This window comes from Neopsephotus bourkii, unplaced genomic scaffold, assembly GCF_033783945.1.
Source record: "Neopsephotus bourkii isolate Nb327-2 ecotype Australia unplaced genomic scaffold, CSIRO-AGI_Nbou_v1 NB_533, whole genome shotgun sequence".
In the NCBI taxonomy this organism is placed as follows: Eukaryota; Metazoa; Chordata; class Aves; order Psittaciformes; family Psittacidae; genus Neopsephotus; species Neopsephotus bourkii.
The window spans coordinates 2298904-2368902 of NW_026901034.1; the positions used below are offsets into that span (position 1 = coordinate 2298904).

At 47.3% G+C, this 69999-nt stretch overlaps 3 protein-coding genes across 8 annotated transcripts in view; all 3 read left to right on the forward strand.

The window, feature by feature from the left end:
- The first annotated feature begins 5514 nt into the window (after positions 1 to 5514).
- TBC1D24 (TBC1 domain family member 24) lies at positions 5515 to 31891 on the forward strand. 4 transcript variants are annotated; one of them, XM_061350795.1, is made up of 8 exons: positions 5515 to 5614; positions 12674 to 12919; positions 14941 to 15973; positions 22556 to 22714; positions 23684 to 23747; positions 25786 to 25881; positions 26469 to 26703; positions 27704 to 31891. In XM_061350795.1, the coding sequence occupies exons 3-8, from the start codon at positions 15015 to 15017 to the stop codon at positions 27856 to 27858; spliced, it is 1668 nt and encodes a 555-aa protein (XP_061206779.1). In that variant the 5' UTR covers positions 5515 to 5614; positions 12674 to 12919; positions 14941 to 15014; the 3' UTR covers positions 27859 to 31891. The 4 variants fall into 4 exon arrangements, with proteins under 4 accessions (XP_061206779.1, XP_061206781.1, XP_061206780.1 ...); XM_061350797.1 differs by having other exon boundaries at positions 12674 to 12910; XM_061350796.1 differs by having other exon boundaries at positions 12674 to 12831.
- A 15495-nt stretch (positions 31892 to 47386) lies between these two features.
- On the forward strand, positions 47387 to 60267 carry ATP6V0C (ATPase H+ transporting V0 subunit c). The gene is made up of 3 exons (XM_061350747.1): positions 47387 to 47625; positions 58044 to 58227; positions 59439 to 60267. The coding sequence occupies exons 1-3, from the start codon at positions 47550 to 47552 to the stop codon at positions 59641 to 59643; spliced, it is 465 nt and encodes a 154-aa protein (XP_061206731.1). The 5' UTR covers positions 47387 to 47549; the 3' UTR covers positions 59644 to 60267.
- Positions 60268 to 68702: 8435 nt separating this feature from the next.
- AMDHD2 (amidohydrolase domain containing 2) overlaps positions 68703 to 69999 on the forward strand; it is a 9741-nt gene continuing 8444 nt past the window's right edge. For all 3 annotated transcript variants that reach the window (XM_061350806.1, XM_061350805.1, XM_061350804.1), the window contains exons 1-3: positions 68703 to 68816; positions 69180 to 69316; positions 69948 to 69999. The exon at positions 69948 to 69999 is cut by the window's right edge and continues 88 nt beyond it. In XM_061350806.1, coding sequence (XP_061206790.1) covers positions 68734 to 68816; positions 69180 to 69316; positions 69948 to 69999 — 272 coding nt within the window. In that variant the 5' untranslated portion in view covers positions 68703 to 68733. The remainder of the gene's footprint in view (positions 68817 to 69179; positions 69317 to 69947) is intronic.

Genomic DNA, 69999 nt, shown 5'->3' on the forward strand with positions numbered 1-69999 from the left:
CCTCTCCACAGGGCTGCTCTGAATCTCTTCTCTGCCCAGCCTGTAGCTGTGCCTGGAATTGCTCCAACCCAGGTGTAGGACCTTGCACTTGGCATGGTTAAACGTTTTTTCCTTCAAATTTTCCTCATTAGCTCCTTATCCATCCGAGGAGGTCTCCTGGCCCTCCTGCTGCACTTCCTTCTAGTTGGGATGCAACACTCCTGAGCTTGTAGTAGGTGATCCTTGAATACCAACCAGCAGTCTTGGGTCCCCCTTCCCTCTAGGGCTGTATCCCATGGAACCTTACTAAGCAGGCTCCAGAAGAGGCCAGAGTCTGCTCTCTTGAAGTCCAGGGCAGTGAGCTTGCTGCACGCTCTTCTCACTGTCCTGAGGATCTCAAATTTGACCATCTCATGATCGCTGCAACCAAGGAGCATCACATTTCCAACCAGCATTTCCCTGTTGGTGAGCACAAGGTCAAGCATGGCATCTCTCCTTGTCAGCTCCTCTATTACTTGCAGAAGGAAGTTGTCTTTCACACAGTCAAGGAACCTCCTGGATTGCTTGTGCTTGAGCTGTACCGTCCCTCCAGCAGGTATCGGGGTGATTGAAGTCCCCCATGAGAACAAGGGCCTGTGAGTGTGAGGCTTTTCCTATCTGTCTATAGAGTGCTTCATTCACAGATTCCTCTTGATCAGGCAGTCTGTAACAGATCCCCACAATAATGTCTCCCATCACTGCTCTCCCTTTAACCCTGACCCACAAACTCTCTGTTGACTGATCAACTGTCCCTAGACAGAGTTCCATACTCTCCAGCCTATCCCTAACAAATATGTACGTGTGTACAGCACATCCTTAAGCGAAAGGTTGCTATTGGGATTTGGGGGCTGCTGAAATGTTTCTCAGCTGAACACGGTGTTCAGGGGTTAGCTAGAACTTGCTGAAATGTTCCTTGGCCTTTCTGAGCCCATGAACTGGAGAGAAATAACTGTGAAGATGCTATGTGCATGGCTGAATCTAGCCCCATGGGTGGATGAAATCTTGCAGTGCACTGGGGCTGTGATGAGAGGAAAGTGTGTGGTTCCATATTGCACTGTTCTGTCTCAAAACCTTGCAGTTTTATGTGCGATTTCTGCAGGAAGCTGAAGCATCTGAAAACTTTTCTGGCTCACAGGAAATCCCAGTAGTGTGTCAGGTTATCCAGGAATACCCAGAGCACAGAAATGACGTGGATCATATCCAGGGCTCTGAATTCCCAGAAAAAGGAATTCCCTCCCTGTTAGAATTTCTTTCTTTGTGCACTCACTAGCAGTTAAGGCCATGTTGCAAAACACTTCTCTCAAAGATAGTTACTTTGTAGGAACAGCACTGATAACTCTAATCCAAGGACATTTTATGTTGGCTCTCTGTTGCTCCCAAGCAATACATGACAAGTCCTTTGTAATGTGCAAAATGGTTGTGGATAGTGTTGCACCATGATTAGGAATCTTTGTACTGAATGTCTTTTCTGTCATTAATATTTGAAAGTTTGCAGGTCTTCTTGCAGCTAGAATGTGAACACAAGGGAAAGTAGCTTTCTGCTGCTCTTTTGCTGTTAATAATTAAATAGTACCAAGTAAATGTTTCTAGCAGGCTGTCTGTGGATCCATCACGTAGTTAAGCACCTGGGCTCTTCCCAGCTCTCCCATTTTACTGCAGCATTTGTTTTCTCCCCATGGCTGTCTTTGCTTGTTCATTCTGTTCATTTGAAATCTTGCAGAGCCTCCTTCACTGGCCAGCCTTATAATGTAAGCTGTAAAGAAAAATGAAAACACCATCTATTCCTGCACTATAACAACCCTGCAAGCAAGTAAAGCAGAACAGTCCACACTGCAAGTCTCTCCCCATGTCCCACAGCAAGATCATTGCAATCTGATGCTGCTACCCTGGCATTTGGTTAGATCCTGAGTGCCTTTGCTTCTGTGCCGAAGCTGAGTTAGTGACAAGCAAATTAATGCCTTTACTTTAGTGCTGAAGCTGAGTTAGTGGGAAGCAAATTATTGGCAACAGACCACAAATTTATCCTTGCTGTTCTTCTGGCTCTTTAGGATATACTCTGCCCTGCCTGTTAGGTTGGAGAAGCTGTTACAGCAGTGGTGTTAGGCTGTCTTGAATACATGCTGTATGGTAACACTCAAAATAGATAAACTGTGTTAATGATTTGAAAGAAAAATAGCTATTTCTATTCCATCTATACATAACCTTGAATTGTGACTGAGAGCTGAAGAACCAGAGTTTCTTTTGAATATCTGCTTGTTTGGGGATTCCTTTATTGTCAGGTTTAATTTGCAGTATCTTGACACATTTGCATGCGGTGTGTTGCAGCAGGGATGCAGTGGTATTTGGCTGGTTGATGCTGATCTCCAGCCATTTGCACTTCTGGTGCTTGCCCAGGCAGTCATGTGCTCTTTCTGATATAAAAATAGATTTAATTGCACTGTATTAATGATTGACTTGCTTGAAGTCCATGTGTATTGGTGGAAGTATGTGCTGGAGATGTCCAGCTGTGGAATCAACTGTTTTAAATTAGATTAACATATGAAAGTGTTCCTAGCTGTGGTGTTCATACTTTTAGACTTTACCCTATCTCATTTGTTGTCCTCTTGCATAACTTTTGAAGTTAGAAGACAGTTACCTGAGCTTTTAGACACATCGCAAAAACCTCATGTTATTTATTCTCACTCAGGAAAGAGGCTCGAATCTCATAGCTTGCCAATGTCTGTATTAATGAACATGCTTAATTGTACTTGGAGTCTACATTATGTTAGCCCATAGGTGTAACTTCCATAGAATCATAGAATGTTTTGGGTTGGAAGGGACTTCAAGATCATCCAGTTCCAACCCCACTGCCACAGGCAGGGACACCTTCCACTAACTGTCCACTAGACCAGGTTGCTCCAAGCCCCGTCCAACCTGGCCTTGAACACTGCCAGGGATGGGGCAGCCACAGCTTCTCTGGGCACCCTGTGCCAGCGCCTCAGCACCCTCACAGGGAAAAACTGCTGCCTTACATCTAACCTGAACTTCCCCTGTTTCAGTTTAAACCCATTACCTCTTGTCTTATCCCTACAGTCCCTGATGAAGAGACCCTCTCTGGCACCCTTCTAGGGCCCTTCAGATACTGGAAAGCTGCAGTGAGGTCTATGTACTTTGGAGTAGCTGCACCAACACTGAATTATTTTGTTACGTTTTTTGGGGGAAAACAACTAAAGGGAGAATTAACATGAAGTTGTAATGACTGTATTTTGCAGGAAACTAAAATTAGGTTATTTGAAAATCTGCTGAACTGAATATCATTCTTTTGCAAAGAAAAATAATATTAATCAAATTAGTTCAAATATTTGTACCTAACAGGACAAAGGCCTGTTTTACCAACCCTCAGCAAGTGAGCTGAGCTAAACCCACTCTCCACTGTGGATCTTCAAAATATAGTTGGGTTGTAGGGGTTTTTTTTCATAACTGGGGATCTAAATAGTGAAAGCCTCAGAGCTGGGGTCTGAAAGATGAAGATGAAGATGAAGATAGGTCAACGGAGCGGTCTGCCTTAAGTCGATGAGGAATGGGTTAAAGACCAGTTGAGCAATCTGGACATCCATAAATCCATGGGTCCAGATGGGATGCACCCGCGGGTGCTGAGGGAACTGGCTGAGGTCATTGCTAGACCGCTCTCCATCATCTTTACCAAGTCTTGGGAAACGGGAGAGGTGCCTGAGGACTGGAGGAAAGCAAATGTCACTCCCGTCTTCAAAAAGGGCACGAAGGAGGACCCGGGTAACTACAGACCGGTCAGCCTCACCTCCATTCCTGGGAAAGTGATGGAACACCTTATCCTTGGTGCCATCTTAAGGCATATCAAGGACAAGAGGCTTATGAGGGGCAGTCAACATGGCTTCACCAAGGGGAAGTCATGCTTGACCAATCTCGTAGCCTTTTATGAGGAAATAACACGGTGGATGGATGATGGCAGAGCGGTGGATGTGGTCTACCTTGACTTCAGCAAAGCGTTTGACACGGTCTCCCACAGCATCCTTGCGGCTAAATTGAGGAAGTGTGGTCTGGATGATCGGGTAGTGAGGTGAACTGTGAACTGGCTGAAGGAGAGAAGCCAGAGAGTTGTAGTCTATGGGGCGGAGTCTAGTTGGAGGCCTGTATCTAGTGGAGTGCCTCAAGGGTCGGTACTGGGACCAGTATTATTTAATATATTCATCAACGATTTAGATGAGGGAATTGAGTGTACTATCAGCAAGTTTGCTGATGACACTAAGCTGGGAGGGGTGGCCGACACGCCAGAAGGCTGTGCTGCCATCCAGAGGGACCTGGACAGGCTGGAGAGCTGGGCGGGGAATAACTTGATGAAATATAACAAGGGAAAGTGTAGAGTCCTGCATCTGGGCAGGAACAACCCCAGGTTCCAGTATAGGCTGGGGAACGACCTGTTAGAGAGCAGTGTAGGGGAGAGGGACCTGGGGGTCCTGGTGGAGGACAGGGTGACCATGAGCCGACACTGTGCCCTTGTGGCCAAGAAGGCCAATGGCATCCTGGGTTGCATTAGAAGGGGGGTGGTTAGTAGGTCGAGAGAGGTCCTCCTTCCCCTCTACTCTGCCCTGGTGAGACCTCATCTGGAATATTGTGTCCAGTTCTGGGCCCCTCAGTTTAAGAAGGACAGGGACCTGCTGGAGAGAGTCCAGCGCAGGGCAACTAAGATGATTAAGGGAGTGGAGCATCTCCCTTATGAGGAAAGACTGAGGGAGCTGGGTCTCTATAGTTTGGAGAAGAGGAGATTGAGGGGTGACCTTATTAGTGTATATAAATATATAAAGGGGGAGTGTCACGAGGATGGAGCCAGGCTCTTCTCAGTGGCAAACAATGAAAGGACAAGGGGTAATGGGTACAAATTGGAACACAAGAGGTTCCACTTAAACCTGAGAAGAAACTTCTTCTCAGTGAGGGTGACAGAACACTGGAACAGGCTGCCCAGGGAGGTTGTGGAATCTCCTTCTTTGGAGACATTCAAAACCCACCTGGACACGTTCCTGTGTAACCTTATCTAGGCATTCCTGCTCCGGCAGGGGGATTGGACTAGATGATCTTTTGAGGTCCCTTCCAATCTCTAACATACTGTGATACTGTGAAATGCCCTCACTTTGCAGGAGGAGAGACCTGCTCCAGAAGCTGCCTATTTAATGAGAGTTGTTTACTTCACAGGAAAACTGAGGGGAACACAGCAGTAAGGTACAGTAAGATTAGCTAAAGTTATTTATGACAAAGGTGCAACAAGTAGTAATACTGCATGTGTTTTTAGAGACAGAAATTAGTTGTTTGTGTGTAAGCACTTTAATAATGTGGTTACTTGTCTGCTCTTCTCTGTTGTGAGGATATTTGTCATCTTGTTCTGTATACCACGATTGCAAGTATGGAGGTTGGAAGCCATGCAGAAGTGAAGGCTGATACCTTCAGGCTTTTTAAAGGTGTAGAGGTCAGTGGTGCCCAGTTCACATGGATGTTGTCCCATGCACAGTCTGATTTTTATGTTTTTCACCAACAGGCCCAGCAGAAGGGAGTAAGTCATAAGATCCATACAAGAACTAGTCTTAAGGTAAGGATTAATAAAAGCATGCCAATATGGGGGCTGTGGAGGACCATTGGAGTTCTTTGTTTTGTTTGGATAGGTTTTGGTAATATCGTTCTGTATGGAGACAAGATTCCTGCCCCTGCTTCGCTTTTCAGTATGCCTGTGAGTCCTCTCCTCCAGTTGAGAGGCTTTGAATCCATCGGCCAGTGCAGTGACACTAGACAGAGGAGTAAGTATGTCAGATACATTAAGTCCTTTTAGGTTTACTCAGAACAGGCATGTGGGTGAAAAACCCCATCAGCATATGTATAAGCCCCTTCTTATGTATCATGTACTCTGGGCTGTTAACTGTCTTACTGGCCTTCTAACAGAACTAGTTTTCCCAAAGTCTTTCCCCTCCAGTAAAACTAGAGATTAGCAATATACACTACAAGTAAGATTATAACCTCAGCAGCACATCTGTTATTATGAAGGCGTTTTGATTTTAAAATTGTAGTCAAAATAATGGACGACTAGTCTGGAATTCTACATTGATTATTTTTTCATTATGAAATGGTGTTTTTGTTTGGAGGCGGAGAAGATAGCAATTCTCCTCTTCAATTTTACTAGTTAATCCTTGGGGGTTTAAAGATGTAGACATGACAGAAAGCTCCAGATCTATGTCTTTGATAGTATTTACCACTCAATATCCTCTTACAATGCTCTGTTCTTTAGCCTTTTTGGCCCTTTGTAGAACCATTAACCATTTCTTTTCTCTTCTGGGTTTTTTTTTCAATAAGCATTTTGAGTTTGTGGTTTGTTGGTGTTTTTGGTTGGTTGGTGTTTTTTTTCCCAGACTTTATCTTATTTGGGGTCTGTGTGTGTATTTGGGACCTCTGTGGCATCTCAGTGGTCAGTACAGCTCACAGGATCAGCAGTGACTGAGCATGAATGCTCTATCCCTGTCAGCGTTCAAGGCCAGGTTGGACAGAGCCTTGAGTGACATGGTTTAGTGGGAGGTGTCCCTACCCATGGCAGGGGGCTTGGAACTAGATGATCTTAAGGTCCTTTCCAACCCTAACTATTCTATGATTCTATGTTCAGAAGTGCTCATGTCATCCCAGGGCAGGGGATGGGGAGGAGTGGGTGCTGCTTTCTAGTGAAGTGCTTGCAGATGTAAGGGATACAGAGTCTCCTAAATATAAGCTACTGTTTATGTGGCCTGCAGAAAAGAGCTCCTTGTCTGTCTGAACTTTTGACCGTAATAAAGTACATGGTAGATTAATCACAGGTGATTTAAAGACCATGCTTAAGAAGACAATAGTACTTTCCTAAGAATGAAAGCATGGGATTCTAGTACAGACCTTCATATGCAGCAGTGACATGCCAAGATAAATCCTCTAGATGCCTAAAATGGCTTGCCTTGTAGTTTACTCTGATATCAGGCATTTACCAGTTACTCAGGAAAGGGAAAGGTTTCTTGACTTTGTCCCATAAGGATATTTAAAAAGTCGAGGAGGGAGCAGGAACTAACCGTCCATTGTTATTGGTAAATTAGTATTGGAACATTATCCAGAATTGTATTCCTGGCGCCCAGCTTGTGCTGCACACAGTGCCCAGGGCAAATCCTAGGGATCCAACTGCATTTAATGGCATTAAAAGCAATCTATGAACTCTGTGTGCTCTACCAAAACCGATTATCACTCAGGAATGCATCACTGTAGTTCACATTGCTCTTGTGCACCCAATGAGGTAGTTGTGTTCAGCATTTTCTGGTGCTAAATGGGGTGCTTAACTTTGGCTCTGATGCACACATATTCCTCAGTGATATGTGGCATGGGAAGTAACCGGAGCTGTAAATGTGGCAAAACGCACTTCCAGTCAGGAGGTGTTTGGGAAAGGGAGGACAGCACCATGGTGTCCAGTTGTGTTTCCAGATCCATAGAGCAGAGTTGTCAAGGTGTGCTGCTGTGGGGCTGGGCTGAGGGAGAACTGCAGAATGAACTCAAGTACAGGGGGAGAAGGGAGGAACTGTCTCCTCATTGTCTTTTATTCTGCAGTTATTACTGTCTTGCTGTGTTGCTTTGTTCTTCTATCAGATTCTTTGGTGTATGAAGCAAACATCTCAGACATGATTGACTATTCCTCAAGGATGAGAAATCATCTACTCAGGTTTGGGTTTCATTTTATTTTGCTGCGATGAGGACTTATAGCTAACAGGCTTGAGGAAGCGGCTCTCATTATCTATCTATGTGGCTTCTGCATAGTTTAATGAGGTTATGAAAGAGGAGATGCAAGCCTTTTCCCTGGCTGTATCACTGCTTGACAGTATAAACAGCAAACAGTATCCTGCAAGTCTGGGATTTCAGCATTAGTCTTGATTTGTAGGGCAGGAAAAGAAGATACCTGCCTTCTGTTAGCACCTTTTAAAAATGCATGCCAACCATTTGGTTGTCAGTCTCCATCTGTATCTGTCCAGTACAAATACCTGAATCCAAGGTAACTGTCCATGAGTAAGACTAAATGGTATTTTCAAGTTTAGGGTTCTTGTTATAGATCACCTACACTAGATTTGCATGAAGTATCTTAATAAGATGTTAATCTCTAGTCAAACTTCCAGGACACAAAGTTTCAAGAGCACCTAAATGGAACAGGGGACAAAGTTTTCCTGGTTAATTATAAGGTCTAGTGGAAGGTGTCCCTGCCTGTGGCAGGGGGTTGGAACTGGGTGAAAATTTTAAGGTCCTTTCCAAACCAGACCAGTCTGGGATTCTGTGGTTTGTATTTTTAGGAAACTCAAAAGCAGTAATCAATCTCAGGTTTTATCAAAGTTGGAATTTACTTTTAAGATCAGGATGTAGCTATTTCACTACTGTGGAGTGCTGCAGGTACTCTGGATTTGAAAGCAACAATTGTTCTCTGAGTTGTTGTGCTTCAGGTATTTCAGTTGGCCAATTTCTGCATTTTGGAAAGCAAAGAAAAATTATTAAAGTTGTCCCAAGTCATGTTATCTTCAATAAAATTGTGGCTTTATATTCCCCATAATGAAGGTAAGTTGCCATTCAAATCTTCTCTTTTCCTGCTGATATATTTTTGGACACTTTGGTAGAGTTCTTCGTCTCAAGCAGTATCAGAATTTGACTTTCACCCTGGCTTCTGCTGTGCATTCCCTACAAATTCAGTGCAGTTCCTTGCTGTCTCCTGAAAGTTTCCCAAATGACAATGGGGAGAAGTAAGGGAATGGAATGGAAAATGTGGCCATTCTAGCAAGCTAACAATTCAGTCACTGACTTGAAATCCTGCCAGTTCAGCTGTCATGGTTTCAATTGTAGTGATTATTTGCTTTCCTTCATAGTTTAAACTTAACCCTGAGAAATCTTGCCTGCTTTGCAGCTGTTTCTGACACATCTTTAATAGCATTTTTCTAGTTCTACTTCCCACTTGCATGGATTGTTTTTTGTGTTACACAAGAGCTCCATTATAGACCAGTAGACCTGACAATCTCAAAATGTTGTAGTGGTTCTTAAAAAAAAAAAGCTTTTCTCCTGGTTCTATTACTGTGTGTTAATCCCTACTGTTCTGTAAATCTGATCAGAAACGGTAATAACTGCTTCCCCTTAAGCAAAGTACACACAACTTTCAAGCTTTGTTGTTATGAGTAATGTAAACTTTTTGCTAATGTTTACTTACAATCCTGTATACTTGTATTCTAACAGGTACTTGAAAGCGTTTCAGTTCTGTGCAGTTCAGGTGCTGATCCATACTGTTGATCCTGTGTCCAGTGGAAAATACTTCCCACAGCATGATGCTAACTTCTGTAAAGATACTTTACCTAGAGGGAGAGAGGCTTGTTGCACCAAGATTGTATAAATGGGTCTCTGCTCATCTTTATACATGTTTTTATACAAACATCTTGTTCTGAAATATTTTTTTCTCTTCTGCTTGTGTCTTACCCTTTCTTTGTATGTGAAAGGCGAAGGTAGTTAAGTGCAGCAGGAGGGCCAGGAGACCTTCTTGGATGGATAAGGAGCTACTGAGGAAGTTGCTGAGGAAAATTCAAGGGAAAAACGAGGCTTATAAAAGGTGGAAGCAAGGACAGGTGGCCTGTGAAGAATACAGGGATGCTGTCCGGGAAGCTAGGGACCAGGTTAGGAAAGCTAAGGCTCAGTTAGAATTAAACTTGGCTAAGGATGTGAAAGATAACAGGAAGGGATCCTATAGGTACACTGCCAATAAAAGACAGACTAGGGACAACATGAGCCCTCTCCAGAAGCTGTCAGGAGAACTGACTACCCTGGATTTGGAGAAGGCTTAGGTTCTTAATGACTTCTTTGCCTCAGTCTTCACTGGCAAATGCTCCAACCACACCATCCAAGTCTTGGAAGGCAGATGCAGGGATTGTGAGAATGAGGACCTTGGGCCCACTGTAGGAAAAGATCTGGTTCGTGACCATCTTGAGAACCTAAACATACACAAGTCCATGGAACCTGATGAAATCCATCTGTGGGTCCAGAAGGAGCTGGCAAATGAATTTACTAAGCCATTGTCCATCATGTTTGAAAAATCATGGCAGTCAGGTGAAGTTCCCGATGACTTGAAAAAGGGAAATATAACCCCCATTTTCAAGAAGGGGAAAATGTATGACCCAGGGAACTACAGAGCAGTCAGTCTCCCCTCTGTGCCTGGCAAAATCTTGGAGCAGATTCTCCTGGAAGGCATGCTAAGGCACATGAAAATCAACAAGGTGCTTGGTGACAGCCAGCATGGCTTCACTAAGGGCAAATCCTGCCTGACCAATTTGGTGGTTGTCTATGATGGGGGCTACAGAACTGATGGACAGGGGTAGAGCACCTGACGTAATCTACTTGGACTTGCACAAAACATTCAACACTGTCCCACACGACATCCTTGTCTCTAAATTAAAGAGACATCAATTTGATGAATGGACCACTCAGTGGATAAGGAGCTGGCTGGATGGCCGCACACAAGAGTTGTGGTCAATGGCTCAGTGTTCAGCTGGAGACCAGTAACAAGTGCTGTCCCTCAGGGATCGGTGTTGGGACCAGTCTTGTTCAACATCTTCTTCACTGACATGGACAGTGGGATTGAGTGCGCCCTCAGCAAGTTTGCCGATGACACCAAGCTGTGTGGTTCGGTTGATACACCGGAGGGAAAGAATGCCATCCAGAGGGACCTTGACACACTTGTGAGGTGGGCTGATGCCAACCTCATGAAGTTTAACCATGCCAAGTGCAAGATCCTACACCTGGGTCGGAGCAATCCCAGACACAGCTACAGGCTGGGCAGAGAAGAGATTCAGAGCAGCCCTGTGCAGAGGACTCAGGGGTGCTGGTTGATGAGAAAATGAACATGAGCCGGCTTCAGGGTGCGCTTGCAGCCCAGAAAGCCAACCGTATCCTGGGCTGCATCAAAAGGAGCGTGCCCAGCATGTCGAATGAGGTGATCCTGCCCCTCTACTCTGCTCTTGTGAATATTGTGTACAGTTCTGGTGTCCTCAACATAAAAAGGACATGGAACTGTTGGAACAAGTCCAGAGGAGGGCCACGAGGATGATCGGCGGACTGGAGCACCTCCCATATGAAGATAGGCTGAGAAAGTTGGGGCTGTTCATCCTGAAGAAGAGAAGGCTGTGTGTGAGACCTTCCAGTATCTGAAGGGAGCCTATAAAGATGCTGGGGAGGGACTCTTCATTAGGGACTATAGTTATAGGACATGGGGTAACGGGTTAAAACTTAAACAGGAGAAGTTTAGATTGGTTATAAGGAGGATGTTCTTTACTGTGAGGGCAGTGAGGCACTGGAATGGGTTGCCCAGGGTGTTCAAGACCAGGTTGGACAGAGCCTTGGGTGAGATGGTTTAGTGTGAGGTGTCCCTGCCCTTGGCACGGGGGTTGGAACTTGATGATCTTAAGGTCCTTTCCAGCCCTAACTATTCTATGATTTTATGAAGGTGGGACTTTCTGACATGCACTCTTATGCAGCCATTCTTGCCTATTTTCACACTGTAACTGACACTCCACCCTTCCATCCCTCCAAATATAGCAGTTTGTACTGCCTGCTTGCTACCCCAGGGTAGGAGACAGCCCTGACCAGCTACCCCTTTGCTACTGAACAGGAGGCAACTTTTGTCTCCTCTTCCCATCAGCTCCAAATTAAACATTGCTCTTTACATGGCTGCCAGAACAGAGAGAGCTTGTCCAGAGGGATGGATAGAGGAGGATTCTGGAGTGGGAGGAGGAGATGTAATCTGGCTGGAATCTTCCTGAGATTTCTTGGGCTCTTCTCCTCTGGCAAGTAAGTACTTCCCGTTTGAGGCCTGCTGGCTTACAGTAGCTATTGGCAGAGAGTCAGGAGCTATGCACCATTACACTGAAGCACAGTAATTCTGTTGGATTTGCAAGCACAGTTAAGGGCTTGTCATGCTCTGCCAACTTGGCAATGCCCGTTTGCTTTGCTGACATTTTTGTCTTGCAGCATTGAGAGCTTTGAAAAGCAGAGGCAGCCAGACGTACTTGCAGGCCCAGCAGCCTTACCCAGCTGTGGAAAACTGTAAGCTCAAATCAAAAGTTCTGGCAGTCTGACTTCCATCCTGTAGCTCACAGACTTCAGTGAGCTTGCCGAGGGGCACATACTCTTCAAATTCATTAGTTTCTGGAGAGGGCAATAACTTCCAGAGGGAAAAATTACTCTTAAATGCAAACTTCAAATATGCCTGTGACTCCAGATGGTAGAAAATAGGAAAGAGTAAGGAGGAGGGAGACAAAGGTTTACAGGAAAAAGCACAGTGGAGATGTAACTCTTAGGAGCTTAGAAGTTGTCTCATATGGTGGACATTTTTCTTAACCCTCCTTGGTATAAATATAAGCAGTTCCCAAGGGATGATGGCCAAAGGGGGAAACTGTTGCATAGCGGAGACTCCAGCACACCCAGGATAGAAACAGTTCCTATACTGAAGTGGCCATGAACAGAATGTTTCATCTCTCCATGCTTTGGCCACTGCTAAATACGATTAAATTTCTCTTCCCCACAAGGATCTTATTTTAGGATTTGAATTCAAAATCATGCGTTTCCCTATGATTCCCAGGTGGAGAATGACAGAAGAATGTTAACTTTCATGGAGCTGACTCTGCAAAGGACTGGTATCCTGCCGTTACTGTCTGCATATCCCGAACACATGCTCTCAGGTCACACTGAGGGGCGTCATTTCTCAACATCGTAACGTATCTTACTGCTAGAACTGAAGTCAGGACAATGTGTTGCCTCCTTTAATTGCAGTTTGAAAAGTAATTTCAGATATGGAGGAATACACCAAAAAGAAATGGTGAGCATGGTAAGCATTACTGTGTTCCTCTTGACTGGTACAAAAATGAACTAAAAAAAAAACCAACCTTTTTTTATTAAAAAAAAAAAAAAAAACAACAAAAAAAAAAGAAACAGTAGATATTTGGTAGAGAAGAGCCATTCAAAAGTTGACTGAAATATGTGGTGTTGCCAGCCTTTTAAGTGGTGAGTTATATTTTGGAGTTTCAGCATGTGGTTCCAAAGTACCCAGATTAATATTCAGTCAGAATCTTAAATTGTCCTGATTAAATATATAACGATCCAAACTAATGCTAGTTGTATGTGTATGAACTTATGTCTGCTTGAGACAAAATGTTTGGTTTAGTCTCCTGCAGTGAAGTAGGGAGGATATCTACCTTATGAGTTTCAAATCATTCTAATGCACTTCTTGTATGAAAGACCAGTCTGATAAATGTTAAGGCCACGCATTCTGCAGTCTGTTGACACAAGAATAACTTAAAGTTCTTTCGAAGCATTTCAGCATGTGTTTTTGTTGATTTAACCTTGCTATATAATGTCTTAATTACACAAAACAGTTTTATAGGCCAGTTGTGGTTTATAGGGATTCTCTGCCTTTGCAGAGTGTGCAGCACCAGCTGCCTTGTGCTTCCCAGGTTTACTCTGGCTCTGAGGACACCTTGGCATGGATGTTCCTGCAGTGGGTAAATGCATTGCTTACTGTTACTCATTCACTTTTATTGAATCTTCCTTCTAGCTTTGCACTGACTTGGTTGTAGCTCATTAAAGGCCATTAATGGTTGGAGTCTATCTCTCTGCTGGGACACAGGTGTACTTTAAAGCTGGAGCCAACTAGGAGATCATGTAAACATGCGGTTTGAGGAACTGGAGGCCAGAACGTGATCTTTCAGCTGCTGGTGCTATTGCAGAGATGTGAATCTGTAAGATTTAATTGTGGTGGCAGCAGGCCCTCTAGAGGGTGGTTTGATCAGTGTGTGTGCAAGTGCAGGACCAGAAGCAGTTTAATGAAACTGTTTTAAGCTGACGAGCCTGTACTACAGCTAGAAAAGGTGGTCTGCTTCATAGAACCACAGAATGGTTTGGGTTGGAAGGGACCTCAGAGCTCATCCAGTTCTGACCCCCTGCCATGGGCAGGGATACCATCCAGTAGACCAGGTTTCTCAAAGCCCTGTCCAACTTGGCCTTGGAACAGTCACTTTTGTCAGTGTGGTTCATTTTTAACTCTTTCCTAAAGTATTGTTCAGGTTGGATATCTTTGTTTTCTGTATTGATATAAATAGATCTAGGAGCCTTCCATTTGAAAGACTGTGTACTTAATTTTTAACCCCTCAGTGCTATGATTTTCAGGAAAAGTCTAACTGGGGAGTATTTTCAGTCACATTTGTAAGCAGTCAGACGGAAGATGCCATGATCTGGCTGACCAGACAGCTATGCATCTTATCCAATGGAAAAGAAAAACTGAACCAGGTTGACGGTGTCAGTGACTATGTGGCCACACAAATGCTAGCACCAGCACAAAGAAATGGCCAAGAACTCATGGCTGTGGCTAGCAGGAGGTCTAGTGTTTCTTCACACTGGCCCACACCATATTAGGACAGTGAAAGCTGCTTGTGAGACTGCACCCTTGTACTACAAGTAAAAGTTACTTCCCCAGAGATTAGGAGGAGCAATTGCAAATTGATCAGACTTTACAATAGGTATTTTGGAAGTGGGAGTCTTCTGTTCTCAAAGTGGGAAGTTAACATAAATATCCATGTCTCAGCTTGGAACTTCAGTTACAGAATTCACTTCCTGGGGAAGTGTCCTCACAATCAGCCTCTTAGGTTGCCACTGATAAATTACTTACATGTTACTGGAGGAATGGAAGTAAAACTTAAAAAATAAAAGGGCATGTATCTTTAACTTTCTTTGCTTTAGAAAACAGTTTTGGCATTGCAGGAACAAGTTAAATGTATGTGTGTACTCCTAAAGAAAATGGGAGATTACCTGTTAGTCAAACCTGTCTCTTTTTTTTTTTTTTTACTTTTGCAGCAAAAGCTGCAAGTCGTTCGATGACTAAATAGCATCTCCATTCTCATGAGTTCTGATTTGCTTTTCCTGGAGCCATGGATGAATACAGCCACTTTGTGGACTGGGACAAGATGGACAGTTCTTTGCAGAGCCAGGGTGTGAAGGAGCTGACCTGTCCTGAACTCCCAGAGCTCAAGCAGCTGGCCCGCCAAGGCTACTGGGCCAAGAACCACTTCCTGAGAGCCAAAGTGTACCACAAGCTTCTCAGCAATATCCCATGCCGTACAGTCACCCCGGATGCGAATGTGTACCGAGACATTGTGGTGAAGATTGTTGGGAAGCGCAGCGGTAGCTCCCTTCCATTGCCAGAGTTCGTGGATGACACCCTGGTCCCCACATACTGCTTGAACGCAGAAGGTATTGGGGCGGTCCGGAAGATCATTCTGTGCATTGCGAATCAGTTCCCAGATATCTCATTTTGCCCAGCACTGCCTTCAGTGGTTGCTTTGCTCCTGCACTACAGCAAGGACGAGGCTGAGTGCTTTGAGCAGGTTTGTCGCATCCTTGCTTGTAATGACCCATCCAAGCGGCTCATTGACCAGACGTTCTTGGCTTTCGAGTCGTCTTGCATGACCTTTGGAGACCTGGCAAACAAGTACTGTCAGGCAGCGCATAAACTGATGGTGGCAGTGTCTGAGGACGTGCTGGAGGTATACTCTGACTGGCAGCGATGGCTCTTCGGAGAGCTGCCCATGGTGTATATCGCTCGGGTCTTCGATGTGTTCCTGGTGGAAGGCTACAAAGTTCTCTATCGCGTAGCACTGGCTCTTCTAAAGTTTTTTCGCAAAGTCAGAGCTGGGCAGCCCATGAAGTCTGACAGCATACAGCAGGACATCCGAATGTTTGTGAGGGAAATTGCCAAGTCAGTGCCTCCAGAGAAGCTGCTGGAAAAGGCCTTTGCTGTCCGCCTTTTCTCACGGAAGGAGATCCAGCTGCTGCAGATGGCCAATGAGAAGGCTTTGCAGCAGAAGGGCATCACAGTCAAACAGAAGAGGTAGGGCTTTCGCTGCAGACAGCCCAAGTGACCTCAGGAGACTGCTCAGTGTGGTGAGCAGTTGGTCACTCATCCCTGGATGACTGCTGGAGACACAATATGTGCTGGTGTATCTGCTGATCTTTGATCTCTGCAGGAGAATCTGCAGCCACAAAATTAAGCATTACGATTAAGGACTGTAACAAGAAGTGTAACTGAAATGTTGTGATACAAGAGAAACAACACACTTTCTCATAGCTTAGTGATCAATTCATAATTGCTTCTTACAGCTACATGTTCATTGCAAGTATTAGATCTCAGAAGTGTCTTTCACAGGCTGTTTTTAACTAAAAGATGTTTTAGCAAAGCTGGGGGAAACACTGATAGTGTACTCAGAGGAAAAGTACCCAAAAAATGTGAAAAATAATTTTTAAATATGAGATTGTTTGTATAAAATGTCAATTTCATTCTGCCCAGGACTGAATTCAGCAGCTTCTGCAGTGTAAGTAGGCAAACACTCTGTCAGCTGGGAAAAGTTTTCTTAACTGGGGAGTTATTTTAATAGAGCAAGGAAGAAGTGAGTCTTACTTACGGGTTACTTTGAAAATTAGTTTGGCTGGAGGCCTGCTGACAGTCCAGAGTATATTAATTGTAGGCAGGAGTTGTCCTATTTTGTGAAAGGCTCGTGTACCATTAGAAATAATGATTTTGAAGGAACCATGGAAGATAAAGAGTGAGGATAGTGATTCAAAAGGTGACTGCATGATCAGAATTTCTTTTCAGAAATGAGGAAAAAACAGCTGTGAAGCCAGTAAATGAAATCCAGCTCCAGTGTGATAGTAAAAGACATCTCCATGTAGATAGGAAATACATGAATGCATTAATCTAAACAAAATCCGCATCTTGCCAAGTGCAAATGTACATACTTGTAAATGCTGGTGCTGTAGAGATGTTCTGGTTCTCCCAAGGCCTTCTGAGACTGCAGAAGACTTCTCCCAGCTGTTTTTTAAATCAAAGTTGAAGTGTTGAACAGTTTATCAGCTGTTCTGACCTCTGAAGGGAGGATGACTTCTGGAAATCTGCTGGGGTCAGTGGGTGTGATGTATGGAACTTGGTATTCTAGAGGGACAGTTTCATTTTCTCCAAATCTTCAAAAATCAAAAGGTACCAGCCAGTGATATATCTTACAGCCAATTGTGTTGCTGAGTTAGTTACAATGGTTGCAAGCAGATACCATACATATGGAGATATATATGTAGCAGACTTTAGCCTATAAAATAATGTAAATGTCAGCTGAACCTCATCCATATGCCTAAATACATGTAAAGCTCCCTTGACTCTTTTCCAACAGTTTATATTTAGACTCGCAGTTTGATTTACAATTAACTTGTGCTTTATTTTGCTCATCTCTTGGAAGAGACTAACAGTCTCATATTACAAGGCTATTAGGCCCTGGGACATCACATTGGGTAGAGTTCAGATCATCACCGGTGTTTGATTAGATGTGAGTTCTCTTGTCCAGATGTGTTTGGTCTGTGTAAGGAGATGATGAATTGTTCATTCTACAAGCAGATAGCAAAAAAGGGAAAAAAAAAAACAACTAGAAATAGGAAATATTTTAACCTGTCTGTCTGTTTTTCTCATGCCTGGTGATTTGAATCTAACCTCACTGTGTTAGTTCCTCTCCAGGCTCCTTTCTTTCACTATGTCGTAGATGTAGGAAATCACTGATCTTTTCTATCTTTGTTTTTTTTTTTGTCTTTCTCCTTACACGTTCTCCTTCTGTCAATTCCATACCCACTGCACCCCTCCTGTTTGCAGTATTGCATCTCCCAGAAGGTAGGTTCAACCACTTGAATCTTTGCACTTTGCTCGTTTCTTGTTTTTTTGGCTGGTTATTCTTTCCAAGGCTGTCCTTATGGCTGCTGGTGGGGCTGGAGAAGCAGCGCAGCAATCCCAGCATCTGATTGCTGTATAACACCTCCTGAGTGCACTCCTGAAAAGTTAGTTCAAAGCACCTGCAAAGATGTAAGATAAGGGGTTGTGGGTCCAGCCAGACAAGAGTGCTTCTGTGCAACAAGCTTGTGTTTTCCAGAGTGGAAAAGAATAATGTTAACAGTGGGATGTAAGTCCTTTCCACACTGGAAGAAAAAGTATTGCTTTAAAACATCTCAAGTGATGTCTTCAGAAACACGTCCGAACGTGGTTTATGGTGTTGCAGTAGATGTGAGACATCCTCAGCTTTCTTTTTCCTCTTTGCAAGCTTTCTGCAGTTAATTGGAAAGATGTTGGACTGAACCCAACTTGGCACACTCCTACAAGTCACTTGTCTCTAATCATACTAGATTATATTTCTTTTTAAGTAGGTAGGAGCTTTAGAGGCAAGGACACAAGATTGTTTTCCTGTGTCAGGAAGGTCAGAGTTACTCAGCCATGTAGCATTAGTGGTTAATGAAGTCATTCCTCATGTCTTGGACTGAAAAGCAAATCTTAAAGAACAAAACCAGTGGATTGTGATATCTGATAGGCAGAGAACTTGGAAAGAAGAAAGACTGCCCTGTGAGTCTAAAATACCACAGGTGTATGGCTTTAAATTAATGCCTTTAAGAATATCGTGGCCTTGTTGCAGGTGCCCTGAGTTAACTTCAGTGAGTGATGCGCACTAACACTTGTACTAATCTATAAAATCAAATTGGAATTAATTTACTCATGTTTTCATGTCTGAAATAACACCTTAACAGGCTTATCAGAGCATGTTTTGTATCATGCTCCGTGTTTTGAGGATTTTACCTCTAGGAAATCAGCAGACTGTTAATTCCAGCCAAGCAAATCTTCAGTGCCCATGTATTATTTTACTGCAGTTACAAGGTTCTGAAAGCAGAAAGCCTTGATTTCTGTGAGGAAGCACACAGTTTTGAGGGGACTTAGGTACAGGGTGTCTGTTGACAGTGATCTCAACACAGAGTATGTTTCAGGTTTATGCACCACATATGGCTTCTGTTGCCATGTGTGACTGACAAACAGCTTATCACTTGTACTATGTATTTATGCTCTAACTGAAATTATAATGGATTTTAAAGGTAATGCTGACCATATCAGATTTAACCCAAGACAAAACAGAGCAGGAAGATGTAATTCAGTGAGTAAGACCTTGGAGTGTGGTATTTGTTGTCTTGGCATACCACAGAGATATCCACTGTGACAGCAGCTACCCGCACATCAGCAGCACTGGCTTATCTTCAGGAACACTGAGGTCTCTGGATCTCAATTTATTTATTATATAGATGTAAAAAACAGCATTCCTATGAAAATAGCAAATAAGCTGCTTTATAAAACTTCTAAATTGTGCTTCTCTAAATTGAATTTCCTTTGGTATAATAAAGTTGCACATCTTTGCAACATCAGCATTTGATAGCAAGTTGTCATGCCAGTCCTAATAAGCCAACATGAAGAGCTGAGGAAAACGCTAATGCAGGGTAAAAGATTAGTGACTTTGTTCAGTTCTAGAGGTGGACTTTTGGTGGCAGTGCCAGTTCGAATTTAGCGTCCTTTCCAAGTGCTGGTTTTTTACTAGAGAACCCTTTAAGGCCTCTGGAGTGGTGAAGACTAAATTTAATTTTCATTAAGAAATACTAACCAAAACATTGGGGTTTTTTATTTGCCAAACTGTGCTGTTCATTTTCACTCATTTACTGCTCTGAACAGCAGCTACCCAACTGAAGTAGATGATTTTCAGTGTCATTAGAGAAATACTGTCAAAATGCAAGGATGGATACAGGTTAGACACTTGTAACTCAGGTTGCAATTTTCTGACCCCTGTCCAAAACCTTCTGTTTTTGTGAAGCAGCAGTTTGGTGTGATGTGGGTGCAGGCTGTACTGACACTGGTCTCGACATGGGTTTTAGTCATAAGCACCTGCAGCTGTGACTTATGCCTGGGCCAATAGCCAGTCATTTTATTTCATATCCTTTTGTCAAGCTATGGTTTGCATTTATTAACTGAATGGTGACATTCAATGGATATAAATAGTCTTAAATGACCAACACCAGGATAAATGTTTTCTAGTTGATTCAAAAGATCTGGTTGTAGAGTTGATATAGCCAAAAAAGCTATAGCTGATAAAGCTGAAGTAGTGTGGCCAGGCAGGGCCAAGGCAGTGATCATCCCCCTATATTGGGCACTAGTGAGGCTGCACGTCAAATCCTGTGTTCAGTTCTGGGCCCCTCACTACAAGAAGGACATTGAGGTGCTGGAGTGGGTCCAGGGAAGGGTAACGGAGCTGGTGAAGGGCCAGTGTGTGATGAGGAACAGCTGAGGGAACTGGGGAGTTTAGTCTGCAGAAGGTAAGGCTCAGGGGGACCTTATCACTCTCTGCAGTTACCCGAGAGCTAGTTTTCTTCACAAAGAGGGTCATCAAGCATTGGAACAGGCTGCTCAGCGGCAGTGGTGGAGTCACCGTCCCTGGAAGTATTCATAAGCCATGTAGATGAGGCCCTCAGTAACATGGTTTAGTGGTGGTCTTGGCAGTGCTGGTGGAACAGTTGGACTTGCATCTTAAAGTTCTTTTCCAGCCTGGGTGATTCTTTGATTCTGTGATATTTTACCCACATGGAAAAGTTGTAGGAAGACACAGGGTACTGAAGGTGATGCGTTACTATGAATGCTGCTGAACACAGGCTTTGAGTGGGTTCTGTGTAGGGAAGTCCTTAAATCTAGTTCATAGTACCCAGGAGAAGCAACAGAGGCAAAAGAAAAGGTATGCTGAGGTTGAGAGCCTTTTAGGAACATGTACTTAAGTTTAATTGCCTAAACATATCACATCAGTGTGAAAATGCACAGAGCAAGCATACAAATAATTATGAGGTTTCCCTGTTTTATCATCATTACTTTTCCTCCAGAAAGCCACTGTAATAAACTAGTTGACTGCCCTGAATGTTTATTAATTCCTTGAATGTGAGAAAAATAGCATTCCTCATGAATGGAAACCAAGGTGTTGTTTCTCAGCTCTGTTCCTTAGTGCCACCAGTCTTTAACTGCAGACTAGACAGGACCAGGAGGGCTGAGACCTAAAGTAAGATTCTGAAGATGTGGGTTCAAGTCTTGGCTCTTACTTTGTTTGGTTGATCTCTCCTTTAGCTTGCTGTACAAGCTTGCTTGCACAAATAATGTCCATGATAATGCAAGTTTTAAAGCAGTTGAAATATTTTAAAGTAGTTGCAGCTTGCTTAAATAGATGTCCACATAAGTTCCTTGCTAATTAAATAACACAGGGTAGAAATGCAAGCAGTGGTTTGGTTCATTTTGCTAGAGAAAGCAGTGATTTTATTTCTTTTTTTTTTTTTTTTCTTAAGTGACCTAAGGGGGTACTTTACTAGCAGTGCTGACATTAAGGTAGCACCAGGCAAGAACCACAGTCAAGAGCAGTGCAAATGCTGCTGATTTCTTGGTACTACAGAAAAGAAAGATAATAAAACCCATATAGTTTGTGTGATCTGGGGAGTAAGCTAAGCAATTCAGATACATGCAGATACGTAGTATTGAGATTCTCTTTATGCTCTGTGAAACTTAGAGGAAAGATTTTCAAATATTGTCAAATATTGAAAGATTGTGGGATTGTCAAAAAAAAAAAAAATAGAATTGGAAGATACTTGCAACTGAACCCCTACATGCAGGTCAAGCTGCCTAAAGCTTCTTTTAACTAACAGCTGTTCAGTAATTTAGTGTCTTGTGTAAGTTCCTGTGTCACTTAAACTTTTATTTGGCTGTCATTCCTGCAATTTTAAATGTCTTTAACATCAGCCATGGCTGCAATAACACTGGTGTAATTCCCAGGCTCTGGGGTCTGAGCTTATTTAATCAGAAATGAAGGCTGGTTGAAATGATGATGGTGGTTAGTAGTATTATTACCTTCAAGTAATAATGAAAGTTTAAAAGCCATGAAACAGTTCTTACAATTGTATTGGACCCCTTGGGGCAGGAGGGGTTTGCTTTCTTACCACTGTGAACATCTTGTAAGGGCCTGCAGGGACAGGACATGGGGGAATGGCTTTAGCCTGACAGAGGGGAGACTGAGATGAGCTCTTAGGCAGAAGCTCTTCCCTGTGAGGGTGCCCAGAGAAGCTGTGGCTGCCTCATCCCTGGCAGTGTTCAAGGCCAGCTTGGATGTGGCTTGGAGCAACCTGGTCTAATGAAAGGTGTCCCTGCCCATGGCAGGGGGTTGGAACTGGATGACCTTTAAGGTCCCTTCCAACCCAAACAAGTCTGGGATTCTGTGTCCTCTATATAAAAGGTGCAAGCCACAGCTGCCATACAGAGGAAATGCTCCAGATATTTCATTAAGGCCAAATCACTATCACTTGAGGATTATGTTAAACTGCAGTAGTTTATTATCTTCACTAGGTTATGGCCTTCTAATCCCATGGGCTGGAGCATTGAACAACAGCATATCTACTAGGGTCTTCCAGTGTTCATTGTAGTGAACATTTTAGTGTTTGTGTAGCATTCATTTAGTGTAACATGTCTTTGCATGTTACTGGTCAGTAGTTTGACACTTGTTTTGTTGATAAATCATTGCATCTGTATGTTTTGTGTTGTATTCCTCAGGCAGAATGTGCATTTAGCAGTTCATGCCGAGAACTTCAAGTCTGGAATTGTCAGCGTGAAAGAGATGCGAGATATCTGGTCGTGGATCCCAGAGCGGTTTGCACTTTGCCAGCCCCTCTTGCTTTTCACCACTTCGGAACATGGCTGTAGTCTCAGCAGGTAAGGAGAACCCTTCCCTATTCTTCTCTCCTGGAGGGCAAAAAAGAGTAACAGGAACTGTTCACCGGATTTACAAAAAAGCCATGCCTCATCAGAACTCGATCTAGTGAATATTATTTGAGATGGAAAGTAAATGTGACAAATTCCTCCTATTGGCTACAGCATTTGACCAGGGTACTTCATATGCCAGGCCATAACAATTCATTTCAAACTGTTCAGGACCAAATGGAAGAGTCGAACCTCCATCGGTTCCCAGAATGTGCTGGTCTGAGACTGGTTCATTCCCCCCGGGTATGAATGGTTTAATTCAGTGGCTGCTCAGCAGGTTCTTTTGACAGATAGCCACAACTGATCCAGAGAATAAGGGAAATTGAAACTGGCAATTCCTCTACCAATGAATTCAATTGTTGTTACTTTTGAGGTGGGATAAACTAGGTATGAGTTCTCCTTGCACTTGACACAAAAGACTATAATCCTATAGCTCCTAATAATGACTTTGACATTTGCAGCCGAGGTGCTGAGGTGGGGAGTGGTTTGGTGCGCCATCCCTGTGTGCCCATGAGAAAAAGCAGAAGCAAGCAAAGAGAACACATCATAATTATTTTCTATGAAAGCCGAAAGCTCTTCAAACACAGCCATCAGTCCTCAGGACACGACTTCCTTTGAGTTATCTTCACTCAAAATGCTGTGAAATGCCCATTGTGATAGATAGTCTTCAAGTTATTCTGCAAGAGGCATAAACAACTGTACAGAGAACAGAGTAGAGGAGAACTACTTAATAATACTTGTTTACACTCAACTCATATTTACACTGGACTGTAGAAAGCATTTGCAGGAACATGCTTAGTTTTCAGGTGGCTTTCTCAACATTTCATCAGCTGGAAGGGGAAGAGGTACATGACCTTAAGGAAGAGCAGAACTGCAGGTGGTGGTAGTTGAGTGCTCATGTTCATGAACTCTGTATTTCAGATTCTATTCTCACAGCGAGGGACATGAACCAACTCTTCTCCTCATCAAGACTACAGCAAAAGAGGTAAGTGAGGTAAAAGACAACTGGTTCATTTAGGGATTAGGCACTTATTTAATGCTGTATTGCAACACACCACTGTTAAAATGAGGAAGCAAGAGACCTGAAATTGCTTGGGCAAGGGAGGGGGTTGTTTTGGTTGTTTTTTTTTTAACAATACCTGTTTTAAATTGTTCCATTTATTGATTATGGGACTGTGTTTTCATGGGTAAATCTTGTAAACAAGGTCTTGGTCAGCTATTCTTTTTCTTGTAAGCAGTGTGGGATGAGGGACTCATTTTGCTCTTGGACAGACACTTAATTGCAGATTCAGAGGGAGAGGCTGAGGTGTTTTCATTTTCTCTAGGATATGAGGAGAAAAATTAGCCACATTTAAGTAGTATAAATAATACTGGATTACATAATATGGAAACAAAAGTTTTAGCTTCATGTTATTCTTGTTTGAAAAAAACAAACCACAAAAGCTCTGAGAACCTGAGAAGGAGTATGCACAGGTGCTTTATCTAATGAGGGTTGGTTCTCTGCTCTGCTGTGCATGACAGTGTTGGACAGCACAATGTAAAACATTAGCTTCGTCTCATGCTTCTTTAGAAAACAAAAATGCATCAATCAAGAAAGCTTCCCAGAGCCTCCCAGGAGGTGCCCAGGGCTTCTTGTAATGAGCATTGGTTGTCTGCACTGCTGTGCATGAGTTCCACATGTTCTGTGTATAACCTCAGGCTCTTATTGCAGCCTCTGGGCTTATATTTCTGCTTATGCTCCTGCAGGATCACTGCCTGTGAAACAAGCCCATTTCTAGTCTTACTTGCATCTACCTAATGCTAATGCTCCAGACTGTTTCATAGGCCCATGTGTGGTTTCTGGTCATCCCAGGCCTGTGCTGACATGCCAGTGGCTTACAAAAAGGGAAAATATTTATTTATGGTTTTGCTTTTTGTCCTGGAGCCTGTCAAAAGTCCAGCCTTGTAAGTGGTGCTGGGTTTTATAGTGTGGTTCATTTCTTACCCCTAAAAAAAACCCAAAATATTCTGAACAAACAAACAAAAAAATGTAGGAGAAAAATATCATGGGTTTGCTTGTGAGTTTTGTTTTTTTTGCAAAGGATTACATTCATCCTTTATTCATGTGCCTATAGTTACCTTTTTAGAAAGCATAAAATTTGCCATCACATTTTCCAGCTCTCACATGCTCAGGCATATCAGATCAAACAGAATTCTGGACATCGTTTTTGTTTATGCACACTGTTTTCCTCTATGAAAAACCTCCTCTTCAGTAATTCTGTCCTAGGAGCTCTGCTTGTAAAGCTGGTGGGGGCAAAACAGCAAATGTACTTGAGAACAGTTCTGTAACCAATGTTTCTATAAAAGAACTCTGCTGCGGGGTTCTTTTCATCCCATTTTCAGAGCTTCCTTGTTTGGTCTGTGTCTACTTAACAATTATGCTTATTGCTGGTAGCAAGAAATCCTTGTAGAGCAAACAAAAGACTCCACGGAAAAACTCAGCCCTCCAAAGCTTTTTTCCTTTATTGGAAACTAGTGAGCCCCATGCTGTCTGAATAGGCTGCTTTAAATATCTGAGCTAGTTCAGCATTGGCTTAGCTAAGCCGGTTATAACCTACAGTTTGGAGAAAGCTAGGACTGCTTTTTATGACCAGAAAATATTCAGGCAGAACAGCTCATACTGTAACTTGTGACAATACTGTTGCTTTGGATGCCAAACTGAGGAAGTAGAGTCAGGCCTTACAAGTTTGGACTCATTTGTGGTTTGGTACCTGGCATTATGGTAGATAATTTCTCCTTTAAGGCTTCAGAGATGTGAAATAATTTATAAAACTCTTGGGATTTAAGGGTAACCACCAGTGGATTAAAGCAGTTTAAATCTATCTTGATATAAGTACTTGTGATGCCTTAATCCGCTAATACAAAGGTTTTGAAAATCAAGCTAAAATTCAACCTTTAGTTCTAGACCCTGAAACATTTGCATCAGTTGGTTTACCAGACTTTCTCCTTCAGTAAAAGCCTCATGACCAAGCTGTTTGTGCTAGGTCTGTGGTGCTTATCTGTCCACCGACTGGAACGAGCGCAGGCGAGGAGGGAGCACGCTGAGTTTCTTTGGAACTGGGGAATGCTTTGTGTTTAGGGTGAGTAAAATTTCATCGAATTACCCAGTAGCACAGCAGAGCCACTGTAATGGTGTGAGTAATTCTTATTTCCCTTCCACTTGAAGAGGCTGAATTCTATGCCCTCCTAGTTTACAAAGTCTCCTGAACCCTTAACATGAAGGAGAAAATGTTCTCAGGTTTCTGTAGCCTGTTTTCTTCCCTTGCACAGAATAGTTTCTTAAAAGATGTAATAAGGTAGCTCAGAAAACACTGCCTCAGGCCTTCAGTCACCTAAAAAGCAAAGGTATAAAGAAAGAAAAAAAATCTGCCCTAAAAGGCAGTTTCATGGAATCCCAGACTGGTTTGGTTTGGAAGGGACCTTAGAGCTCCTCTAGTTCCAACCCCCTGCCACAGGCAGAGACACCTTCTACTACACCAGGTTGCTCCAAGCTCCGTCCAGCCTGGCCTTGAACACTGCCAGGGATGATGGATCCCAGTTTGATCCAATCTTTACTGCTAATTGTGCGAGTGGAGTCTGAGGGGCTTGAGCATCCTTTGCTGTGCAGAGCTCTCTGTGTAGTGCATGTGCACTAACTAAAGTGTTGCTTTTCTCTGCCCCTATGCAGCTGAAGCCAGAAGTTGAACGTTACGAATGGGTGATCATAAAACACCCAGAACTGGCCGAGCCTGGGTCAGAGACAGAAAATTACACCTCACCAAGTTCCAGCACCCTCTCTTCCAGCAGTGCCCCATCACATTCCTCAGATCACCTTTCTCCCTTCTTATCAGCTCGGCACTTCAAGTTGCCTTCCAAAACAGCCTCCATGTTCATGGCTGGCAGCAGCGAATGCATCATTATAGGTAAGTCAGTGTAAGAATTTGAGCATATGTCCTCCCAGCTCTTCCCTTAGATAAAGAGTTCACCTGTATTTGCCATATGGGTAATTCAGATCACTACAGTTAGAGATAAAAGTGGCCAAAACCTGGTATTATTACCCAACAGAAATTTTCTGTGGGAAAACTTGCATATCAGGAGCTTTAGAGGAAGATAGTAAGTCATAGCTTTGGGCAGAGATGTACCTTCACACTGCCTAATTCATGATGAGAAATAGTTTTTGAAGGGGAACTTACTTTGCCCTGAAGCTTTTGAAATATGGGGTAAACTATAGAACATGTTCATACTTCTGGAACTTTATTGGATCTGTGGTGCTGCTGACTTTGGCAAAAACCTGCTTAGTAATGTGGTAACCTAAATGGAATTTACAAGGAATGGGTATAAAATCATACTTGTCCTTTTCCCAAAAACCTTTACTTGACACTTGTTGAAACAGCACCTAGCCTGCTTATCTCCTCTAACATCAAGTGTTGGCTGATTTCGCATTTAGCAGCACATGCTCTAATCAACTCTGACATGGTTTGCAGTAATTTAGAAGACTAAGCCTGTGCTATCACGTACTGATTTTGTTCTTCTCCCACCTTTGATTTTTGACTGCCAACACAATTTTATTTTTTTTTTTCTTTACTGGAGGGGAAATGCGCAGTTGGTAACTTCCAGCATCCTCCAGCACTGAAAACCGAATCTGAAACACAGGCATTTGAGTCTTGTTCTTATTGACTTGCATTACTGGTGGGGTTTTTTATATGAAAAAAAAAAAAAAAGAAACAAAAACAATTCTGATGGTGTGCATTGCATAAAAGCTGTGCATTGTATCATACCTGTTACAGCTGAGATGGCAAGCAAACATCACTTAGGGCTTCCAGCTGTTCCCATGAGAAAAGTCTTAAGTCTTTTTTTGTTACAGCAGTTTTGCATGCTAAGAAGTTCAGAGACCCACTTATGCTTGTCTTTGTCTTCTTGCAGGAGGTGGTGATGGCCAGGCTCTTTACCTCGATGCAGATCTGAACCACGGAAGAACCAGCCACTGCAATACCTTCAATAATCAGCCATTGTGCTCTGAAAGCTTCCAGATCTCTATCTTGGAGGTGTGGGGCTTCTTGGACACCATGAATGGTTGACTGTCATTAATCAACTAGATTCTCAGTTGATCTAGGTTTCCCAAGGCAAATTCTAATGCAGGAGCCAAGTTAGAACATAATTGCTGCTGGGGTCAGTGGTTTTTAGCCATTACTAGGTGGTGCATTTGAGTGCATGGCTTAGTTTTTTACCCTTACTTTGTTTAAGACAGGCCAAGGTGAAGTAATGTATCTGATTGATTAACTCCTTTGCTCTTCACCTCTAAAGATCTGGATTCAGGTCCTGTTAATAAGTAATGAACATGTAATGATTTAAAACCATCCTAAATGGATACAAGGGTAGGTTTGTAGTTTGATGCAGCTCCTCAGAGGCCCAGAGATGGCTGAGGTGTACTGTAGAGCTATGTGCCACTGGCACCAGTACCTGGCTTGAGCCAGTACTATCAAACATGTCTGCTCACAGGGAATACCAATGACCTCAGATTTGATATAGAACAGTAGCTCATAAAATCACTGCCCTACTATAGGGATTGTGCAGACAAATCAGCAGCATTTTGTTAGTTCTGAAAGCCCTTAATTCCCACAAGAACCATGATTGCTCATTGTACTTCTCCTTGTACCTGAAACCTTGACACATTCTAGTTGCATCTGTTTGAGAAATCTGCTTCTGAGAAAGGCATCTAGACTGGACAACCATATCTCGAAGGCTTGATTTTGTTTACATTCCTATTCCATATCAGTATAGTGACTTCAGACTGACTAATGTACCAGGCAGCTGAAAGCCAGAGCAGTGCTCAGAAACTTCCCTTTCTTCGTTGTTCCTGGAAGCTGAGATGGAGCTTTAAATCTGATATCCCTACATGTCTGGGGAATTAGACATTGTGGTACGGAAGCTTAATGCTCTCCCCACAGGTAAATGAAGGGAGGTGGGAGGGAAATCCTCTGTGTAATGTTTTTCTGGGAGTGGACAAGCTTCCCAGGAGAACTCTAGGTGACACTGTTTCTCTATATCATGAGTCTTTCCAGTGACAGTATCCTGAAAAAGATAACACTTTTGGCAGCAATATTCTGGCAGGTTTTGGATGATGCAAAAAGGCTTTTGCTCGTTCCTGAGACTTCGTACAGCTCTCTCAAGCATGCCTTGGGCATGGAATGTCTGTAGGTAGCCCTGTGTCTTCATTTAAAACTTTTGGTATCTGCTGTAGAACAGCTCCCACCCAAAGCACAAGTCCATAAACATCGATGGTAGTCCAAAGCATACAGCAGGATGTTCTCAAAGCTTCAGTGGGTAATGGGCTAGTACCTCCACAGGTAAAATGAAAGGAAGGAGGAATTTTAATTTTTTTTTCATCAGTTCAGCCTAAAAAATTGTTTAGAGTGGGGGAAATGTGATTACATGAAGTTCATTTATAGTGATAAAGTCTCAGGCTGGACAGGATCATGTCAGCATTGAAGGGTGGTATGAGTCTTGTGTTGGTTTGTTTAGCTTTCCATCAGTGAAAACACCAAGTGTCTTGGTAAAGCGTTGCCTTTTGTCAAGCACTTGAACAAACTTGGCAAAAAATGTGATTTTCTTCTTTAGGTGCCATTTTAAACTTCTGTCAAAATAGCTCTTTGAAATATTAAACTTCACGTATAACAGTTTAAGATGTCTTTTGCACCACATATATTTGCAGTTAGATTATTTCACCCTGTTTGAGTCAGCACTCAAGACTCTTCTTTCCTTCCCACAGGGTGAGTTCTGTCCAGCTGTCTTTTCAGAGCTTTACCATAAGTTTAACTGATTTGAAAGGTATAATTCAGTTATATTTAATGTATTTTGATGGGGAAGAACTCAAAACAGTCATATCTGGCTTTTTACAAATACTGGCTGACGTTGCCTTCTGTTATATTTTCAAAGCTAGCTGTATCATTTTGCACTTGCTAGGACCCCACAAGCTTCCTCAGACACAAGGAATCGAACAAAGAATGTAGCCCATTTAGTGGAGTCTCTTCCATGGAGATGGAATTGCAGGTTTGTCTGTATCTGCTCGCTCTGGAGCTTGTCTGAGGTGCCCTTGAAAACCTCAAACACAATGGCATTAATTTTCAGCTGCTTGTCAAATTCCTTCAAGCTGTTGGCGGGACTTGTTGCACTCAGAATTGAATAGGTTTTATATGGAAAATCTCTCCTGCAGCTGGCAGTGATGGTGGGGTTTTCCCTCCCCATCTCTGTGGGATGCAGCTATGTCAATGAAACCTGAATGCTGTACCATGCCTTAGGCCATATATGAGAAACACTGTTCCTTTCCCTGCGCACAGGAGTTTGAGTGTTTAAAATCAGAAATAACTCCTGGTTGCTCAGAAATTAAGTGAGGATCCAAGGAGCAGCACTGAAAACAAGTGAGGTTTGGGCAGCTGAGGCCTGGGTGTCTTTCACAAGTCAGTCACAGGCTTCAGCTCAGCTTCCCTTGTGCCAGATTAGTCCAACTTCTGACCCCCAAGCATCAAAGGTCCACAAAAGAGCCCTTTTTGGCAGCTTATCTAGACAGCCAACCAGTCTTTTCGCATGGGTCTTAAAGGTAAATCTTCATTCTAAAGTAAGACATTACTGCACTCTGTCTCTCTCTGTGTGCTTGGCGCACACACTGAGCCCAGTGAGCAGTGACCTCTATGAGTCTGCAAATCCCAGCAGGGAGTAAAAGGGTTCATGGGTGATCCTCCTGCTGCCTGTTGGGATTCATATCAGGATTCATATCAGTCATGAGGCACATGTCACAGGGATGGTTTAATTTGATAACAGCGCTCCCCTGCTTCAGGCATCCTGCAGCACTAGTACGTGTGGTTTAATTCATTCCTTTAGCAAGAGAAATTGTAGGATGCTGTGTCACCTTCACACAATCCTTCTGTTCAGTGAAAATAGGTATTTCTTTTCTTGTGCAAATCCCCATTATGGTTGTGAAACATCTTAGAGGAACAGCAGTTTCTTTCCAGTTGTTTTCTGTCTGTAGTTAACAGTTGTCACTGACCAAGTCCATATCAAAGTTCAGGTAATTAAGCCAAGCATTTGTGTAACGTGCAGAACTCTTGAAGTGGAGACCACAAACTGGTTTTTAAGACAAGGACTACAATGGGCACCTTGTCAGAAAGTTCATGTTATCTCAAGTACCCCAGTGAAGTGCTTTAGTCACCTTGTAACTGGGAACAACTGTTTGTAGGCCTTGTTTGTTGTCCTGCTGGCAGCAGTGACAGCATCAGCTTCTGCAGTCCTGCAGGAGAGCATTTGCTTTCCTGAGAAGCCATTTTTTCTTTGTAATGTTGTCTTGAAGGCAGAAAAGGCCAGAAACTCCTGACATCAGAAACTCTTATTTACTGTAAATGGCATCTGAGCTCTTTCAAGGCCAAAGAACTTTTCCCAGCTCTCAGCCAGGCTGGACAGACTTCATCACTGCACCCAAACTGTCATTCCTGCAGATCATGTGCTTTGACATGCTCCCTTGCCAAATGAAGCATTAATCAGCCTCCTGTTAATAGAAGCCAGTTAACAAAGGCAAGAGGGAAACTCCGATCTCCTCTGTGTGGAGATAACTGAACACAAACTGGAGGGGCGGGAGCACTGTTCTTTAGAGTTCAACTTCATGCCAGTGATATCTGTGTTTAACCATGGTCGCATGGCACTCGCAGACTGATCAACTGCTGGGGTGCGTGTGCATTGAAATTGTGTACCTTGTCCTTGGAAATCCATTCTCGTTTTTGATGGGGAGTGATCTCCTTTGACCACCATAGACAGTGTTGCATGTCCAGTGGGGACCAAGGGCTGGTTCCTGCAGTCAACAGCTGGAGTGCAATTGTTGGGTAGATCAGAGGCCTGGGCACCTGGCTGTTAATGGTGGGATGCCTTTCTGTCTGTCATGAATTTCAGGCTTTTTATAGTTGAGATGAGTGTGTGCAGTATTTGGGGTGACGTTTGTCTTCACATGAGTGGAGTTGTGCTGCTGAATTGGTTTTCCACCCTATCATTCGAATCACTGCTATATGTCAATGGTATTTTTGTCATTGTACAGAATCTTGGATTGTATTAAAACATGTTTGACTGGAGGCTCTCCATTCTGTTAGACCTCATAGCAAAAGACATGTTGAGACTCAGACATAAATTTTGGGGCATATGTTCTCTCACATGAGCTCCTCACTGCATTGAAGCAATTATACAGTTTCTGTCCATTTGAAGAGACCTTACAAGGATTCCACCAAGATGACATACCAAACTGACTGTAAAAAAACTTAGATTGGTAGGTTCTGAAATAAGCTTTTATCCCTTTGGTAGGACCAGAGAGCATGTTCGGCCCCAGCCCAGCCTGGGCTGAAAATTCCCATCCCTAGCAGTGTTTAAGCTCAGATTGAGCTGGGCTTGGAGCAACCTGGTATAGTGGCAACTTGCCTGTGACAGGGGTTTGGAACTGGATGAGCTTTAAGGTCCCTTCCAACCCAAACCAGTCTGGGATTCTATGATTCTATGAAATGGAGCTTAGAGGTGTCTCCTGACCACCAGCACTGGTAAATTGTAGATCAAGCCAGCAGTACCATTGCATCCTCTGCATCCAAATGCTGTCGACTCACTTGAAGCCCTGGCACTTGTGCCAGCCCCTGTGGGGCTGCGGCTGCAGGAGGCAGCTCCACCAGGGAGCAGCTTTTTTAAAACTAGGATTTTTGTACTTCTTGATGGCTTGGTTTTAACCTGGATCTCTTCCTTGCCTGTGTCCCTGAGAACAGCATGAATGCTTTTTGCCATGGTTCAAATGAGTGTTTCTAGTTAGCAGTGCAGGTTTCAACCATTGTTTCTGTTACTTAAGCCAAGGCTTTGCCAATGCCTGAAACTTAAATGTAAGACTTGTGGGAACTACACGAATGTATTGGTTGTAGGTGGAGGATATCAGGAAACTGAGCCTTTGGAACATGCCCACACACAATGACCAAGGAAATTAAAGGTGAAATTCTTGGGGCTTGAATGAAAATCCTGCCAGGCAAAAGCAAAGTAAAGCCACCACATATACCTCTGATAAACAACGCGGGGCCTCCTGTGGTCCTGTACATGGCTGTTCCCAAGAGCAAAGCTGTGCTCTAAGGCGATGCCATGTAGAAAAGGGGAATTGCTGAGCCTGTAGGAGTGATTCTCAGCCAGCTCTGCGATGCCAGGTTGCAGGTTCGCTGCAGAGCCCGTGGCCACTAGAGGTTCCCCTTGGCCCACTCCTCAGCTTCTGCCTCCCTCCACTACGCAGCCAGCCCTTCCTCCAAGCCAGAAGTCCCAGAAGTTAAACATTACCAGGTTGAGTACTGGGAGAGATGAGAGATGAAAGCGGGGTATGAATAGGCTTTCTTCACTTAAATTCCAAAAGTGGGCTTAGCATAAAATACCATAAACCACAATTTTACAACTAACTTAAAGACCTTCAACATAGCAAACCAAGGCGCTCAGTAGCAGGAGAATGTGTCTGTGGGATCTGAAGGAGTTGAGCAGCAAGCACAGGTTGCTGGTTCTGAACCTGACAGCTACTTTAAACTACTTGACTGGAAAAACGTGTAGACAAGGCCTTCAGTGACATGGTTTAGTGGTGGCCTTGGCAGTGCTGGGGAATGGTTGGACTTGATGATCTTAAAGGTCTTTTCCAACCTGTTTCGTTCTATGATTAAATAATTGCAATGGTTGCACCAAGTAGTGGGAACTCTTCATCATCCCTGTAGGGCTTGGTGATTAAAGAGTTAACAGGTGATGTCCCACAGGTCAGGTGGTTCATAATGAAGCTGGAGGAGCCTTAATTCCTGGAAGGTGAAGGCTGTCCTCCATCCTGCCACAGTGCTGTGGCATGAAGAGAGCAGGATGCTCACCAGCTGTGGCTTTTCTCCTGGGTTTTCTCTGCACAGGCTTGTCTATAAACATGAAGAGAAGAGATTCAGAGCAGCCCTGCAGAGAAGGACTTCGGGGTATTGGTTGATGAGAAAATGAACATGAGCTGGCTTCAGTGTGCACTTACAGCCCAGAAACCAACTGTATCCTCAGCTGCATCAAAAGGAGCATGACCAGCAGGAGGTGATCCTGCCCCTCTACTCTGCTCTTGCAAGACCTCACTTGGAGTATTGTGTGCAGTTCTGCTGTCCTCGACATAAAAAGGACATGGAACTGTTGGAACAAGTCCAGAGGAGGGCCACGAGGATGATCAGGGGACTGGAGCACCTCCCGTATGAAGATAGGCTGAGAAAGTTGGGGCTGTTCAGCCTGGAGAAGAGAAGGCTGCATGGAGACCTCATAGCAGCCTTCCAGTATCTGAAGGGGGGCTACAGGATGCTGGGGAGGGACTCTTCATTAGGGACTGTAGTGACAGGACAAGGGGTAATGGGTTAAAACTTAAACAGGGGAAGTTTAGATTGGATATAAGGAAGAAATTCTTTACTGTGAGGGTGGTGAGGCACTGGAATGGGTTGCCCAGGGAAGTTGTGAATGCTCCATCCCTGGCAGCATTCAAGGCCAGGTTGGACAGAGCCTTGGATGAGATGGTTTAGTGTGAGGTGTTGGAACTAGATGATCTTGGGGTCCTGTCCTGGCTTCAGCAGTAGCAGTCATTTTTTCTCCTTCTTGGTAGCTGGTGCAGTGCTGTGGTTTTGACTTTCAGCCTGGGAATGGTGCTGATAGCACTGATGTTTTTAGTTACTGCTCAAATGTTTGGTCTGGCCAAGGACCTTGTGAGCCTCATGCTCTGCCAGGAAGGAGAGGAAGCCAGGAGGAAGCAGAGACAGGACACCTGACCCAAACTGACCAAAGAGGTATTCCATACCACAGCACGTCATGCCTGGGGTGTAACCGAGTTACCCAGAAGGGCTAGGGACTGCAGGATTGGAGAAGGTATCGGTCAGTGCTCGGTCAGGCTGGGGGGGGTGAGTTATCGGTCGGCTGATGCTGAGGTGTTGTATTCTCTTCCCTTGCTATTTCCTTTGTCATTATTATCATTGGTTGTAGCAGCAGTGATTTGTGTTGTACCTTGTGTTATACTAAACTGTTCTTATCTATCCCATGGGAGTTGCATTCTTTTGATTTTCCTTCCCATCCTTCCGGGAGCAGGGGGAGGGCAAAAAGGAGGGTAGTGAGAGAGCGACTGCGTGATTTATCTTGACTTTGTTTAAACCATGATGGGTCCTTTCCAACCCTAACTATTCTATGACACAGATACTTGCTTAGCTGGGAGAGGTTTTGTATCCAGCTGATAGTACAACACTGCTTCTGACAGCAAACCTAGAGGAGTTTTTGCCTTTTAAGTGTCTTAGCCTGTTGATGTCTCTAGACCTGCTTAGCCTGTTGGTGTCTCTAGACCTGCCTCACTCTCTCTTTCCCCAAGCACTGCTGTGGGTGGCAGAGCCTATGCCCCAGCAGCCCAGAGGGTTGTAGCTCAATTGATGCCTGAGTCGGCTTCTGACACTGTTTTCAAATCACATAAACAGCTGCTCAGAGAAAATGGATCCAGACTGGAGCTGGCCAGAGTTTGAGGGTGTTCAGCTCCTGGCCTGCTGAGCTGATGCTGGTTTATCTTGTGCAAATGTAGATTAGGTGCTAGGACTGTCTATGCTGTCTCTGAACCTGAGTGCACATTACCCAGCTGCCAACATGGCTTCAGTTCATTGCTTGCTTGGTGAGACACCTCCCTTGTTGTGGTTAAATTGTCTTCCAAAATGAAGAGTTGTGCCCTGCACATGCCTCTTTCACCTTGCAGCTGCAAGAGATGTCAGACTGGTTTGGGTTGGAAGGGACCTTAAAGCTCATCCAGTCCCAACCCCCTGCCACAGGTAGGGACACCTTCCACCAGACCAGGTTGCTCCAAGCCCCGTCCAACCTGGCCTTGAACACTGCCAGGGATGGGGCAGCCACAGCTTCTCTGGGCACCCTGTGCCAGCGCCTCAGCACCCTCACAGGGAAGAGCTTCTGCCTAAGAGCTCATCTCAGTCTCCCCTCTGTCAGGTTAAAGCCATTCCCCTTTGTCCTGTCCCTACAGGCCCTTGCCCAAAGCCCCTCTCCAGATCTCTTGTAGAAAAAGAGGAAGAGGCAGCAAAGTCTCAGAGATGCTGAGTTTCTCAATGTTTGGTTCTTGTTCCACAGAAGCAGGAAGCCAGCCTCTGCCACTGCCTTCCAGAGAGAAGGGCTGATCAGGGATAACTCTTGTTGGGTATGAGAGGCCCCCCAGTTCCCCATCCTTAACACAAAGCCAGAGGGAAACTGGTTTCAGCAGTTTTACAGCTCACAGAAATTCTTGTTGATGCTCTTTCCTCTAAGGATTTGCCTAATTTTTAATGATTGCCATAACCTCTATCATGGAGCTCAGTAGGGTTTCTCTTAGTCTAGAAGAACATTATGCACAGCTCCTGATCTTCTTCTGTCTGGGCAGGTAAAGGCATTTCTCTCTTAGAGCTTCACTTTCCCCATGCCAGGGCTGTGACCTGGGTTTGTTTCCCAATGGTGAGCTCTTGACCCTGGAGGGAGCAGCTCAGCTCCAGGGACTGCGGGGATGTGCTCCACCATGGCTCCTGGCATCCTGTGGCTGTGGGCTCTTGTGGGGCAGCTCCTTCCCTAATGAACAATAGCACGATTACGTACAAAAAATGCAGAAGTGGAAACCACAGGGGAATAACTGACAAACAGAGTAAACCTGATTAGCCTGTGTTTGACACAGCCTTGGCTGGGCGGAGCAGAGGGGCAAGTGCAGAGGTTTCCATGGAAGAGCCAGGGCATGTCTCCCTCCTGCCTATCTTGTGCTCATCCCTCTGACACTTTTGGAGCTGCCTCCAGCTCCCACTGACATCTTGGAGAGAATTCCTAGCCTGTGTTTGGAGGGGATATATGCTGCTCCTCTGGCTGCCGGGAGCACCCTCATACCCCTTCCCTGAGTGAGAGCACCCTCAGCAGGTGCCTGCTGCAGCCCCTGGGCTGCCCCTAAGAGCTGTTTGCAGAGAGGAGGGTCCAGTGCTGCCCAGAAGAGAAGAGCAGGGCAGGCTTTTGGCTCATAAACAGCATAAACAAGCTCCAAGCTGAAGCCTTTGGCCTGAATTGCCTCATGACCTCTGCTGTGATCCATCTCTCATGCAGCCAGAACCTGCTTGCAGGGGCCGGATCTGTGTTTCCTTGTACACAGGAGAAGGACTCTTGTGCTTCCATTACCATCTGCACTAGCCAGTCCCTGCCCTGCATTTATTGCTGTTTTTTTGAGGCAAAGGATGTTTTTAAGGGTTTAATGTTTAATCTGCACCAGCTAACCAAACCTTGCAGAGGTTAAATGCGACTTGAGGTGGCTGTACAAGGTACTCTTCCTTCCCAGCACCCATGTGGTTTTGTGGTCATGAAAACCTGGAAGGTTTTTGGAAGCACAGGGATGTGAAATCCAGACACTTGCCTGGGCGGGTGCAAGGCACGTTATGAACGACTACGCCCAGGGCAAAGGAGCTGCGCTGGGAGCATGAGAGAGAGGGACAATGAGAGAGATTCTAGTTTCTGGGCAGTGTGTGTGCAGAAACACGCCACTCTTGGCACTGCAGGGGCTGTTTCGTTTGGCAGCAAACACTCTGTCCCCTAGCAATGCCTTTCCCCGGGCCATGCAGAAATGGCGGGACCAGCTCTGTCCTTCCTGTCCTCAGGCATGGGGTCGGGTGTCTCCCGGGGCAGTGTGACTGGGGATTGCCCAGCAGGTCCCACTTGAAACCTGGAGGCAGCCAGCGTCCTCTGAGTGACAGCCTCAAACAACCCCCAGTGTTTTCTCTGAAGGGTCTGTCTCCAACTAATCTTCCCTGCTGCTGCTCGCTCACAGTCACTGGAACAACCACAGGAGAGATCATAGAATGACAGAATCCCAGACTGGTTTGGACTGGAAGGGACCTTAAGGTTCACCCAGTTCCAAACCCCTGCCATGGGCAGGGACACCTTCCACCAGACCAGGTTGCTCCAAGCCCCGTCCAACCTGGCCTTGAACACTGCCAGGGATGGGGCAGCCACAGCTTCTCTGGGCACCCTGTGCCAGCGCCTCAGCACCCTCACAGGGAAGAACTTCTGCCTAAGAGCTCATCTCAGTCTCCCCTCTGTCAGGTTAAAGCCATTCCCCCTTGTCCTGTCCCTACAGGCCCTTGCCCAAAGCCCCTCTCCAGCTTTCTTGTAGCCCCTTTAGGCACTGGAGCTGCTCTAAGGTCTCCCCTTAAAGATCCTTCTCTTCTCCAGGCTGAACCAGCCCAGCTCTCTCAGCCTGGCTCCAGAGCAGAGCTGCTCCAGCCCTCGCAGCGTCTCCATGGCCTCCTCTGGACTCTCTCCAACAGCTTCACGTCCCTCTTGTGTTGTTGCCCCAGAGCTGGATCAGGACTGAAGGACAATCCCCTCCCTCGACCTCCTGCACACACTAGGGATGCAGCCCAGCACACGGGGGGGTTCTGGGCTTAAGTGCTCAATGAAGCCGGGTCACAGGAACTTCAGCAACCAAGACCCCCAAGTCTTGAAAGCCCCTGGGGGCCAAAGTCTCTCTGCTTCAATCCCAAATGTTTCCTGTTACCATTCCTGCACAGGGAAACACAGCTGGGTTTAGGCCATGCTGCACTCGCCTTGAGGACCTAAACTCCTTGAGTTTAGGAGCTCTCCCGTGAGGTCCAGAGCTGCTGCCCCCATCCACCCACCCTGTGGGAGCTCTCATCCGCTTCATCCCCTGATGATGAATAGTGCTGAGCCAAGAGCCAGGCTCTGCTGAGGCTGCTTCTGCACGTGGGAGCTCTTCTGTGGGCATGGGTATGTGGAAGGTTGTGCCACAAGGATAAGAAGGAAGAAGCAGTAGTTAGAGTAAGTGTGGGGCCTGTGTATCAGCCAGTATTACTAATAAATGTGCAGCCAGACAGGCAACCTTCAATAGTGAGCTGCTATTCCTGTGCTCCAGCTGCCTCGTGTAATCCTGGCTGTGTCAGCTGACAGGGAAAAAAGGCTCTATGGAAGAAATGGCATGTTCCTGGGGGAGGCCCAGGGATCTGTGTGTCACTACTCTCCTCTGTGCCCCAGTAGCTGAGATCCAGAGCGATGCGGTGAGGATGGAGCAGGGACCAAATTTGGGTTTGGCTTCAGATGTTTGGCTTGATGGAAATCTCCACCCTGACCTTAGTTAAGGGGCTGGAATCTAACCACATCTCCCCTGTTGCAGGGAGGTGTCCTCCCTTCCCCAGCATACACCAGGGGTATCTGTCCACTTTTGGGCTCTGGAAACAAGAGGTGGTTGGGTTGGAGAGTCCAGTGGGGGCCAGGCTGTGGGGGCACCATGGGGACTGTGCTCATCCCTGGCTGTCCTCAGTTCCATCAGGGACTGAAGGTGACAGTGCTTCCCCTCTCTCAAAACCAGAAGAGTCACAAAGCTGGGTTTATTCGCACTGTAAAACCCCATGGTTTTGTAAAACCCTCAAAATGGTGCTGGGAAACACAATGCTGTGTTGTCACTAGTGTTGTCATCTGGGCTTCGTATCATGGCATTCCTTACCTCTGGCTGTCTGAACCATGCCAGCATATTTCAAAACCTGACAGGAAGTAAAATATATAAAATCAGCTTCTTTTCATCTCTTCCACATCTGCTGCCCCTTTAATTTCTGTACTGCACTTACGGGATATGGCAGAAAGAGGAACTGATTGTTTTCATATGTCCCCCCACAGATTTCCACTTAGTATCCTTTACCTCTTCCCCTTTTCTGAGCAATAACCTTGTGTGGTCTTTGTCATCTGCAAATGCTCTTGCCCTTTTCATCTGCATCCTCTGAACTTTGCTGTCCTGCCTATGTCTTCTTCAAACCCCAGTGGTTAATGCAGTCAGTTGTGCCTCTCTGCCTGCAGCAAAGAGCACAAGCTCAAGAACTCCCTGCAGCCCTTCAGTAAGCAATGCCTGCTGAGCCTGTGGTGGGTGGCCTAAAAAGTACTAAAAAGCAGAGGACTGGGTGTTGGAACCCCTGGGGTCATGGTCCAGATCCAGATCTGCTGCTTTGGTGGCATTGAGGTGAGGAGGTCTATGGTACAGTCATCATTTCTCCTACCAAGTATCATCTTTATTGGGTACTTCGCCCTCGAGGGCAGCACATCTCCTGCCACCTGTGGCAGCACAGCTGGACCCTGCCTTTGGCTCTGGCTTGGGGTGTGTTTTTAACACAAATATGAAGGGATGGTTAGAACCAACCAACTCCCTACTCTGCTTTAAACTTGCACTGGAGCCTTTGAAGGTGCCTGGATTTCCTTGTGGTCTCTGCCAGAATAGCTAAGCAGCCTGATTGAGACCACCTTTGATCGGGGGTGACAAAACTTCCCTCAGAGGTGGTGTTTGATGCCATGCCTAGCATGGCTGAGGATGAGCATGGGCAGAGGAAATCCCAGCCCATCTCAGGAGGTGAACTGTGCACAGAAGGGGTTGTGATCTTTCCAAGAGGAACACAAACTCTTCCCTCCACCACTAGAGCCTCCCTTGCATCGCTGTGGTCCTGCTCATTCCCGATGAGATGCTTGTTCCCTATGAAGTGCCCATGCTATTGGAAAACCAGCCAGAGAAGCCCAGACAAGCAAATGTGTGCTTCATCCCCATGGGGAGGACTCGCCACCCCCTCGCTAGTGGCACAGTGTTCCACGTCGGGTGTTGTAGGAGGAAAACTGCCTGTAAGAGAGATGTGAAACCCAGCAAACAGAAAAATGACTTTTAAAACAAAAGGCCTTGATCCCTGCCAGACAGCTCCAATCCCCCAGCAAGCTGAGCAGGGAAATAACAGCCTGTGAGAGAAAGAAGCAAAGGAAACCATGTTTCTTCTCCCTTTTTGTTTGTCTTTGATAGAACAAAGAGTAGTGCGAATGCTGTTTAATTTGGCTCACCCACAGCGTTTTGGTTTGGGTGCTTCCAGGCAGAAAGGACAGGGCTGGAAAAGCTGCTGGGCAGGGAGGAGAGGCTGCAGGACTATCACCATGAGTGAATGGAGGCACCCGTGGACCCCCAGCCAGGCAGGGTGACACTGGGATGCTGCCAGCAACCACACCCAGAAACAGATCTGTGGGAAACTGGTCACCCCAGCATGCACACGTACAGGTTGTTAGGGACAATCTAACCCTGTTCTGGCAAACGTCTTCACCAGTCAAACCCATCTTTTCCAGTGTGCTTTAGCACAGGTGTGTGGGTGCAGAAGGAGGGCAGAAGGCCAGGCTGTGCTGCAGCCAGGAGCCCCACAGGAGAGGAACTTCAGGGGCTGCCACTGGCACTGGTACCAGTTCAATCTCAGCTCTAGGAGTTGCGGGGTCCACAGGCATGAGAAGCACAGAGGAGAGGCTGGCATGGCACAGAACAGCATGGCATAGCATTGCACTGCACAGAACAGCACGGTGCAGCACAACACAGCACAGCATAGCATGGTACGGCATGGCATGGTATGGCACAGCATAGCATAGCATGGCTCAGCATGGCACAGCAGCTGGCCAAAGGCAGCATGCTGGAGGTGATGCTCCATGTGAGTGCAGGTGCAGAGCAGCAGTTCGAGAATGCCTGGGAGGTGCCAGGGATTGGACTGAATCAGCTCACTAGTGGTGTGGCAAGCGTGGGGCCAGGACAGAGCAGAGGCAGGAGGCTCCTGCCTGGATGCAGCTCAGAGCAGGTCAACAGTGCAGGGCAGCAGCAGCATCCTGCTGGGCCAGGTTTGTTTCCCTCGGTGCCGGCTCCGCAGGTTCAGGGAGAGGTGCAGCACGGAGCAGGAGCAGGTTTGTGGAGCAGGACAGAGCCATGGCACCAGCCCAGCCCAGTGATGAAGGACAGATTCAGGGCAGCCTGGCACATGGCTCCAGAGCAGCTCCTGTCCAAACAGCAGAAAGCCTCTGACCCTGCTTTTGGTAGAAACCCATGTTTTCTCTCCAAAACTGAACGTGGCACTGAGCAATAACCCCATATCTGGCTCATCTTCTTTGATGCTCTGTGGCTGCCTGTTCTTGGCATCCATCAGCAGTTCTATCCCCAAAAAGAGGTGGCCATGCCCAGTACCCAGGGTTTCACCTCATCCTGTCCCCAGTGTGCACCTCACCTGCAGTGCCCACAGTACCCTGGGCAGCTGCTGCTCACTAGGGAAATGTCCTAGGCTCATCCTGGGCTGGCTCCAGGGTCTCCTGCACAGGACAGGTATGTCTGCATTGCTGCAGGGAAGGTGATGAATTCCACCTGCTCCCGCAAAGGTCTGATAGGAAAATCCCCAGGTTTGGAGGCTCCAGTGCTGGACCAACCTGTGCTTTGGGTTTATGTTGCCCTGGGTGTCCCCACATTGGAGCACAGTCCTATATGTGCTCCAGCCACAAAGCATCTAGCTCTGCAGAGCTCACTCCTGCCTTGTTTGCACTCCATGAGCTTCACATGGCCCCACCTCTCCAGCCTGTCCAGGTCCCTCTGGATCCCATCTCTTCCCTCCACTGCATCGATTGCACCACAAAGGAGTTGCAGCACAACTACAGGCTCGGTACTGGGAAAACCACGTCAACTCCTTCCAGCAACACAAATCAGGTTATAGAGGGCCGGCCAAAAATCTGCGCCTGTCCTGCAGATGCATCCAACACTTTGCCCCATGAGAGGGAGCACGGGCACCCCACACAGCGCTTGCCCAACATCCCTGGAATTCCTGCCATGTTGATGCATCCATTGGGCAATAAAACTATCCCACTGTGCTGTGTTGGAGACAATCACCCAGCCAAGCAGCAGAAGCAGTGCTGTGAGACTTCCAAGAGTAACTATGGTAACCTGAGAAAATGAATGCTGTTTTCAAAACCTGGGCAGAACCTCTTTGTGGGAAGCTCTGGCTGATCCCAGCTGCCAGCTGAGTGCTGAGCTCCAGGCACAGATGCCCCATGGAGGGAAGGATGGAGGAGATCGGCCAATGTGCAGCATGTGGTCCTGGAAAGGACATGTCAGGGGAAGCTTTTTTCTGCACTGTCTCCTGGAACTGAAGAAACTGTAGAAACAAGGATGATCACCCAGCTGCATCTCCCCATGAGCATGGCTTGGAAAAGGGGAAGATCAGGATTTATATAGGCCAGGACAGGAAGATGAGAAGGCAATGGAATTAGATTAGGTTAGATGAGAATAGAACGGAAAAGAATGGGACAGGATGGGATAGGATGGAATTAAATATAATGAACTAGAATAGAATAGAACAGAATAGAACAAAATGGAACAGAAAGCTCCTAATTTGCCTCATCAAGAAGTCTAGCATCAAGTAGTGTCCCAGATGAGGAGTTAACAGCTCAGGGTGGACACCAGCTCATTGAGACTCAAGTGGAGCAAGAGAAACCTTGCTTGCAAACCACTGGAGATCCTGACCTCCCGGAGGTGGTGTCACCCCAGGGACGTGGGGAGCAGGGAAGAGAGCCAGGAAGCAGCACCCCCAGCCCCCTGGCTCCAGCCATGTGATATTGGTGAGACAACCTAAAATCACCCTTGGGCTGCACTGGGTGCTGTGGCACGCAATGCCACCAAGTACACATATGGAGAAGGTTAGTCCAGCCCAAAATGAAAGGCAGAGTTGGAGACGACAAACCTGCGGTGACTGGTGGCAGCCTGGGAAGCACCTGCCTGGTGCACTGAGGGCGGTGAGGAGCGACAGCGTGAGTTGCTGTGGGAACAGCAAATTGGGTTCTTCTGCATCTGGGTTTCTGACTCTTTGCCTGTAATGCTGCCTTCACCTCCCAGTTCACCACTGGATTTTTTTCTCTCCTTTTATTCCTTCCCTGAAGAAGAAAGCATCCCTTCACCTCAGCCAGCAGAAGCAGCTGTGCCAGGAGAGCCTGGGGTGACCCTGCTGTGGGGTGGCAGTGGGGCCATCCTGGGGGTTTGGATGGGGAGTAGCACACATGGAGGCAGAGCGACCTGGCTTTGGGGAGCAGGATGAGAGAGACGCCAGCAGAGTGGTGCCCATCACACCAGTGGCTGCACAGGCCAGGAGACCAGCTGCAGGAGCTGTTACTGATGGAAATACCAGGGGTTTAAACAGTGGGAGTGCAAAAGGGATTTAATAGCAAGAAAACTATCATAAGCCATGAAAATTATCTGAGGGCTCTGGAGCCAGGCTGAGAGAGCTGGGCTTGTTCAGCCTGGAGAAGAGAAGGCTCCTTGAGGGGAGACCTTAGAGCAGCTGCAGTGCCTAAAGGGGCTACAGGAAAACTGGAGAGGGCTTTGGGCAAGGGCCTGTAGGGACAGGACAAGGGGGAATGGCTTTAACCTGACAGAGGGGAGACTGAGATGAGCTCTTAGGGAGAAGCTAAGCACCTGTGAGGGTGCTGAGGCGCTGGCACAGGGTGCCCAGAGAAGCTGTGGCTGCCCCATCCCTGGCAGTGTTCAAGGCCAGGTTGGACGGGGCTTGGAGCAACCTGGTCTGGTGGAAGGTGTCCCTGCCTGTGGTAGGTCATTTGAACTGGCCTTGAGCTTTAAGGTCACATCCAACCCAATCACTCCATGTTTCTGATTCTATGAAATTACTGCTGTGGAACCCCTCAGCTCACCTGGCAGCTGGGCACCACAGGGATCCAGACATGGTGACACATGCTGTCACCATCATCCAAACGGTCCTTCCCCTCTGGTCCACCTGGGCTTCATGCATCCTCATGTCCACCCACTCCCCCAGTACCTGGGACAACTAGCACAGCTCATTGGGCTCCACAGGAGGATGCTTGGCACACTGTCCCTCCGTCAGTCACAGTCACAGAATCACACACTCCCAGACTGGTTTGGGCTGGAAGGGACATTAACACTCATTCAGTTCCAACCCCCTGCCATGGGCAGAGACACCTTCCACTAAACCAGGTTGTTGCAAGTAGTCACTCCAGAGTGGTGACAAGACCCTCGGGATTTCTGCTTGCAGCCACAGTGCTGGAACAGGCTCCTGGCATCCCAGCTCCAAAGGGTGAAAGAGGGAAGCTGGGCCCTGGGGGGTCCCTGCTGCAGACACAGTGTCTCAGGAGCACCATCGGTGTCACAACTCGTGAGCCCACAACTATGGAAGGCTCTTTGTTTGCTGGGGATGGCTGCCCAGCAGGACAGGGAGTTGACCCATTCCACAGCTGCCCTTAGGGCTTCAAAGCATGTCAGCACCCACCACACAGCAGCTTCCTGGATAAATCCTATGGGAGCAAAAGACTGGGCTCACCCTTGCTGGCAGCCAGGATGCCCCTGTCACCCTCGGCCAGGTTCATGCAGGGACCCTTCACCTCAGCCAGGTTGGACACACTGTTTGGGGAGATGCTCTTGGTGAGGGCTGGCAGTGATGCAGCCAGGCAAAGCCTCAGCAGGCAGTGCCCTCACAGACCTTGATGTGACGGGTGGGATGAGGCACTGCTGGTCCCTGCACCCTCACCAGCCCAAATGTGGACAACTGCCAATGCCACCAGCACTGAGGGATGGGAAATTCACCCAAATAGCAATTGCTCCAGACCCCTGGGGCAGGGATGGTCCCCACCCTGGTGAAAGGCTTCCTGACATTGGCTGGGGCTGCTGGAATCACTTATCAGCAGTAACAGCCACCTCTATAGCAGCGATGATGGTCACATGCTGACAAACTACCCTCCCTAGAGTGCAACACTGCAGGAAAAGCAGCATGGTGGTGGTGGAGATGGTAGTGGTGGCAATGATGGTGGCAGTGATGCCGGTGGCGGTGATGCTGGTGGCAGTGGTGATGAGAGTGGCAGTGGTGGCAGGGATGATGATGACAGTTTAGCAGTGGTGTGCTCCACACGTGGGGCCCACAGCCAGTGCCCACCTCTGCCAGGACACAGGACAGGGCCCTCCTCTGAGGCTTTGACCCCCAGCACTGCCCCACAGCTCTCTCCTCTCCCTCTTCCTCCTACCAACTCTGCTCACAGCCAGTCCCTGCCATAGGCCATGTGCTTAATGAAGACCTGTACAGAGCCTGCCCAGAGCCCATCTCCTCCATGGAGCCACCGTGTTCTGGCACTGGTACCCAGTGAAAGTCATCACTGCTGCCTTCACAGCACTGGGGCTGCTTGTGCTCCCCTGGGAGGCAGGGGATCTGACAAGCAGGATTTAAACCTTGTTCTCCCCTTCCCTGCGAGCCTGGACAGGGCTGAGATGCCCAGAAGAGTGGCAACAGTGGGAGGAGGCAGGTGGGAGATCTGATATTTCAGTCAATAAAGATGTCAGAAGATGAATTTGTGGCAGCAGCCAAAGCAGGCGCTGATAACTGCTCATGAGCACCCCAAATCCAGAATTAATATGGGTTTGTTCCTAGAGTACCCTGGGTAACTGAAATGGCATCAATTATCCTTCTAGGACAGGCTGTAGTAGGATCTCCAGGAGGTTTCAGGCTGGGGTGGGCTCAGAGGGAGGTTGCCTGCATCCTTCCTGCAGCTGGGGGTGGGTGGCAGTGCCCATGGTGGCGTGACTCGGTAGTTCAGACCCAGCCCAACCCTTCCCCTCGAGCCCTGGGGAAAGCCAGACCAGAAGGACTGGCTGACACCTAGGGGTGAGGGAGACACACTGGGGTGAGGAGTGGGGAGACAGAGAGCACCTGGAGATGGGGTGCAGAGGGCAAAGCCCCCGGGGGGGACCCCACGGAAGCCGGGCTCACGTGCACAGCTACACCCCTTCGGGTGCCCACGGCACCAGCACAGCAGAGAGAACGGGGTACGTGGGACACAACTCGGACAGGGCGCAGGGGATGTGCCATATAGCACACACCAAGGGGTCGCGGCACCTGGGCACAGGACACGACAACGGGACACAGCTCGTAGGAGGGAAGACACACAGTGGGGGATATGTCAGCAGGGGCGGGGGACACGGGCCGAGACCTGCCCGGGGAAGGTGGCTGGCGGGACTGCACCACCAAAGCGGAGAGGAGGGGAGAGCGAGTGGAGAGGAGCAGACCGGAAGGGGCCGGCGCAGGCAAGCGCCACTGTCGCGACATGGGGCGCTGAGGGAGGAGTGGGTCCCACTCGTTCCCGGGGGCGAGGCCCACCACGGAAGCAGAGTTACCGGAGACTGCTCGGGACCGACCCGGGAAGGGTGGTTTACGGCTCATGGCACCGCAGTGACCGGACACGGGCCAAACCCTCACGGCAGCACCCGCTACCGCGGGGGCGTTGCTGCAACATGGACACGCCCCTTATGCTAATAAGCGCTGAATCACGCTTAGTGGGCTGCGGCCTCTTGGCGGGACTGAACCACCCGGGGGAAGAGGAGGGGAGAGCGAGGAGAGAGGAGTAGAGCGGAGCAGAGCGGGGGGGGGAGGAGCCGGAGCGGCCAAGCGCCCCTGTCGCGACATGGGGTGCTGAAGGAGGAGCGGGTCCCGCTTGTTCCCGGGGCTGAGGCCCGCCTCGGGATTTGGGCACCGCGGGAGGAAAGGAGGTGTTGGGAAGTCCCCCTCAGCCGCTCGCTCGTGGTGGCAGCCGAGGGCTGGAGAGGCGGGGGCGCTGGGCAAGGATCACGTGACGGGCGGGCCGCCGCCATTTTGTCCTGCGGAGGCAGTACTTAGGGTGCAGAGCCCGCGCCCCCGCTGTTGTATCGGCACCAAGGTGTGACCACCCCGCGCCCCAGCTTCTCCTTCCTTCCCCGCTGTGCACTCCTCGTCTGCGCCATTTCGTGACTGAGCGCTGCCCGCGGAGGACCGGCGCCGCGGCGCAGCTTCCTGCCTTCCCCCTCTCTTGCGCTCCTGCTCCCAGCGGCGCCTCGCCTTGGTCCAGCCCGGCTCGCGCAGCCATGTCGTCCGGCTCCAGCCCTGAGTACGCCTCCTTCTTCGCCGTGATGGGCGCCTCGGCCGCCATGGTCTTTAGCGGTGAGCACCCGTCCGAACTCAGGGAAGAGGGTGTCGGGGTCTGGAGTGGCGTGGTGGAAGCGATGGGGGCTTGCGGGGAGGGATTCCGCTTTCCCCTTCCTACCAGTCCCCCGGCGGGGCAAAATCCCCGGTGTTGGGCCCGGAGCCCTGGCCTCGGCGGGGCGGAGGAGGCCACGGGGATCGCCACCTCCGGCTCTCCATCCGGGGTACCGGGGCGCGGGTCTGCCCGGGTGACGTCACCGCGGCGAGTACCGCCGGCGGAGCTACACCCCCGGCCCCGTGACTGCGGCGGCGCCGCCCGGACCGGCCCCATAGGAGCTGCCGTGACCACCCCCGCATCCCCGTTCATGCCCGCTGCCGGCGCTCATCCGCCGTACGGGGAGCCGGGGGCCGCCGTGGGGCGCAGCGGCGGCAGCTCTGCCGTGGTGGTCCATGGGGGCAGCCGCTGCGGCTTCCTGGGCAGGCAAAGCCCGGTCTGGATCCCGCTGTGCAGTCGCTTTGTGAAGTATTCCTCGGGTAATGCGAGATTGGTTTCTGATGGGATTAAAACCGGAATGTGCAGGTGTTTTAGGAATGAAGTCAATGTTAGAAATGTTAATGTCGTTACAATGAACCGGTAGGCTCCTGGCCTTCCCTTCATAACGGGAAACTTTGAAATACCGGAAAGGGGAAGCTCCTCTCTAGTGGCCATCGTCTGCATCTGAAGTCATTGAGCTTCGGCACAGAGTAAACTGGGTCATCCTGCAGTATCCTGCTCACCCTGTTGAGGATCACTTATATGCCGTTTTACACCAGAAAGACCATTATATGATGCCTTGTCTCTCTCTTGCAGCCTGTGCAAGCCTTCTGCAGAAAACCACTGCTGTTCCTGACTCACTGTGTCCCCATAGGTGCAGATCTGCTGTTCTGTTTAGGATGTAACATGGGAAGGCTTCAGCTAGGTTTTTCCCCCAATGCAAGTCTTGCGTTAACTATGAATACCAGAAGAGGGAATCATGGAATCACAGATGGTTTGGGTTGGAAGAGACCTTAAAGCTCATCCAGTTCTAACCCCCTGGTACCTTCTGCTAGACCAGGTTGCCCCAAGCCCCATCCAGCTTGGAGCTGGTCTGAATCTCTCTTCTGAAGATTTATCCAGTGTTTCTGTGTGTAAGCACACTGACTTGTCTTCATCTGCTATATAATTTGGCTTCCAGTTGAGGATTCAGAGTAGGCAAGTATTGAATTGGCTGTGGCTCAAGTTGCATATGGCTGTTGGTGTGCCTGGAGTCTCATTAGGTTGAAGTAGCCTCTGAGATGGTAGCTAAGAATGCAAGGCAAGTTTGTGGAAGCTGCTCTTGTTTGATCAGTGTGGTAAATTAAATTGTGTAAATGGGTGAGTAGACAGTGGATAAAAACTGGTGTTTAGGAGGAAGCAGTCTATCTCTGCTGGGGTTGGCACCACTCACTGGTTTTACACCAGCTGCACTCATGGCTTTAATATTTAAAGTGAAAGCATAAAACCAACCCTGATTGGCTGTGTTTAGTCTTGCTCAGGTGCTACCTAGTGGTGGGATACAGATGTCCTGTGCTGGGGGCAGTTAGTGGTCTGCCATCTCAGAGTTCAAACACTGCACTTGCAGTTCCTTGACAGCTAGGGACTCCCCTGAAAACAGGATGGCTGGGATGCTGCAGGAACCAGTGTTGGGGCTACAAACCTGCTTGTCTGCCTCTTGGCTAATGAAGGTAGTGGAGGATTAGACTAAGGCCTAGTTGCTTTTTGCAAAGAAACAGCAGATCACTGCCTCTTGCAAAACAGCAGTGATTAAGGCCCTAAATACTGAGCTTCCTTCCTGAGAAAGAAGCCAGTAGATTCTTTTAAGAAAGCTGAGCTCAGAGCAAAAGAACATGGTTGCATGGCCTTTCAGGTGCTGGTTCTGTGATTTGCAGGCTTGCTTCAGACCCTCAGTGAGGGACACAAACTTGAGTCAGCATTTTAATAGGGGAGTGTTGCTTGGCATGGCTCAACTTGAAGCAAGGTGTTTCTTGAGAGCTTAGCATGGTTTTTAGCATGATGAATGGGTTTGATAGCACAGCACTGTGAGGCTGCAAGTTAAAGGGAAAGGGTTTGGGTTGAGTGCTTAAGTTGTATTGGTGAAGGGTTTGGTAACTATCCTGTCACTGCTGATAAATGACTGGTCCTTGATGTAGAATCACAGAACAGTTAGGATTGGAAAGGACCTTAAGATCATTTAGTTCCAAAGCCATGTCGTGGGCAGGGACATCGCAGACCAGACCATGTCATCCAAGGCTCTGTCCAGTCTGTGGCAGGTGGTTTAACACCAGCAGGTTTGAGCCATAAAATTAGTCTCCTGCTAGGGCCTAAGTGCATCTGATGGGTTGTCACTGGACAGTAGGTTATCGATACTGCTGATGCAGAATTATGTCTTAGCTGTGAACATACTAAACTGCTTAAATGAAGCAACTTGGGTTTTTAAGGCAATATGGCAGATGTATCAGTGTAACATAAACTAAAACTTGCAGTGTCATGTAGCTCCCCTAATAGAGTTGTGACACTATGGAGTGTTCTAATGCTAATTTAACATTTTGTGTTAAAAAAACCACCCTGATTTAGAATAAGGAGCAAAGTCTGGCCAAGGAGTACGAAAGTGTCTAAAATTGTCCTTGTCAGTGTTAGTGCAGTGATATGCCTGACTCATGCTGTATCTAAAGATCAGGTTCTGATGGAGCTTGTAGTTCTGAGTGGTGTTTCTAGTAAACATGTTTAAATTCAATACTGTCCAGGCTAGTTTGATGTGAAAACAAGTGACTTTATGCAGTACTATTTGATGTTTGAACATTAACTGCTTATGGTATATAGATAGTGGAACTTGTTCTGGTCAGCTAGTACTGATGACAGCTAGAAGGACTAAAGCAGGCTGCTGTGACCTTGGCTGTCTCTGTGTCTGCTTATTTATTTGCTGATACAGCCTGTTCTGATAGCTAAAGTTCCTTTATTTCCTATGTGTAAAACATGTGGCTGGCTCAGTGTCAAGTGCTGTTGAGTGATCAAATTTTTGCAGCTTTTCCATGCGACTGCAGTGTGCCAAATAGAGAAGCATGGTGCTGGGCAGAGCTATCTGATAGCTCTGGTGCAGAGCTGTGCCAGGCAAACCACTAGCCTGTAGTGGGGTGAGGAGTTAGACCTGTGCTCTGGATGGACATTCAGTACCTTCTGTACTGTTTCACTGTCAAGCGTCTGGAAGACAGCTAATGAAGAAAACTCTAGCCAGTAGTGCTGAGAGTAGTCCTCTGTCTGTTTTGATGCAGATCTAATGACATAATGCTTTTTTCTTTTAGGCTAGGGCTGCAGATACTGTAGCAGCTGTTTAGCTAATAAGGGACCTCCATGGTGAAACTGCTGGCTCAGAACATGTAGCTTGATGCAGCCAGCAGCCTTGCGCAGTCTGGTTCTAGAAGGCATTGTGACTATAAACAACTTGCAGCCTTAAAGGCAAATGATACGTGCTTCCTGAAATACCGTCTCTTGAGGGGTGAGGAGGAGGTAGAGAGGAGAGCTGCTTGTTCTGCATCCTTGTAGGATGTAGACCATGTCTGAAAAGGAGTCTGCAGCTTCCTTAACTGTAACTTGCAAGTGAAAATGTTGGCAAAATGGCATAGCTCAAGGTAGTCTTCTGATCCAAATCATTGAGTGCTTCAAAGGCATTATGGTGTGGGCAGGAAAACTCAGTGGGTCAGATGTTTTTGCTACCAGACTGTCTACAATAGAGAGACTAGCTTAAGCATTCATCCTTAACAGGTAAATTGGTGGACGATTTGGACATCTGTTGTAACAGAAGAAAACCAGATGGGCAGTATTTGTACAGCTCAGTTAAGGGAAGACATCTCAACAAAGCCATCATTTCCACTCTGTCAGTGGTAGCTTTGAACATCTGAAAACCAGATTGAGCATCAGTATATCAGACACTGTTTAAATTATGCCGCTGTTTGTACTGTGGCTTCCAGGTGTACCTGATGGGACTCTCTCTCACCATGAAGTTGCTATATACTACAGAGTCTGCAGGTTCTTCCCCTCTGATGGGGACATACATTGCAGTAGTGGAGATGGATGCCAGCTGCCTGAGGACCTCTTAGCTTACTTTTTCCCCTTCCCAAAACTAGTCTCTTCAATCTGTCCAGAATCAGACTGATTTCCAGCAGTGGCTGCAAGCTGAAAAGCTTTCCAGCCTGATCAGGCTGTTGGGTGATGCTTGAAGTGATTGTTTCACAGCAGTGCATGCTTCCCCCTGCTTGCTGTCCTCACAGGCAGTAAAGCTTACTGAACTCACTTCATTGGGACTATGGATCCTGTGAGCATGAGGCTGTGGGTCAGGCTGGTCTGGCCGCAGTGTCTGCTGGGTACAGTCTGATGACCTTAGCTTTCCCTCACCTCAGAAATGAGGCAGCTTAGCTGTGGATGCCTGCTGCCGTGTGGTGTAAGCTGCTGCTACACCTACTAGATGAAGAGGGCTCCTGCTAACTAGTGTAACAAAGTACTCTGCCAGTCAAGATCTGGAGCTCATGTCCCCTAGCTGGGGTCCACCCAGTCTATGAAAAGGGCCATCTTTAAGATTGCAGGGAGTGTGTATGATGATAAAGGATAAGTAATGAGTGACTAGACTTTGCTGCTTGCAGAAGAGCAAGCCTGTACTCCATGGTGTAAAGTGCAGCCTTGACTTACTTTAAAAAATAAGTGACCTCATGTGCTATGTTGCACCAGTTGCAGTAGCCCCAGCTGCTTGAACACTTAACTGATAACTCTTTGGACTGCTGCTGTTGCAGCAGCTTCCTGAAGAGCTAGTAGGCTTTATTCTCCAGTTCACTGAAATGGAGTGCAGGGCTTGTTTGAACCCCTCACACCCTCATAACGTGAGGGAAGAACCAAAAGCATGCTGTCCTATGGCCTGGCACAGGTGACTCGCTAAAGACTGCCAGCTTCCTGAAAGGCAGCTTATCTGCTTTACCTCCTCCAGTTATCACTGTGAGACTTCAGTCAGTGTGGTCTGAATTTGCATAGGCTCCATATACAGTTACACTGATGTGGCTGTCTCTCCTGTGGAGATGCAACTGTGCATAGCAGCAGGGTTCTTCCAAGGCAACTATGGCATACCCATTACTGTCATCTGAGGCAGAGCTGTGTTTGTGTTTGGTGGGGTGGGCGAGACCTTAGAACACCAGTGGGGAGCAGCCTGTTTCTTGAAAAATGCTCAAGATTTCTGGCATGGCAAAGCAATCATAGAATCATAGAATAGTTAGGGTTGGAAAGGACCTTAAGATCATCAAGTTCCAACCCCCCTGCCATGGGCAGGGACACCTCGCTCTAATCCATACCACCCAAGGCTTCGTCCAGCCTGGCCTTGAACACTGCCAGGGATGGAGCATTCACAGCCTCCCTGAGCAACCCATTCCAGTGCCTCACCACCCTAACAGGAAAGAATTTGCTCCTTATATCCAATCTAAACTTCCCCTGTTTAAGTTTTAACCCATTACCCCTTGTCCTGTCACTACAGTAAATGACTGCACTTGACTTGGATATTGCCTCTAACAGTTCTCCAGCCAGTTAAGAGCAAGGGTGAAAAGGCGCTGAGGTGAGTTTGATGGCTGCTGTGCAGGGGTCAGTCCATTTGATAATGGATTAATTATAAAATACTCCAGGTGTAAGTACTTACCGAGAATGTAATTTCTGTGATGGTAACCCAGTATCTTAACTGAAACTTTGGCTTGTTACAAGCTCACTTCCTAATGCAGGGAGATTCAGCATATTAGTGCCCTGGAGATCTTTCACCCATTGCAGTGTGAAAACCTCCTCCTCCATGGTGGGACACAGGGGAGGAATCACTGGCTCTGAATGGACCAAATGCTGTCAGAGTGTATGTGGCTAGTTCTGAACCTCTGTGTTCCTGGGCTGAGAATGTCTGAATGGATTGCAACTTCTGAAACTGCATCTGTGCAAATGGCTCCCTGGCCCCAGATGTGGTCACTGTCTGGAGGTGCACATCTGCCTGCAGAGCTTTCTCGTGTGGATGCAAGACTTTGGTAACAGCCTCTCTGTACTGGGGAAGTGTCACGTGAGGTGACTTGCAGCGAGTTTAGCTGCAAGATTAAAGTTCTTGGAGCATGACCTTACTGGGGACTAACTACAGCCTTGAAAGATTGGTCCTAATACTGGCACTTGATATAAACAGTAGACTGCTCAAGTGCTGAAAGTGAGTATCAGAGGCAAAGCTCTACTGAAAGTCCTGGCAGTGGCAAGACTACAAGTAGTCTTCAGTCCTTACTGAAGCCTACATGGCAAATTACATTCTAGTTCATATTGGAGCTGCACAGCTAAACTACCTCTACTACCACTTGTGACTAACAGAGGGTAATTGCCATGAGAGGCAGCAGTCAGCACATCCACAGCCCAGAGGGAGTGTGTTTTGCCCCCAGGGGCAGTACTAAAGTAACTCTGCCTTCTGAGTGCAAAGTTACTTTGCAGAAGTATTTCAAAATCAAGTTAACCTTTGAAACAGGCTTACTGAGAGTAGGTGGTCTTGAATGATGTGTAAAGCAACTTCTCTGTACTATAACACCACTGAACTCCTAAATGGCACAGTTCCTGGCCATAGACTGAGATGGCTTCCCTCTGTGATACAGCAAAGTAGGCAACATGCTTTTCCAGGTGCCTGGTGGGTTTTTCTGATGGCTCTGTGTGCTTTAAATGTTGCAGCTATATTCATCTGTATGTTTGAAGTGGAGCTGTATGATATATGGAGTCTTGGTACAGCTCTGGCTCCATTCTTGTTGTCTTCTGCATAGATCTCTTCAAACCCTGTTCACTGAGAAGGTTTTGGAAAACATGCCTTTCCATCTGATTTGGGGTATTTAGATGTATAGTACATGTGCTTCAAATGTTCACAGCTGCCAAGAGGTATGAGTTGGGATGTGCAGGAGGATTGACCCAAGTGCTGGACAACTGTGACATTAGATGCTTGGGTCATGGTGGGAAGGGGACATTGTAACACTGGGGTGAAAGGAGAACTTCTCAGGCTAGTGAAGAGCAGTAAGACATGCTGCCTTGTAAGATGGTGAGATGTGGCTGCAGGCAACCCAGGATAAGCCCGTTGGTCAGGATGCTGATAAAGCGTCCATGAGAGCAGATGTGCCAAGCTCTGGAGCTGCTTGTTTAGCACTTGTGACTGTCAACCAGTGGGAGTGTAGTACGTCTTCAGTGCCATCTGAAACTGTCTTGTGAAAACGAGCTGCCACAGACTCTATGTAGACTTGATCTATTCATGTTTCCAGACCAAGTTTGAGACATAAGCTCTTCCCTGTTCCCTAGAATTGGGACTTAACAACAGGGAATTGACAAACTTGTGCTGATCCACCCCTCCCAAAAGCTTGAGCAGGCTGGCTTTCCATACATGGAATTACAAAATTGGCTTCTGTAATCCATCACGGTTAATTGCAGCACCTTTAACTGCAGACCAGGAGGAAGTAATGACTGATCTAATTTTAAATAGTGAACTTCTCTCGAGCCTCTGTTTCTGGAGAGGTTTATGAAAGAGGAGAAGTGAATTCTGATAGATGCTACAGCCAGTCTAGGAGTCCAGATTGCCTGAATCTTGATTCCACCTAATTCCAGTCCTTGGAATATGCTTCCAAGAAGAAAAAGTTCCTAATTCAAGTTAGTGATTTCTTTCTAGACTTCCTAGGGCTGGACCCTTAAGTGGGAGTGTCACTGGTAATTGCTGGCTAAGTCTGTGTGCTGGTTTCCAGGCTCAGCTTGCATTTGCAGGTAAAGCCTGTCCTCTGCTCTTGGCTGCTAAACTGGATTCTGGTTCTGAATTGCACTGAACAGCCCTTTACACCTGACTCAGTGACAGGGTTCAAGAGCTTTTCTAGAACAGAACCAGTTTGTAGCTAGTAATGAGGCTTTCCTTTCAGGCTCTTATAACTAAAACTGAGCTTTGGATAATGAGTCTTGTGTTAGTGCAGAGGTGTCACCTTTGTTAATATTCTGCAGTTTCTTGGTGGAAAGCCAGGAGGATTACCCCCGTTCTTGACTGCTCAAAGACAGGCTTTATGTAAAGGCTGAGCAGGAAGCATGAAGCCCTTATCCAAAACCCTTTGAATGCCTTCCAGCAACCTTTTGGTCAAGGTGCACCATCACACATTTGGACGCTGCTGTAAGGCAGCCACAGATCTTTGTGGAACAAGCAGCTCTCCCTTGTAGGAACCATAGTTAAGTGGGGTGGAACAAACTCAAATAATAGGTCTCTGAGCAGTGAAATGCATGTGGTCTTAATAATCTCCAGTAGGGTTTTAGAGGATGCCAAGAGCATTTTCATGCTAAACAGGACTATCAGCATGGTGGTGTGTGAAAAGATGAGCCTTCCCCAGACCTTGCCAGTGCTACTAGTCCTGGATGGTGTGGACCTGCATAGGGTCTCCTGGGTGATGGTGGGTGCAGTCCAAAGTGAAGGAGTCCCTTGAGTAATCCAGAACAGGTTGGAAGGAAAGGGGTCTTTTCAAGTACTTCAGAATCAAAGAATGATTTGTGAAAGTTCTTAATACAAGGGTTTCAAGACAGAAGTTACTTTTTGTGGTAGTGCTTTGGGACTCCTGGCAGGTCTCAGGGAGGTACTAAGCCTATGTTCTGCTTCAGAAACCAAGCTTTGGATTCCTATGTTGGTCTCGTCATGCTCAAGTGTTTACACAGGTGATAAGCAAACCTTAGGGGGAGGGTGGTTGAGGTCCACTATAACTTATGAGCCATACTCTGGTTCCAGTGGTGGGGCTAGCAAGTGGTTGGACCTGAATGCTCCACAGATGAGGCTCTGAACACGTGGAGAAGGTGTAGGTTGTCTAAGGAATGAAGTGCAGCAGTAATATATGAGTGTTGGGTTTGCTTGACAAGGCTTTGGTAGTGGCAGGACTACACACATGGCTTTTGTGGCAAGCTGCTAGAAGCTTCCCCTGTGTCTCATGGAGCCAAGGCTGAGTGCATCAGCAGTGGTGGCAGCTTCTCTGGGATAAGGTATTTAAGAAGAGGGGGGCATGCAACAGCAGTTTTGGCAAGAGGAGCGAGAAGGAGAGAAATGGCTCTGCAGACACCCAGGACAATGAAGGAAGGGAGGAGGTACTCTAGGCATCAGGCAGGGGTCCCCCTGCAGCCCATGGAGGCCTGTGGTGAAGCAGGCTGTTCCCCTGCAGCCCATGGAGGTCCCCATGCCAGAGCAGGGAAATGCCCAAGGAGGCTGTGACCCCATGAGAAACCCGCACTGGAGCCATCTGTTCCTGAAGGACTGCACCCTGTGGGAGGGACCCAAGCTGGAGTAGTTCACAGAGAACTGCAGCCCATGCAAAGGACTCGGGCTGGAGCAGTTCATGGAGAACTGTCTTCTGTGAAGCAGTGGGGGCTGAAGATCCTTCCTGCTGAGGAGGAAGGAGCAGAAGAAAAACTGTGTGAAGAACTGACCACAACCCCCCATTCCTTATCCCCCTGTGCTGCTGTCAGGGAGGAGGTAGAGAAATTGGGAGTGGCGTTAAGTCTGGGAAAGAGGGGTGGGGGGAAGATGTTTTAAGATCTAGTTTTATTTCTCATTAGCCTATTCTGATTTGATAATAAATTTTCCCTGAGCCTTGCTTGCTTCTCATAGTTGGTGAGTGAGCTCTCCCTGGCTTTTCCTGGCCTTTCACATTTTCTCTCCCCTGTCCTGCTGAGAAGGAGGTGTGACAGAGCAGCTTTGGGGGCCACCTTGTGTCCAGCCAGGGTCAACCCCCCCACAGTGAGTTTGTTGCTATCTGTGTATGTCTGCTAAACCTGACATTGTGTGTTTAACCCCAGGCTGAAGCATAGGTAGAGAGCTTTGTGGGGAGTGCCCATGAGGTTGACTTGTTAAATATTGGGTACATCTGAGAACTCAGCCCAAGTGGCTTAAAGTTCAGTGACTATAAACATGGCTTTCAGCTGGGTTACGTTCTGCTCTGCTGTGTTGCTCTGGGTCCATGAGTAGAGCCTTGGTGGTGGTGGCTCTGTAAGGGCACAAACCCTTAAGAAATGAGCTTGGATTTGGACCATGGGGTTTTGTCTCCCAAAGCAGGGAGTGGCAATCTGCTGAGGGGTGTACCCTGCTGCAGAGCTGGCTTAGAGAATGTATCCCCTTAGATACGTTCTCTAAGAGTAGTGTTTGAACTGCACCTTTTATTGGCCTTGCTCTGAGACTCTGGACTCTCACTTCCTCATCCCGTGGGGGGATGTTCCTGAATGATAACTGAGTCATGTGGCCACACTAGTTTTGCACAATTCCTCCTTGTGCTGACCTGATTGTTGTGATGCTGCAGCCTAATGAGGGACATGATACTTGAGGTTGTCTAACATGCTTTTTCTCTTCCAGCCTTGGGAGCTGCATATGGGACAGCAAAGAGCGGCACAGGTATCGCAGCCATGTCTGTCATGAGGCCTGAGCTCATTATGAAGTCCATCATCCCTGTAGTCATGGCGGGTATTATAGCGATCTATGGCCTCGTTGTGGCTGTACTCATCGCCAATGCGCTCTCACCTTCCATCACGCTATTCAAGTAAGTTGCTGCATCCTGTCAAGTTCTGCTTTAGTGGTTCTGTCAGTAGTTTGATTCTGATGAATGGGTGGGTTTTGCTGGAGACCCCTAGAAGGGGTCAGTGCTAAATGCTCCTAGCCTGGGCTGAGGAATATGGACTCGATATCAGCTGTCCTGCTTGATGCCTTAGCCTCAGTAGTAGTGTTGCAGTGTTAGCTGGCAGATCAGACATCCCACAGCAGGAGACCATGCAGTGATTTATAGCTTGAAATAACCTGTGTGCAGGTAGAACTGGGATAGGCTACACTTGTTTCATGGTGCCAGATTCTAGACCTGGAAAAAACAGGTCTTTCTAAACACAGGTCTCTCTAGGACTGTCTAATCAAAGTAAGTAGTTCTCCTGTTGCCTGGGAGATGCAGCTGAAGAATTAATATTGCTTGCTACTTTACGTGGTGGTAAGTCAATCCTCAAGCCATACATCAGGCCTCTATACCAGCTACAGTCTGAAACTTAATCCTGTCTTGGCTTCTGAGAACAGCTGGAACTGGCTTGATTGAGACCTCTCAGAATAAAACAATGCTTCTGAGGCCTAACTGTAGACATCTGGCTGTGTCACCACATGTTGTAGTTGATAAGCAGTGTGATTGGCCTGACAAGCCATGTTCTAAGAAACAAGGGGCAGGTGCTCCTTTGCAGTTACCAGGAGGTCAGATACTGATAGGGACTGCTCTTCAGGTACTCCTGCCTGGAAAACCAGACTATGCCTGTCTATGCAGTGCAGGAGCCCTAATGATCACCTGAATGTGCTGTATAATAAGGTTGCTAAAGGTGGGAGATGGCTCAGCTATTAACAGGCTGCACCGCCCTGTAGGACAGGCATTACTGCATATGAAGCCTGCAGCTGACCAGAGTGGCCTCAGATGAGCTGGAGGGCCATGGGAGCTGCAGGCACAGTAGCTGAGCTTAATGTATGAGCCACAGTTGAGTATCAGCTGAAGATCTTGCATATAGCTGCCTAGGGTTTCTTAAGCATCAGAGGTAGGAGTCTCTGCTTTGTGAGACATACTGTGCTTGCTTCAAGAGTAGGGAACCTCTTCCTGCAGAAAGAGCTTCTAGTTAAATATTAACCCTTAATTCCTTTGGAGAAAGCAAAAAAACCAAAGGCTGGTTTGAAGCTAAAGGTTTGGGTGTCCTGTTGCTTACCACTGAAACTCTTCATCTTGTCCCATAGGAGCTTTCTTCAGCTGGGCGCTGGCTTGAGCGTGGGCCTCAGTGGCCTGGCTGCTGGCTTTGCCATCGGCATTGTGGGTGACGCAGGTGTCCGGGGGACAGCACAGCAGCCCAGGTTATTTGTGGGCATGATCCTCATCCTGATCTTCGCTGAAGTCTTGGGGCTCTACGGCCTCATTGTTGCCCTTATCCTTTCCACAAAGTAAATGTTGCAGTATGATGTAAAGAGATGTAACAAATCTGCGTTTCAAACAAAAAGCTCCAGAATGAAAATGGTCTCTCCAATGTGTACAGTTGTCCCAATTTGGTAGTTGATCTCTTGTAAATGCGCAATGTACGTTAGTGACTTGTCTGTCCTCTGTGTACTTCAATATTAAATTGGATGGGCTGCTCCAAGCCTGCTGTGTGGCTTGGGGTGGCCTGTGTGCAATTTTCCACCCACTGCTGTTAGAACTTTATGTATAAATATGAACTAGAAATGTAATTTTTTTCTCTTCACTGGATGTTTATTTATAAAAGACTTGACATGTTCATACATCTATGGAGCGTTTTCAATTTCCCATGCTATATATATTAATCTTATATATAGGTAGATTACACTGTGGGGTCAATTGTAAGTGCAGAGAATTCCTTTGGATGTAACTTTTGATTCTAAAGATTGCTGTAGTGTCCTGGTATCGGAGTATGAGAATCTTGTGTTTTATTACAGCAATTGTCCGAAACACTCCTGTGTTTCAGTAGGAACCGCATATACTCCGGCATCACAGTTGTGCACCCAGTGTTGGGTTACAAACTTAAACCATATTTCCAAATAAAACTTCCTCACTACACTGCTGTAATTAGTCCTGCCTCTGATTTGGGTTTTTTTTTTCTGCTCCTATAGGAAGAGGAGGGAAGGGCTTCTTAGGGGGAGGCAGGTTCTTGAGGTGGCTGGGCACCAGTAGAAGTGATGCTCTCATTGCTGCTAACCTAGCCCCTCCTTCTCTGCTGTTCCCAACTGCTGCCCATGGGCGGTGCTGTGGGAAGCAGGAATGCCAGGCTGCTGGGCACTGGGCTCACTGTGATTAAGTGGTGAGTTGTGGTAATGCCCTGTTAATGGGCTGTGCAGCATGGCCTGAGCAGACTGGTGCAGGCTTCAGCAAGTGACAAGGCACAGGAGCTTCTGAAGAGCCATCAGATACTTGTCCTTGTGATTGGCTGGCTTGAAAAGCTGCTCTATTGACAGCAACTGCCTCTGAAGTACCTGAGCAATAAACTCATCAACAAAATGGGTGCATTCAAGAATGTCTATTTTTAACATGTAAATCAGGAACATTTGAGCTGGTTTCTTTAGCAGCTACCGACTGCTGTGGCAACTTCCCTATCCTGAGATCCTAGTGCAAAGCAATGCAGTGCTGAAGCTCATAGAAGAAGAACACTAGACCTTGTTGCAGTAAGCCTGACTTTGGGGTGGGCTGTACTGCTGGTTTTGTGTTCCAAAGGGGCTTTTCCTGTGGTGGTGTCTGGGCTGTATAGAGGTGTAAGCTGATTTAAGGAAATTCCAGATACCTGCTGAAGCCTTGCCTGGGGAATGGGGGGGCTGGGGGTGTAAGTTCCTGATCTGAATTATCTTGATCATTCTAATTCAGAAGCCGAGTCTGCTACTTTTGCCAAAGGAAAGGTTTTACCTAAGGGTTATAAACATTTCTGAAAACTACAACATAATTATCTCAGCACTGATTGCAGTGAGTGCCTTTTCAGGGCTGCTGTGTGAAGCTCATGGAGCTTGCAGCTGGGAGGGTGTGAATTGGAATGTGCCACAGACATCCTGCAGTTGTGAAAGGGATTGTATGGTGTTTGTACAGCAGGACAAGAGAAGGTCCTGGCTGAGGCTGCAAATATGTTTAATGCCTGGCTGTACCTTTAAAAGGAGAAACTGCTGCCAGCCTTGTTTCTTGCCAGTTTACAAGAATGTGAGCAAGTTACCTTTAAGAGAGCAACTAAATGCTGGTGGTAGCTTTCATCTCTAAGAGAAATAAACAACCTGTCTGTAGGAACTCTTAATTTCCCATTGGCGCTTGGTGACACTTGCAGAAGGCCGTTAGGAGGCTCAGGATGGATACGGACACTGATGTCACCAAACGCAGGCAAGAGGCAAGATCCCATTGATTTTGGTTCATGCCTTGGAGCATCAAGCCTTTACTGATGCATAAACCCATGCAAGTCAGCATGAGCAGAAACTGGGATTAGCGTGCATAGGTGGGGGATTGCTTTCTCCTGAGTGCACATACACTGGGAGCAAAGTTAACAGTTTTAGTGTGTTGCCTAAGCCAAGCATTTTTATGGACAGTAATGTTCCAGTTCCTAATTGATGACTCCCAGGTGAAAACTTGCATTTCAAGTCCTTCACTGATGCTGTTGTATCAGCAGATTTCTCAAGTATTCAGGTCACTAAGAAAATTGCAGACCTTTGGTCCCTTTCCTTAGGCAGGAGCACACTAGATTTGAGCACAGTCCCATCTGGCAGGGATTGACGGGTGATTTGGTTAGATAGGAAAAGGCAGCCTGCAATGACAGACTCCTAGTGCCTGATTAAAAGAGGTGGTGTCTGCTGGCACATAAATAGTTCTCTGTTATGTGGCAGATTGTGCCTGTGAGTGTGCATTGCAGAGTGAGTCAGCCCTGCGGAGGAAAGGGAGTGGCTCTGCATCAGCAGCTCCATGTCCATTAGCGGGTGGTTCAGGCTCAGTAAGGTTAAGGCACGCTGCTGCCGGATGCTGCCTGCATGGACAATGCATTCATAGAGCTGCTGACTTTTCTCTTAACTTTCTTACTGGTTTGCTGTAGGTTGGGGTTTTTTTCCTCCCAAAGGCTGCAGATTTTTCCTCTTCTTTTTCACTGCTCTGGTGGAGAAAGCGTTTTAAGCAGTAGGATTTTATGTATGATTGCTCATGGATTGTCTTTCCTCGGGAGGCCCGGTTTAAGAGAAGTTTAGTAACCTGGAAAAGGAAGCCAGCCTTGAGGAAATAAAAACCTCCTTAGGAGAAACTAATTCCAAAAACTAATGTGCTGTTACAAACTACAACAAGGTAACAGCAAATCTAATGGAAAGAACCCTCAACAAACCTTGTTTCCTTTGCAGTCTAACCATGGGTATATTGATTTCATGACTTTGTGCTGTTTCCATCCAGCCTGATTGTAGAAACCATCACTGTTCTCAGGTGGGAATTACCTCTGACACACAGGAGTTGACACCTTTGCTCTTCATGTATCTTTCTCCTGTACAGATATTAACCATTTATTTCTCTTGACATAATTAAATCAAACCTAGATAAAGTCTTCCCAGTCCCACTTACCCTGGAGTGGGAATTTTCTGTTTCAGGATCCAAGGATTGTGTCCTGAAAAGCATCTCCATTTTTGTTCCTATTACTCACTAATGAAGGCTGTTCCTTTTCTCTGCAAGCCATGCTTTATTTAGTTTTTGAGACAGTCACAGCTTTGCCACTTGTATCACTGAGTTTCTGTGGAGCTAATTTTGTATCACAGCACCAAAGCACACAGGAAACTTCCTCCCCAATGTCACAGTGCGTAAGGCCTGAAGCCTTCATGGGGACCACGCTTCAGGCTCCTGAGTGCCTCCCACAAGGTATCTACAGGCACTGACAGATCACACTGCTCCACTGGGAGCAGGAGAGCAGGACAAGGTGCCTGGAGAATCAGTGGCTCACATTTGCTATCTTCGTTTTGCTGACAGGACAGGGCTTCCTTTTGCACTCAGCACAGGCTCAAGACTGGGCTTTGGGATTTACCAAGGGGACCCATGTGGCTGTTTCAGTCCCGAGCCCTTTTCTGGCACCTTGAACAGTCCTGTCCATGCTGTTCAATCTTCACTTTCTTACTTTGCCTTTGGGAGAAGAAAAAGGGGTGACCTCAGGAGGCAGAGAGCAAATACCGCAACCTATACCTGATGCCTTTGGCTACTTGAGATAGAATAAAATCATAGAATCATAGAATAGTTAGTTTTGGAATGGACCTTAAGATCATCTAGTTCCAACCCCCCTGCCATGGGCAGGGACACCTCACACTAAACCATCTCACCCAAGGCTTCGTCCAACCTGGCCTTGAGCACTGCCAGGGATGGAGCATTCACAGCCTCCCTGGGCAACCCATTCCAGTGCTTCACCAGCCTAACAGGAAAGAATTTCTTCCTTATAGCCAATCTAAACTTCCCCTGTTTAAGTTTTAACCGATTACCCCTTGTCCTATCACTACAGTCCCTAATGAAGAGTCCCTCCCCAGCATCCCTGTAGGCCCCCTTCAGATACTGGAAGGCTGCTATGAGGTCTCCACGCAGCCTTCTCTTCTCCAGGCTGAACAGCCTCAGCTTTCTCAGCCTATCTTCATATGGGAGGTGCTCCAGTCCCCTGATCATCCTCGTGGCCCTCCTCTGGACTTGTTCCAACAGATCCATGTCCTTTTTATGTTGAGGACACCAGAACTGCACACAATACTCCAAGTGAGGTCTCACAAGAGCAGAATAAAGGGGCAGGATCACCTCCTTCAACCTGCTGGTCACGCTCCTTTTGATGCAGCCCAGGATACGGTTGGCTTTCTGGGCTGCAAGCGCACACTGAAGCCGGCTCATGTTCATTTTCTCATCAACCAGCACCCCCCAGTCCTCTCCTCAGGGCTGCTCTGAATCTCTTCTCTGCCCAGCCTGTAGCTGTGCCTGGGATTGCTCTGACCCAGGTGTAGGACCTTGCACTTGGCATGGTTAAACTTCATGAGGTTGGCATCAGCCCACCTCACAAGCGTGTCAGGGTCCCTCTGGATGGCATTCCTTCCCTCCAGCGTATCAACCGAACCACACAGCTTGGTGTCATCGGCAAACTTGCTGAGGGCACACGCAATCCCACTGTCCATGTCATCGACAAAGATGTTAAATAAGACCGGACTCAACACCGATCCCTGAGGGACACCACTCATTACTGGTCTCCAGCTGGACATCGAGCCATTGACCACAACTCTTTGTGTGCGGCCATCCAGCCAGCTCCTTATCCACTGAGTGGTCCATCTATCAAACTGATGTCTCTCCAATTTAGAGACAAGGATGTCATGTGGGACAGTGTTGAATGTTTTGCGCAAGTCCAAGTAGATTACGTCAGGTGCTCTACCCCTGTCCATCAGTTCTGTAGCCCCCATCATAGACAACCACCAAATTGGTCAGGCAGGATTTGCCCTTAGTGAAGCCATGCTGGCTGTCACCAAGCACCTTGTTGATTTTCATGTGCCTTAGCATGCCTTCCAGGAGAATCTGCTCCAAGATTTTGCCAGGCACAGAGGTGAGACTGACTGGTCTGTAATTCCCTGGGTCATCCACTTTCCCCTTCTTGAAAATGGGGGTTATATTTCCCTTTTTCCAGTCATCGGGAACTTCACCTGACTGCCATGATTTTTCAAACATGATGGACAATGGCTTAGTAAATTCATTTGCCAGCTCCTTCTGGACCCATGATTTTTCAAACATGATGGCCAGTGGCTTAGCAAAATTCATTCTTAGGCTGAGGACGAATCTTAGGGAATCCCATATATTCCTGAAATTGGCAGCATGTTCTCAGCTCATAGATGCAAACAACCTCCCTGGCTCTTGTATGCATTAGGACAATACCTTAGACCTCTTTGCAAATGCACGTGAAAAACTAGAAGCTTGTCTGCACCTCCAGCAGCAATGCTTGGCAGCAGTGCTCAGCTAGCCCTCCCTGTGGACACCCAGACCTTGTTCACATCTGCAGCACGCACTCCCCTGTTCCTCCCAAGTGCACTGCTATAACTTCTCATGCTGCCAGGCAGTGAATCTGGTGTGGGAACCAGGCCAGGTTAAAAACACCTCCACCTGAAGAAAAATAACACTTGGTAAAGAAACTGCAGGTGAAACCTCAGCTTGTGATTCCCTCAGGCTCTTACTGGGGTAGTAGGAAGAACATGCTATTATTGGAGAGGGAGTGTGCAATGACTGGTAATACGAGACAGGGTTAATTTAATACTTAGAAATAAAAGGAGAACATCCAAAGGGATAAAACATAAGCAGGACAGATACATGCCACAAAGTCATGCTGGGTGACGTACCTACAGCATGGATGAGGCCAATCCGCACACCTTCACTGTCGGCACAGGCTGTCCTGGACTCCGGCAGTGCAGAGCGAGGTCCGGGCTGGGTTCCAGCTCTGATTCAGTGGTTTGCTTTGGGGCTTGCAGCCCAGAAGAACGTTAGATCTCTTTGTTACCCAAGGGTTGGTGAAGCTGTGCCCAGAGGGTAGGCCCCATGCACACAGTGGGTGTTACTGTCTGTAAGCAGTATCTGCATTTACCTCAGTGTCTCTTCCACTGCCGAGAAAAGTTACTGTCACAAGTCTGTTTGTTAGCTTGTATGTTCCTACAATGTGCCCTGTTTTGTCCATGAGCTGTTTGGGTGCTGTATATGCCTTTTAACATCTGAATTCAATTCAGCAGCTTTGGAAGGGTGCTTCCTTCCTCACAGAGTCATTGGCTCAACTGAGCAGGCCTAAGATATGCTTTTAGGATTTATTACTTTCCAGTTTTGGAGTCTCCTTGACTTCACCTGCACTGAAGCCACAAATCATTCTCATTGACATGCTTGTGGGTGCCCCTGACATGCACAGTATCAGCCACGATGAGGAAAACCTGCCTGAAGCCATTTTTAGCCTCCAATTCCCCAAAGAGTGCTGCACAGAGATTTCCTGGCCTCAACTAGCATCATTCCCAGCTCTGGATTTCAGGGGCCTTTGCCAGCATCCTGTGCATGAGGCAGCTTGTGGAGCAGACAAGCACTGACATTATGGAGTGATAAGTAGAGCATAAAACCTTGTCAAAACTCAATTCCTGGCTGGACAGGGATGTTACAGTCCCCATTTTTCTTTTCTTGGTTCATCAGCAACACCCACATCAGCACCTGCTTGAACACAGGCCTTGATGAGTGTCGTAGGTTTAAGCCCAGCCTGCAACCCAGAACCATGCAGCTGCTCACTCACTCCCCTCCTTTTCTTCCCGCCAATCCCAGACAGATGGGGAGGAGAATCAAAAGAATGTAACTCCCATAGGTTAAGAACAGTCCAGTAACAAAGGTATATCACAAATCACTACTGCTACCACCAATAATAATAATGATAAGTAAGATAACAAGGGAAGAGAATACAACTGCTCACCACCCACCGACCAATACCCAGCCTGACCCGAGCAGCAATCTAGACATCTGGGTAACTGCCCCCAGTTTATATACTGGGCATGACGTGCTGTGGTATGGAATACCCCTTTGGCTAGTTTGGGTCAGGTGTCCTGTCTCTGCTTCCTCCCGACTTTCCATCTTCCCTGGCAGAGCATGAGACTCAGAAAGTCCTTGGTCAGAGTAAGCATTACTTAGCAACCGATGAAAAACATCAGTGTTATGAATGCTGTTCTCAGGCTGAAAGTCAAAAACACAGCACTGCACCAGATACTACAAAGGAAAAAAATGACTGCTACTGCTGACACTGGGACAATGAGACACTTGACTCCACGATATGCGAGACACCTTCCTTGGCTGGAAGATGCTGGATAGTAGTGAGCCTGTGTCTTTAGCTCACTCTAGCCTACCCTGGGGCTGAGTGATGGTTCTTGGGTGATGATGGCTGTCACCACCTGCGCTGGGGAACTCCAATCTGGAGCCAGTGGATGCGGTAGAAATAGATTCTGGCCCAAACCGTTCCCATCACAGCATGAGGTTGGAGGCAGGAGGAGGTGTGTGCAGACTGGCAAAAAGCAGGGCCTGGGGAGGTGGTTGTGAAGGGACGCTGACACCTGCACAGTCAGCACAACAGCTCTTTCTGCTTCTTTGGACTCTAGGGTCTGCAGTGCTTCTGGTTAAGTCGCATTCCCTTCGGACATGTTGCTCCCTGCTGCTGTTAGACCTTTTGAACAGAATTTCATGAACACCAGAATGTGCTGCTGCCAGCCACTCAGAGTCCAGCAGGGAACTAATTCATTTCTATTTAATACTGGGTGTGATTAAACCAGGTAGAGTGATAGCGGAATAGACTTCACAACTCATTAAAGTTGTAAAGTAGGTATGCTTTATTCAGCTGAAGGCGCACGGGGGATTGTTCTGCCAAAAGGCATGCACGCCTCAGTGCCGTTTTCCTTCTACATTTATCCTGTAAAATGGTACATATGTATTAGGTTGCACAATACACCTATACATATTTATATTCTATTCCCGCTTCATATTATAATGAGCTAAAAGGTTCTCCACGCATGCGCAGTGCCTCCTGGTGGTCTTGGGCAGGGGTCTTCAGATGAAGTAAGTAGTCTTCCTCTTGTGGGTAGGGGTCTTCAAGATGAAGTAAACGAGTCTTCCTCAGGCTTGAACTTTTTACCTCTGGTCCTCACGCATGCTCTTTAGAAGCTGGATGGGTCTGGTCTACGTCCAACTGATTTAATGAGCTATTCTCTTCATTAGGAGGTTCTATCCTGGTACTGCCTGATAAGGCATTTGCTGAGCTTGTCAAACAAGCTATAACTTAAGTACTACCTCCTTGTACAACCCCCCTCTGTACATTTTATCTAACCCCCTTGTACAACCCCCCTGTACACAATAGGCCACATCAGTTTCATAGAGAGTAACTCCCTTCAAACACTGGCTGCGAGGAGGCAGGACGCAACCCCGACCTGCGGACAGCATAAGGTACTGAGCACCCTGCAGGGCGCGGGGTGCCCCCTCCCCGGGTGAGGACAGGCACCCAGAGCCACCCCACATCCATGTCCTTGACAGCGGCACTGGCAGGCCGCAGGAGGCCCGAGAACGGCTGTGAAAGGCTCGCCGCCGCCGCCGCCTTTCAAAGTAACGCCCTGTGAACGCGAGGCCTGCCCGCACCGCGACCTCCCCAAGATGGCGGCTCCTTGAGGCGGTGAGGTGATCACGTGGGGCCAGGAGGTAGGGGGTAGGATCTCGGCGCGTCAGCTGAGCGCGATCACGTGACCGATAATCGGCCCCGCCCCTCTCCCCTGCCCCACTGCGCCGGGCGGGGCTTGCACCGGATCCCGTCGCAGGGCCTTTCCTTAACAGCGCTGGCGCGGAGCCCCGGAGAGGGGCAGGGTCTATTCGCTGCCTGCCCTAGGGCCGGTTCCGGCATCCCAGCTCCTCACCGGCCTCTAGTTCCCGCGGCAGCCACTCGCACCTGAGCAGCGGCCTTGCTCTAGTGGCCGCCCCGTGCCCTACCTCCCCCTCACCCTCCCAACTCCCGCCGGTTCTCGCGGGCGCATTATGCCGTCCAACAAATCCATCTCGGACGCACCCATCGTCCAGTTCACCAACTGCCGCATCCTGCGGAGTCATCAGCTCCAGAGGTGAGAGGGGCCGGAGCGGCGGGGCTTACCCGGCACCTGAGCGCCCGGGGGACCGTTCCCAGCCCCCAGGGCTGCAGCACCCTACGCTGCACCGTCCCCTGCGCCCGGCTTCCGAGGGGGATGAGGCACGTGATGTGCAGCCCCTCTCTGCTTCCCTCATCCCCGCTGCCAGCCCCTCGGCCGTAGCCACCGCGGTGACGGGGTCATCCCAGAGCCCAGACAGAGCTGAGATGCCCATCCTGCCCTGGCAGGCACTGACGAGCCCACGGTGCACCTGGGACTGCTCTGTCCAATGGTGGCCATGGCCACCACCACCTCCGTGTGCTCCACAGGAGCTTGGCCTCTGTGTGATTGCCCCTTCAGGGAGGACCTGTGGGTGCGAGAGGGTAAGATCCTCAACCCGGAAAAACTCTTCTTTGAGGAGAAGGGCTCTGCTGACATCCAGCTGGACTGTAAGGACAGCATCATCGCCCCAGGCTTCATCGACGTCCAGATCAATGGTACAGTGAAGCCATGTGCGTTCACAGAGGGGTGGGGGGTGCCAGATTGGTCCATCCCCATCCTTCAATGGGTACTGCCCCCAACCAAGTTCATTTAGCATGAGGAAGATGTGAGTCACCAAACTAATGGTAAAGAATAATTTTGCTCATGGTTGGTGCTGTCATGAAACTGATCTACTTTGTCTGGGTGGGGGTTTCAGCCCAGCTTTCCTCTTAACCTCATTTTTATGAACACTTTATCCTTCCTGTGCACTGGTAGGATATCCACCCTGCCACGGTGTGGGAGGATAGGGCCGGATTTAACCAGTGGAACACACATTACCTGCAGTAGCTTTTCCCTGAGGGTCTGGAGGGGCTTGTTCTATGGTAGCCTGTGTCAGATCCCCTTTAGGGTGGGGAATCCTCAGATTTAGCTCTGCATCAAAATGAAAAGTTAATGCTTGCAAAACGCTGGGATGCTGTGGGAAAGGCACTTCAGGTGGACAGTGCTGGTTGGATTTGTGCTCGCAGAGCCTTGCAAACATAGGGGAGAAGTGGTGGTGGAGCCCTTCGCTTCTGGTCTGTGCCGTACACATGGAGCAGCTTGCTCCAGTCATGCTGCAGTTTCATATCTGTTTGGCTCATGGTGCAGGAGGCTTTGGGGTGGACTTCTCCCTGGCTACAGATGACTTCAAATCAGGGAT

Coding starts and splice junctions, on each gene's coding strand:
- TBC1D24 (XM_061350795.1), top strand. CDS start 15,015: ATGGATGAATACAGCCACTTTGTGGACTGGGACAAGATGGACAGTTCT. Junction 23,748..25,785: donor TCAAGACTACAGCAAAAGAG/GTAAGTGAGGTA, acceptor TGTTTGTGCTAG/GTCTGTGGTGCTTATCTGTC. Junction 26,704..27,703: donor CAGCGAATGCATCATTATAG/GTAAGTCAGTGT, acceptor GTCTTCTTGCAG/GAGGTGGTGATGGCCAGGCT.
- ATP6V0C (XM_061350747.1), top strand. CDS start 47,550: ATGTCGTCCGGCTCCAGCCCTGAGTACGCCTCCTTCTTCGCCGTGATG. Junction 47,626..58,043: donor GGCCGCCATGGTCTTTAGCG/GTGAGCACCCGT, acceptor TTTCTCTTCCAG/CCTTGGGAGCTGCATATGGG. Junction 58,228..59,438: donor CCTTCCATCACGCTATTCAA/GTAAGTTGCTGC, acceptor CTTGTCCCATAG/GAGCTTTCTTCAGCTGGGCG.